Below are 53,781 nucleotides of genomic sequence, written 5' to 3'. Positions count from 1 at the left end.
GTTTCTAAACTCGTGATTCAAATCACTCCGCAAGAGGTATGATCAACACCACTTGAATGATCCTAACATGCAAATTCTAAAGACACAAGAAATGGGAGATAAAGCTCTCAACCAAGCTAATGAGAAAACTCATTTTTCATTAAACTTCAAATTGTGTTTACAACAAGACATCTCAAGGCTATATATAACCATCCTAGCAAGCCATATGAAAAGTCTTAAGCAAATGAAAAGACTTGTAATTTACAAGAAATGAAAAAAACTTGTAAATGAAAAGACATAACTTCAATAAATGGAAAGACAAGCAAATGAAAAGGTTAAGAACATGGAAAGCCAACCAAAATAAGTGCAATCCCGTCCATAATGAGGGATGTAAGTGTTTGACTTGGTTTTTGAATTTAATGAGTTGACTTTGACTTGTCTTGATGGAGTTGACTTTGACCTTGACCAAGTGGACTTTGACTTGCCTTAAAAACACTTAAAAATGCATAACTTGCACCAAATTGAAGTGCATAGTTCCAACTTCTTGCACATCTCCCTTTTTTTCTCTTGTCGAGTTCAAGAACGCTTGGACACGAAGTAGCAAAGCTTGTTGAAGCTTCCTAGCTCTCGATCTTATAATCAGTCCATCAGGCATAACAAAGGTAGCTCCTTGGTTCAGATCAGATTTTCATTGGGATACATGCCTCTAACATGATTAATTATATTATAGTATACTTCTAATTAAGCATCATGTTATTTTGTGCAGTGGTTTCTTCTTCATTGTGTTTTCTTTTTTCTCATACGTCCTTGGTTCAAGCCACAACGTATTACAATATTTTTTTTTATTTCTTTTTAAATATGTATTTTTTTATTTTATTTTCCTTAACAACATGTACGATATTTTTTTATTTTCTTTTATCTCCTACCTCTTGGTTCAAGCCACAACATATACAATATATATATTTTTCTTTTTAAATATATTTTTGTTTTTATTTTCCTTTTCTTTTTAAAATATCTTTCTGAAAATGTCGAAATAAAATCATATATAAAAATTATTTAAATTAGTAAATTAACATTTAATATTATTTAATTATATTTTATTGATAATTTCTAATTCATTAGTCATATAATTGAAAAATATATAATAAATATATGTAAAGCATGAAATAAGTTTTTAAAAATGAGATTTAGTTTAAAGTTTAAATGTTTAATAATAATTAGTTAAATTGATTTGTTTGATTTAAGATTTGATTAGTTAAATTCAATTTAAAGTTTATTTTTTTAATCGACCGTTTGATGTTTTTTTCGATTTTTTATAGTTAAATTTAATTTAAAGTTTGTTTTTTCCTTTTAATTAAAAATAGATTTCTTGGTTTCCCTTTCTTCTTCCAACACTCAGTAAAAAAAGTAAGAAATTGAAAATACACATATAAAAATAAATAATAACATTCTTCATAAATTAAAGACTAAATTGATTTTTTTTCTTAATTCAATTATAAATTTTAAACTAATTTATGAACTAATTTAAAAATAAAAAAACACATATCTAACCAATTTCCTATCCTGGAATAGGGTGGATCATATTTTATCTCTATAAATAGTGATTCACATCACTTTTAATAATAATTAGAGAGATAGAGTGTTCATCCCGGTCGAAGAAGGCCTGGACAATGATGGAGGAGCCTATTTTCTTGATCTTTGGCCAAGGAGCATATTTTTTACTCCAATGATGAGAAGGTCGTTTACCTTGTTCTAAGGTAAATTTTTGAAATTACAGGCAAGTCACGAATTAATAAATTACCGAGCAACATTTCCGTCGACATATCATCGACATGTCGACATGTTGACGACATTGAGGAAAAAACAACTTTCTCCTCCCATGTTGATGTCGAGGCACACGTCGACGTGTTGAACGAAATTTAGAACAATGCTCTTTAAGTCAAATTAAGTTTTTTTTTATTACAAAATATGTCTAATTACGTTTATACCATGAAACATATTTTTTTCGTAGAAAAAAATATTTTTAGAAAAAATATAAGTATAAATATATTCATACAATAAATTAAATAAAAAAATATCAATTATATATAATGACAATGTATAAATTGAAAATAAAAATACTTAAAATTTTCGGCAACAATTAGATCAAAGAGACAACAAATCTATTTTAGGTTCAAAAAATTGAAATTGAGATATTTTTATAATAAAGAAATTGACGTTTAAAATATTGGAGAGTAAAATTATTTTAAAGAATTTTAATTGAAATTTAAAATTGAAGAATAAAGTTATTTTAAAGAATTTTAATTGAAATGGAGACATTTTTTATAATTAAAAACATTAAAAAAATTATAGGACGGTGAATCAAACCCACGAAAATCAATGAACTCACAGCGAACATGCTATAATATGTGTCTTTTTTTTTTTTTTTTTTGTGAAAAATAAGGAACTTCATTGACTCAAGCCACAGGGCAGAGATTGAGGGGGTGTCCTCTTTTACAATATTCAAAAGCCATTGAAGAAAGTAGGAATTCCAGTTACACGTGGATGGAGCTGAAACTCCCCACTTTGCCAAGGAGTAAGCACACTGATTTCCCAAACGATAGACATGAGAGAAGTAGATAAGTTCAAATTGTAGGGCTAGAGTTTTGATTTCCTCAATCCAGCCTAATTTTCATCACCCATTATTTCCAGCTCTCCTTTAATCAAACGAATCGCCTGCTGGGAGTCTGATTCAACAACGACGAAAGAGCAAGCTTCAAAGCTTCTAAAATACCTTTAATTTCTACCAGAAGTGGGGAAAGAGGATACGGTAGATGAAGAGCTCTCCCCTACCATTTCTAAAAGCCAAACTGATCCCTGTAGAAGAACGGCGGCAAGCCGCGTCAGAGTTGATTTTCAAAATTGATCCGCGGCTGCCATATGGAGGAATTCCGTTACGAAGCTGGAGCTAGTCCCCGAGGTGGCTGTGAAATGGATGTTTGAGCATTCGAGAAATTTTGGAAGTAAGCATGAATCCATTTACTTTTTAACTCCAGCGAGGAAACCAAAGATCCATGGGCGAGGGAATTTCGATCGCTCCAAATCGCTCAATAACTAATTGCTGCAAGAATTATTTCTTCTCAATTTAATCGATCCCACAGATATTCCCAATAATCTGAAAAACTTAATTTTTGTAGGAACATCAGTCAAGGATGGGAATAGAGGATTCCAGATTTTTTGAGCCCGCTTGCAGTTGAAAAGAGCATGTGAAGTTGTCTCCGGTTTCATGCGACAAAGAGAACAGCAAGGTACTACATCCAGACCTTTGTTTCTGAGATTCTGTGTAGTTGGTAAATGATTGTAGGCTGCTTTCCATAAAAATAATATAATCTTTGAAGGAACGTTTAGGCACCAAATTGATTTCCAATTGAAACCTGTAGAACCATCACTAGTTGATTCTCCTCTCCACTTTTGGTGCATAAAGAGTTTGTACCCACTTTTTACACCGTAGGTTCCTCTCTTGTCATAGTGCTATAACCAAGGATCATTTAGATGATAAGGACTGATAGGTGTAGATAGAATAACATCTCTATCTTCTTCACGAAAGAAATTAGAGACAATAGTAGAGTTTCATTCCCCTCTAGAGTTGATGAAATTAGACACTCAGATGTCTTTTAGTTCATTTGAGGCTGTAATGAGCCGAGAAGTGGTAGGCCGCGGAAGCCAAGGACCATTGAAAACATTAATATTCGAACCACTTCCAATCCGAAGTTTTAGTCCTTTGACAAGAAGATCTCTCCCCCATAAGAAACCTTGCCAAAAATAAGATTGATTTCTGATGGAAGTTGCATGGATCACAGAAGAATCATTAAAGTATTTGGCCTTTAGAACTTTGGAGACTAAAAGGTTTGAATTTCGAAGAATACGCCAAACCTGTTTAGCAACCGGAGCCTGATTGAAACCTTCTAAATCTCTGAAATTTAGGCCACTTCATCCAGTGAATTTTCTTAGTATTGTTTGTTGTACCCATCAAAAGCGAGCAAACATTTGAAATAATTCGGAGCAAAAACCTTTTGGGAGCCTGAAAACACTCATATCATAAGATGGGATGGCCTGGCCGACGCTTTTGACCAGGACTTCTTTCCCTCTAATAGAGAAAAAAGGATCTCTTCCATCATTGCATAACTTTCCACACTTTATCTTTTAAAAAGCTCCAGTCCAAACCTTTCCGTCTAGTTAAATGTGAAGGCAAACCAAGATAAGAACCAAAATCATCCACTAATTTGACCATAAGAATGCTTTGAAGATAAGCCCATCGCTCTGGGTGGACATTAGGATAGAAGATGAGAGCGGATTTTTAGAAGTTGATACACTGCCCTGAAGCCCAACCATAGATCTCCAAAATATCTGTAATGGCAAGGCATTCCGCCTCCGATGATTTTAGAAATATAAGGCTATCGTCTGCAAAAAGAAGATGAGAAACAACTGGGCTATTAGGACCGAAATTAATACCGATAAGACGCCCCAGCCGGTTACCATTATTAATCAACGTGGATAGACCTTTTCAGCGCATAAAAGAAACAGGTGAGGGGAGATGGCATCCCCCTGTCTAATCCTTCTGGAAGAACGAAAAGATCTCATCGGAAAACCATTCATAAGAATAGAGAAAGAGACTGAGGAGATACAATGCATAATAGTATCAGTCCATTTGGCATCAAAACCCATTTTCCTCATAAGTTTTTCAAGATATAACCATTCCACCCGGTCAAAGGCCTTGCTAAGATCCAATTTAAGAGCAGACATTCAAATCAGCCCTGATTTACAGCTTTTGATTGTGTAAAGGCACTTGTGACCTATAATGACATTATCTGTAATGGCCCTGTGAGGAACAAAAGCAGACTGCGCTTCCGATACAACTAAACCAATCACATTCTTAAGACGATTAGCAATTGATTTAGATATAATCTTATACGAGACATTGTAGAGACTTATAGGACGAAAATCAGAAACTGACCTTGGATTTTTCAACTTCGGAATTAGAACAATAAAGGTATCATTCCAGTCCGGTAACTCCGCCTTGAGATAAGCTTCCACTGTTTTGGAGTAGACTAAACTCCTATTTTTGATAAAAAAGAGGCGATTCCCGGTGATTTTGTAGGAAACATCTGTTTGACAGCAACCTCTACCTCTTCTTTTCCAAAATGAGCCAATATAAGGGCATTAACCTCGGGTGGTAGAATTAGGAATAAGGTCTGTAACTGCCTCGATGTCCACAAGGGAGGGGAAGAAGTAGAGAACATATTCTGGAAATAGTCAATAAAAATATTCTCCACTTCCTCTATATCTTCAGTCCAGCTACCATCTGTACGTTCAATGCCAAGAATAGTATTACAAGACTTCCTCATAGATGTTTTTTTGTGGAACCATCTTGTGTTGCCATCACCCCATTTAAGCCAATCTTCTTTAGATCTTTGCTTTCAATAGATCTCCTCCAGTTCAAGAAGTCTCGCAAGATCGTCTTGAAGGGAGTGAATAAGCGTGAAATCTAAAGGAAGGGGTCGATTATAGGCACAGTAAGGGCTGCATTCTGCGAATTAATTTGCTTAAACAAATCGCGAATGTTGGATTTACCCCAATTCCTTAGGGCCAAAGAAGAAGCACGTATGCTCTCGGAAAAAGAAAATGCAGCATTCATTCCATTATCCGATAAGATTTTCTCGCAATCTGGATTTTTCGACCAACATTCCTCATAGCAAAACGATTTTAAAGACCTTCTATCTCTTCCTGTGATTGAGGCTGTAATATTCAGGGCAATAGTACAGTGATCAGATTTGGACCATTGGAGATGGGAGACACGAGCAGCAGGAAAAAGAGAATAAAAGGGCTCATTGCAAACAAAATGGTCCAGACGCTTCCGTAATTGGTCCCCAACCGAATGATTATTACACCAAGTATACTGACTTCCTTGAAAACCCATATCCGAAAGAGCACAATGATCCATTACATTTCTAAAAGCTTCTATGTGAGTTGAGTCATAAGTAGAAGTGTAAGAAGCCTCATGGCTCCAAGAAAGAGCATTGAAATCTCCCCCAACAAGCCACGGAGAATCATCATGATTATAAATTCGGCGAAGAAACTCCCAAGTTTCATTTCGTTTATGAGGTACTGAATGACCATAAAATCCTGTGAAGCGCCAAGATTTAGATTCATACATGATTGAGCAATCAATACAATGCAGAGAGTAAGAGCAAATAGAAATGTCTATATTATCCTTCTAAAGCAAATATAAACCACCACTAAGACTACCTCTACTATGAGAGAAATCATTCTATTGTTGTAGCGCTGGTGAAAGGTGTTTTAACGGGTTTTGATACCAGAGCCATGGACCATAAGGATATTTTTTACGAGATGGCAAGCTACCTGTTTCAGAAAGACAAACATCATAAACTTTAAGAATATAATCAAGCTTACTGCAATGGTAACAGAAATCAGGAAGTCGTTCATATTGGATTGGAATTCAAACACCACCCATAGAACATACGTTAATTACAACAATAAAGGTAAAAACAAATATATTTATAATAAAACTTGAAGTCAATGCATGCAATTTCCATCCCCGTCTAATGGATGTGATTTACCTTAAATCACAATTATTGGCTGCAACTTTTTTTCAGAAAATCGCAGTCAATGACTACATTTACCTTAAATCACAACTGTCAGCTACATTTTACCTTAGATGGCAGGTCATGGCTATGATTTCACTACTCTATTTTTTAAAATAGTTTCTAATCTACATTATCTATGTCATTATTTTTAAAAATAACATTATTTATAAAAAAAATCCATATAATGTTCCAAAAATTATTTTCTCAAGATCCACATTTTAAATATAGTAGTGTGTGTATATATATATCATATAGATAGATTTAGATTAGTTGGAGCCCCACCGGTAAGTGTTGTACACAGAGAGAAAAAAAAAATTAGTTTAGGGTTCCATTCTCTCGTCCCTTGCCAAACCCAATCAAGCCACATCCCCGCTGCAACCTGCCGCTTTGCAGGAAAGAAAGGGTATATTTTTGAAATTCGGTCTGGTTTTCCAATGCAAATCGAAAGGGGAAATTGACACAAATAACCCTCAAAAGTTTTTGAAATGCTCAAATGACCTACTCTCTTTAATTATGCCCAAATGATCCACTTTAATATTTAATTGAATTTAAATTGAAAGGAAATTACAGCAATATCCCTCAATTCAAAAAAGAAACTCTTCAAGATTTCTTCTCTGTTCGAGATTTCTTCTTCGTTCTCCCATTGCTAATTCCTCTTGCAAGAAAGTTAATCTTAAGATTAAAACTTCGAGGTAAGTTCGATTTCTGTTAACGTATATAGTGAGCAATCGATTTTGAAGATTAGGACTTGGTTTTTTATTGCTTCTAAGGAGTTAATGGTCTTTTTTTTTTCCGTCGATTCTGTTTTCCGATTCTTAGATGAAGAAATATGTGAATGATAAACCATCAATTTAGTTTTCCATCGACTTAGATTTCATTTTTGGGAAAGGAAATCTACTTTGTTTATTTGTTCTTGATTTTTTGCTCTTTGTGGTTCTTCTGTGTTGTGGTGGTGGTGTAATGTTTGTTGAAATGTCGGAGGTTGAGGTGATGGGAGGTTGAAGAAGACTGAACTCGGGCGAAATGGGAGTAACCTCTAGCGTGGTTTAGGATTTAGGGAGGTTTTGGACGCTCTGGAAAATTTCCTGGGACAACCTTAGCCGAGTTTGAGCTTGAGGTATTTGAAATATATTCAACCTCGGGCTCAACCTCGAGGTTAACCACAAGCTTGAGCCCGAGGTTTTTGAAGAGGCTGAGCCTCGAGGCTCAACCTCGAGGTTCAGCCTCTTCCGAATACCTCGGGCTCGACTTCGCCCGAGGTTGAACCTGAGAAAAATAACAGAGAGCATAAATGTCGCGCGAGGTTGTGTGTATTTGAATTCCCTTGGGCCAACCTCGCCCGAGGTCGTTCCCGAGAAATTGGACAGAGGCTTAGAAACCTCGAGCCAGGTTTGGAATTTCTTCAACCTCGCACGAGATCCATTCCACTTCTCCCGAGTTCACCCTTCTTCTTCAACCTCCACCACAAATATTTCTCAAACAAACCTCATACAGAGACCACATAACTCAATTTCATAGAAAATACACTAAAGAACGAAAAACAATGAACGAAACAAAGAGTAAACAGTCTTCCTATTTTTTGAAAAATGAAATACACGAGAAACGAAACCTAAATCGATGCAATGTTATTCATGTTTTTGTTCATCAAAAAACCACCGGAAAACGGAATCGACGAAAAAACTTAACATTCAACTACTTAACAACAATGAAAATCAAAACCCTAACATTCAAATTAATGGAAAATAACAAAAATTAACAGAAATTGAACTTATCTCGAAGGGAAACGGAGAAGAAATTTGAAGGAGAAGACAAAGGGATGAACGGTTTGATTTTTGAACAGAGGGGTAACAATGTAATTTCTTTTCAATTTTAATTCAATTAAATATTAAAGTGGGTCATTTGGACACAATTAAAAGGGGTGGATCATTCGAGCATTCCAAAAACTTTTGAAGGTTATTGGTGTCAATTTCCCAATCAAAAGCTACGTCATCCGATCAACAACTTCCTTCTTAAGAATTCAATCAGAAATTCCGCCGGTCACATCCACCACCGCACCGTCGCCATCGTGTCCACCAAGTCCGTACACGGCTGCGATTGATGAATCTATTAGATCCACCAATTGATTCGACTCTCGTCGGCAGCGAGAGAAACAGAATATTCAGGGGAAAATTGACAAAATAAGCCTCCTGTAGGGGCCTATTAAGTTTTTTAATCGCCCTTCTCAAAACACAAGTTTTATAGTCATTTGCTGACATCACCTACTTTGCCAAATGACCTCCAATGCCCCTCTTTACTCGGGTACCAAATTTTAGTTTTCCCTCCCCCCTTACTTGAAAACACTCAATTTCTCTCTCATTATTTTTTGTTGTTTTGCTTCTCTCATCTACAGGCAACTCTCGATGCTTGAACTCCAGCATCTATCGGTCTTTCATTTCTCTCTCACTATTAGGGTTGTTTTGCTTCTGTCATCTACAGGCGACTGACTGTCGATGCTCGAACTCCATTATCTATCGGTCTTTGTTTTGAAATGTTTTGTTGGGCTTGTTCTCATATAAGTTATTTATTTGTTTGTTTACTGGATTGTTGATTTTTAGACGTGGAGGGAGAGAAGCTGACGGACAGGGCGTGAAGGCAAGAAGGAGATCGTTAGCGCGTTAAATGGATATGGATAGCTACTTCGAGGATGATCTAGATCGAGAGCGAGATCAAGAGCGTTCATGAGCGAGAGCGAGATCGAGAGCGTTCATGAGCTTGATCGAGAGCGTACAGCGAGAGTGTGCATGAGCTTGATCGAGAACGTACAGCGAGAACGTGCATAGGCTTGATCGAGAGCGTGCATGAACGAGAGCGAGAGAGATGAAAAGACGTGAAATTTAATTCTTTCAATTGTTGGTTGATGTTCTTTAAAGGCTGCATTTATTTATTTTTTTTATACTTATTCGATTTTAGTCTATTGAGAATAAACGGGTGCAGTGGAAAATAGCAGCAAGAATGCAAAACAGATAACGAAAGAGATCGTGAATAAGCTTGAACGAGAATGAGCTTGAATGAAAATGAGACGTCATCGTGAACGATTAACAACACCATACGATAAGTGGATAAATGTGGAAGAAATAGTAATAAGTAAGCGACCGTGATGATAATTAAGGATAAATTTTAGAAGTACAACGAAAATTATCACGAACAAGAATGAGCGTGAAAGATAAAGAAGACAGTAGGATATTGAGAAAGTAAGCACTAACAACAAATAATTGATTAATTAAAGTAGCAAATAGGGGCTCCATCCGTTCCATTACAAAAGTTTTTTTTAGTAGCTTAAACAAAACAACTATAAGCTACTACTAGAATGAGATTTTAAAAATTATTATTATTATGGTATCGGCGTAGACGGGCCAGTAACAGAGCCACCCTGTCCTCCAGATGAAGTCGTTCCTCCTTCTCCTCCTTCAGCAATCCCTCCAGCAAATCCCGCCTTTCTTCAACCCGGGCTAACCTATACCTCGTGTTGTTGAGCTCGTGTTGCGTTCGACGTAGCTCTCTCCCGAGCTGGTCGTTTTCTTCCCGTGCTTGTTGAAGAGGACCATTACTTGGCACTCCGTTCTCTGCAAATGAGGAAGGATGGTTTGAGATAGGACTGGTTGCTCCGTCGGAAGAGGAACCGTCCGAGTCGTTAGATGCTGACATGTTTGCTTCTGAAAAATAAATGTTAGATACTTCTAATCTGGATGTCGTTGTTGTGTACTTTGTGGTATCTATATATAGAGAAATTTGGTTGGTTTCATAATGGATGTGAAGACAAGGGAAAATTGACAAAATAATTAAATCGAAAATTGGGATAACGGGTAGGAAGAGTAATTAATTACTGCATTGGAAAGGTGGAAAGACAACTGGGATGAAGGATTTGAAAGAGCGCATTAATTAACCACCCTTTTACTTAACCTCTTAATTATAAGATAAGGGAAATGGGTATGGATACATACGTCTAGAATGCGAGAGAGCGAGAAAGAGAGAAATCGAGAAAGCGAGAAAGCGAGATAACGAGAAAGATAGGTTATCGTTGCGATAAATATACATGGAGAAGAACGATAGCGAAAGAGATCGAGAGCATAACATCGAGACAGTGAGAGCGAGACAACGAGAGCAAGAAAGCGAGAACGAGACAGCGAGACAGCTAGAGAGAGACAGCGAGAGCGAGACAGATTCCAGATACTGAAGAACAAATATACTACTACAATTTTTGGGTGTTCTCATAGAGGAACTGCCCTATCTGATTGACTTACACCGTCCCCCCATATATGCATGCAGATGTTCGTGCCATCGTAATTGGGTTAGTACATGTCTGTCTATTGTGACCCGATGTACGACATCGAGAACACTTGTTGACAACACGACGCTCACCGGTTGAGGCGATCTGTTGCGTTCTACGCCGGCCTGCACGTTTAACAAGTCCTGGTGGTTGGACGGGAATATGCTGGTAATTAGCTGGCCTTTTCCATTCCGACATGTGGCCTATCGGTAAAATTGGTTCAGCGTAGGCACTAATTAGGGAGTCCACGCTGTAGCATGGATCGATCAACGTGTGGCAATTTATATTCTTGTGCCTCGCTGCTGCAATTGCGTGCGAACATGGAATGCCCATGTACTGGAACTCCATGCATGTACATGTACGGGCATTCAAATCAACCGTCCCGTCCAAGCCACCGTCCTCAACATGAAACATGCACCAGTCGACTGGTTTGACTGTATAGCGACGAGACTTCTCAAACTGTAGTGCAAGTTGCTCTTCTGCATAGTCTGAATGAGAGGTGTTTTGGGTGGACCAGTGAGTCCTTCTTACGTGGAACCATCTTTGTAGCAAGTCGCGGATGAACTCGACAATCTTAGTGATAGGTAACTCTATAGCCTCTCGAAGGAGGACATTTACCGACTCAGCGCTATTTGTCGTCATGTTTTCATATCTTCTACCAACTTGGTAGCATCGGGCCCACCGTTCTACCCCAATTTCTTGTAAGTATTTGGCAAGTGAACCCGATCCAACCGATAGTATCTGGTTCCAGTAGTATGTGAACTGTGACTTCCGATACGCATACGCTGCATCCTGATACAATTTGTAAAATGCAGCATTCTTGAATCAAGTCTTTATGTTGTTCCCTAGGTGATAAGTGCATATAACATGGAATGCGTCCGGGAATATCTCACTTGTTGCATTGGTGATACTTACATGTCGATCAGATATGAATACAAGTTCTGGTGGGTGTCCGATCATGTCCTTCAAGTTCTTCATAAACCACTTCCACGATGCATCGCTTTCGTTGTCTACAATCGCGAATGCAAGTGGATATATTTGATTATTCCCGTCCATGGCGCACCTATTAGTAGCACTCCTCTGAACTTCCCCTTCAAATGTGTGCCATCAACCATAATTACACGCCTTGTGATTGACTAAAACCCTCTAATGCTGGCACCCAATGCCATGAACAGGTATTTGAAGCGAACCTTCAGTCTCGATGTGGAAAATAGTACCTGGATTCTCTATTTTTATCGCTTTACCGTACGCATGGAGATGCATGTAGGAGTCCTCCGATCGGCCCCTAACAATAGCGTATGCTAACTCTCGTGCTCGATGGGCCTTGTCATAACTTATGTTCACCCGGAACTCTTCGCGGACATCCTCCTTAATATGCTTTATCTTGTAAATACGACTGGTTCTAGCAACTCTATCCTTAATAAGATTCGCTACGACCCAGCTGCTAGCCTGTTTGTGGTCGTGGTTCACAGTGTCAATCGTGCAGGTGTGTGCATCTACATACTTTGATGTACAAAATATCGAAGATTTACCGACGGAGTGGGCTGCAACCCTCCAATTGCATGTATTGTCGATGCAGCGAACAACGAACTTTGATTTAGTTGACCTACTGGCCTTGTATTCACGATTGACTGTGCACCTGCAACAAATTGAACAAGATATATGATGACAAATTAAGCAGATAGAGAAACGGAAACATGCAAGTAGTTCAAAAATTTAATAATTGAACATGATACATAATCACGGATTAAGAAGATAGAGAAAGGGAAACACGCAACTAGTTGAAATACAAAATGTAAAACACTGTAATTTTTCTCGATCTCGATGTTTCTCGATTTTGCTCTACCTATTTCACACCCTATAATTGCAAATCAATGAAGCTTCTCTCGTTCTCGATATTTCTCGCTCTCAATCTTTCTAGCTCTCGATGTTCTAGCTCTCGATATTTCTAGCTCTGGATTTTTCAAGTTCACTGTATCGATCACGATGATTCTCGATTTCGCTCTTCCTATTGCACACTCATGATAATTGTAAATCACTGGAGATTCTCTCGTCCTCGATATTTCTCGCTCTCGATCTTTCTAGCTCTCGATGTTCTAGCTCTCGATATTTCTAGCTCTCGATTTTTCATGTTTACTGTATTTCTCAATCTCATTTTTGGCTCTGGCTATTTCAACATCAGCCCCCCAGTATTATTGGTTTTCAAAAACAAGATTTTCTCCTTCATCGATTCATTTCCATGGCGCCAATTACGTATTATTTTTTTCTTCTCTGAAAGCCCTAGATGTGCAGTGTAAAAAATCCACAAAAATAGCAAAAGAGACAGACGAACAATAGCTAAAATAGTGGAAATTAAAATGAAAATCTTAAGCAATTCGAGAGATAAATGCATTAACCCAAAGTTAACGATGAAATCTCCTTCGTTGTAATCTGCTACCAAAATCACTTCGTCTCACCGCTTGAAGACGACAGGGTCAGAGTTACCTTAAAGAGTCGCAATCGAAATACGAAGGAGAACGAGAACGAGATTTAGAGAAATGTAATTTCAATCGCAGGTGAAGACAGTCAAATTTGAGTCGAGTGAAGAATGCTACAGTGTGAGTGCGATAAAGATGGAACGGACGTGGGAAAATTGAAAGTTCCGACGATTCGTATTACCCAAGTAAGGTAGGAGGGAATTACATGAGGTTTATTTTGTCAATTTCCCCAATATTCAGGTCAGATTCCGATGTCCTCCGTCGCCGTCGTTTGTTAGACGAAGACGGTGATGATCGGATCGGAATATATCTAGATCTGCTCCCCATATCACCACCCGAATTCTTAGAACCCGTGAGTACAATGAATCCACGCGAATAAACGTATATCAAATCACGATTATCACGAATTCCTCGTGAAAAACGTGTGATATCACTGACCAATAACCCAAAGGAAGCAAATGGATGGAATCCGCATTCGCCAATGGGAAAAAATTCCTCCTATTTTACTAGACGAAGTTGAAGAACAACTTCAATTTCTTCCTCCAACAGCCATGGCGGAAGTGGGGATGCTGAGCAGAGATCAACGATGGTCGCTCACGGGGAAGGCCGCTCTCGTCACCGGCGGAACCCGCGGAATAGGGTTTGTTCAATACTCGCTCATTTTCTTCAATCCAAATTAAAATTAAACTCTAAATCCTAAACCCTAGTTCCGATCCTCTGTTTTTTTTCTCTGTTTTACGATTTTAGGCGTGCCATTGTGGAAGAATTAGCCGCACTCGGGGCCAGTGTTCACACTTGCTCTCGTAACCAGGTGGAGCTTGATCAAATCCTGCAACAATGGCGGAATCAGGGCTTTCAAGTGAGCGGATCCGTCTGTGATGTGCTTGTCAAAGAACAGAGGGAGAAACTGATTGAAACTGTTTCCTCTCTGTTTGGTGGCAAACTCAATATTCTGGTAAAATCTACTCTTCAATTAGTTGAAACTGATCAAGGGGTTGAGTTTGTGATGGGTTTTGTTTTTTTTTTTTTCAATCTAGCTAGGTTAATAATGCTGGGTTGAGTTTGTTCAAGAGTAGCACAGCAGTTACAGAGCAAGACATTTCATGTGTTATGGGTACAAATTTTGAGGCATCATTCCATTTTTCTCAACTTGCACATCCATTACTGAAAGCCTCAGAATCTGGAAACATTGTGTTCATCTCCTCAGTTGCAGGCGTCACTTCCTTTCCATTTGGTACTCTGTATTCAGCTTCTAAAGGTATAAAGTTTGACCTTCCCAATGTTTCTTTGTTCTTTCACTGATTCATCTAATCTTATTATCCTTCAAAACCATTTGATGGTCATTAATAGGAATAAATTTAAAGCATGGTGGTAGATAGCAAGTACTTAGTTAGAACTTAATATTTGTACAGATTTAATTCACACTCGAATGTAGCGAGGTTGGATGGTTGTCTGGTGAGATTAGTGAAGGTAGCCCAATACTAACTAAAATCCAAAAAGAAAAGTTACTTCAAAGTTAAACATTGCATTTTCTTCTCTTGGCTATCATTGAGTGTAAAAAACTGTTGGGAATACGATCAGAGTTAACCCGATGACCAAAATTGAGGAGAGTTCTCTTCTACTTTCAACTCCTAAAGAGATTTGGGATGTTGCTCAAGACATATTCTCTCATTAGGAAAACATGATTCTTCGTAGGGCATTAAACTTGATGCTCCAGCAACGCTGAAACTTGGCCCAAAATGCTTAAAATGAGTGAATTTGTATACTTTTGGAAATAATACTAGATGGCTCACTCTCATGAGCTTTCTTTTCTTGAATGGTTGTTGCTTAGTCTAAATCACTTGCATGAGAGAAGAGACTTTGAAGTGTAGAAAGATATAAGTATATAATAGACAATGTTATACCGTTGTGTAAATGTAGAAGGTCGATTGTCTCTAACAAAACCATGGAAGGGCTGACACTTTTTTCTTTTCTTTTTTGTATTTGATTATGATCTGATTATGATCTGATTATGATATTACTAAGTGAAGTAAATTGGTATATGTTTGTGAAGGGGCCATAAATCAGATAACAAAGAACTTGGCATGTGAATGGGCAAAGGATAACATTCGTGCAAATACAGTGGCACCATGGGTGATCAACACTCGTGGAGATGCTCCACTCGTAACCCCTTCACTATGCCATTTTATTATCACTAGAAACAAATTTGAATGGATTTTAAACATGAACATGAAACATGTTTTGCAGAATCCGATGGAGAAATACGCCATGGATCGGGTACTTGCTGTTACTCCGATGAAACGTGTTGGAGAGCCGAAAGAAATTTCGTCGGTTGCTGCATTTCTTTGCCTTCCGGCTGCATCATATATTACTGGCCAAGTCATTTGTGTTGATGGGGGCCATACTGTATTTGCTTACTCTCTTGGCTAATGTTTGAGATCTAAAAAATTCTATGTTAGGGACAATTTTCTCAGTTCAATGATGGAATAGTTTGTCTTTGTCTACCCTTTTGGCACGCCTTAGCATTGAGTTTCCAGTCTTGTCACTTTTCGACCTCTTTAAGCACTTCTTTGAGCACTTATCACGATCAATTCCTTTTTCAAATCCTGTGGCAGCTGCACGAGCCTTTCTTGCATGCCATGACCTACGAATGGGAAGAATCCTAGAACAAAATGAGAGGTAGCTAACCAACTTCTAGAAGAGACATAATTGATTGCATTAATTTCAGTAGCTATGCCATCCACGGAATTTAAAGAACCTAAAAGAGCAAGATACGAATTTGAGAGGTTTAAATTCTTCAATTCTTTGAAGCAAAGGAAAAGAAGCAAAGGAGGATTAGGAAAACAACAAAAGTAATACATTCATCAATGTTGTCAAAAAGCAATATATTTCTTTGGGGCTGGTAAGATGATAGGTAAATGAGTTTCACTCTGGGCCTTTCCTTAGGTGGAGGGCGAAGAAGGGTCTCCGGAGGTGAGATACCACTCTGAAAAGGGACAGTCTCAGGTAGACAGTTTCTATGGGTCGTAGGCCTCCCAAAAGGTAACGGAGGTGTGCATGCAAAGGTTTCCTCGGGCCAGACGGAGATTGGTCCTCGAGTGCAAAAGCAGAAGGGAGCTTAACTGCAAGACCTACCCGTCGAGCAGGAACGAACCGAGTGGAAGGGCCGTTTATTCTTCCAAATTTTTTACACTAAATTTTCCACTTCAAAAATCAAATGGACACTGAACTCATGTATTAGGGACGTGCTCTTTTATTATAGTTTATTGTTTTTATGATTGCTTTTGTTTAATTTTTATTATGTATAATATTTTTTTTCTAAATTTTCACAATGAATTTCAAAGAAGTACCAAAAATGGTTGAAAAGTTTTTCTCACAGTTGATTCTCGATATTTCAATGTATGGTATTAGAGAAAATTGACAAAATATAATATATCTTGTATTTAAGGTTGAAAAAAAATGTCATAGTTCAGCATTAATTGGCATATATGTCCAATCAAAAAATTGTAAGTTTGATTCTACCAACATATGTTGTACTAAAAAAAGAAAAAAAAATCGTCTTGTACTTAGACATTAAAAACAGAGAATTTTATTATGGAAATTGTCATTTCTATACCTTTATTTTAGAAGTTTGGGTGGTTTTCTCAAAACTTTATTTTTTATTTTTTTTGCACTTCGTGACGTAAAATACCTTTTGAAATTACTTTGTATTTACCTATTTGTTAAGGATTAAAAAAAAAAGGAAGCAAGTCTTGTGTGTATACCCTACCAGAATTATTTGGGATTTTTTAAAATAATGTTTCTATAAAACTAATTCCAAATATATACCATCTACCAAATTATTTCCAACGATAATGTTTGAAAAATTGTAGCCAATCTCTAGGAGGTAGAAAGTAATTTTAAAGTGCACTTTTATGTCTGGAAGGACAAAAAAAAAGTTGGGAGAAAACGACCCAAACTTAGAAAAAACTTTGGAGTACAGAAATAACAATTTCTCTGATAATTTTAGTAGGTCATGCATTTCTTCTAAGTCCGTACCCTTGGTGAAATATCTTAGTTGTTTCTTTTTTAGTACAACAATTTGGGGATATGGGAGATCGAACCTCCAATTTCGAAGGAAGGAGTACATGGCAATAATTATTGGGCTATGCTCATGTTGGCAGTAAAATATCTTACTTAAATAAACTTAGGTGTTCTTTTCCTAATGTTGAATGGGAACTGGTCGAATAAGTAGGGACACGACTCGATCCTTTGTTTCTTGATGCTCTATGCCATGCCCATGTCCATCTCGATGTTGATACATGCACTGAGCCATTCGAGCAAGATTTTTAGCCATCTCAATGAACACTTGAGAGAAGACGCAATTCTCAGCTTCAACTTTGTTTAATTTCTTCCATGCATCGTCTATTAAATGTCTTATATAATCACGAGCATCATTCTCCATGACTTCATTGTCCTTCATGTAGCATTGTATTGATTTTGGGACGTCTCCTCTTTCTAGCTCATCCTTACGTTCATCGTATGAACGTATTAGCTCAACGAAATTGGTAAAATATATGAGAGAGAATTAAATAAATTAGATTGTATTTAATAAATTGGAAAGTTTCTTTTTGGGTTTGTAAGCAGAATGCAAACAAAGTTTCACACTGGTTACGAAAGAGCATGATCGATGGTATATAAGAGAAGACAATTATCTATGAAGCTATTTTGAGTGAAACAAAAACAAAGCCGTAAATATTATGTCCAAAGGTAAGAATCATTAAAAGTTCGTTTGTAATTTACAAAAAGAGATTGAGATTTTTTTTTTTTTTTTTTTTTTTTTTTTTTTTTTGCCTAAGAGCCTCTCTTTGTGGTTTCCTCAAGTAATTTATTTTAGAACTCTATAATTAATCTCTTCTTTTACAACTTATAATTTATAAACAAAGTGATTAATCTACATACTTTGTAATTATAAATTTTAGTCCACTTCCTTTCATGTGTAGCCATGTTTTTTTAAAGTATGCATTTAATTTCATAATAATTAATTTTGTATTATTTTATGGGATAGTTGCAAATATGACAAAAATATTTAGTAAAATTAGCAAAATAGCAACCAACATTTAGTTTTTCAAATATAACACTTTTTTTTAATGGAGGTCCAATTTTAAAATGACAACTTTACCCAAATGATATACATCTATAATATATCTGTAATATATTTGACTACTGATATATGTATGTGATATACATCTGATATACTACTAATATGCCAAAGCGAGCATACCTCAGCGATAATTGGCATATACTTCAAACCGAGAGGTTGTGAGTTCGAATCCCTCCCCAACATGTTGAACTAAAAAAAAGAAAAAAAATATACTACTACTGATATGAGTATCTGATATACTATTGATATGCGTATTTGATATATCATTGTTATAAGTAAAACTTTGTGCTATATTTGAAAATTTTAAAAAACAGGCGACCTATTTTGAAAAACATAAGACATCTTACTACAATTTTCTATTTTGTATTTAATATGATGAAGGGTCGCATACCGATGATGTTCCTAGATCATTAGCGAGTCGTAGAATTGTTGACGACCAACGGATTATATCAGCATATTCCACCAAGCTCTCCAAATCATCCATTACAATGGAGATGTCGCAAAAACATACCCATGAACTAATATAACTGGTCCTGATATTGAAATCCATGCATTGTCCAAATATTGTTGCAGCGTTGCTTTATAACCAATATAATACCATTTTGCCTCCTGCATATTGCTTTGCACAAATCTACCCACTGTACCATTAAATTATTTTGATAAGAGTAAAATTAGAGAGTTATTTCTTCAATCTTGACACACGTTAAGAAGCTAGAAAGTTAATAAAAGGTTCAGTGGTTTGTACCACTTTCTTAAGATATTTGATGACGTCAACTCCTTTATCTCTAAGTGCTTCAAAAGCCATCTCATTTATAGAATTGTGGAGAAAAAGAAAGCATAGTTTCATGTAGTATGTAGTATGGAAGTTGGTTCATTGCTGCAAGATCCCATCTGAAATTACCATTTAGAAGAGAATTAAAGATTTATTTACTGCAAAATGAAGACTAGTAAGAATTAAATAAAGTTTCATGTAGTATGGAAGTTGGTTCTTGCAGCAAGATCCCAGCAAGGTCTCCTTCCCTCTGCGGTAAGGAGATCGGTTTCTTTGATCTTGCGGGTCAAAGGATGGCGGATGAATTGCTAAGGGCTTGTTTGGTAATGTTCCCGTTTCTTATTTCTCATTTTCAATTTCTTAAGAAGTCTAAGCATTTTGAACCTAACTATGTTTCTTGTTTCTCATTATCAAGTTTCTGCTTTCTTGTTCCTATTTCCAATTTGTTCCAAAACATAAATAAAAAGATTGTTTCATCATACTTTAATTCATGAAGGTTAGGAAAAATGCAATCATTTTTCTTTATAAAAATTAAAAAAACAGAAACGTTACAGCTAAACGAGCCCTAAATTCACCAAGTTGAGAGGATGAAACTGACGGGAAGAGGAAAAAGGGAAGCATTTTGAAATTGAGCATAATGTGATCTCTGCGTATGATGACAACCTCAAGTTTGCGTTGGTTTGTAAGATTGTAACAACGAAATTGATCAATGTTGAAATTTTTAACACAATGATGCCAAGAATTTGGAATTTGGAGAACGTGAAGACACTAGGGGTGTGGGAAAGAATGTTTTTAGCTTCAGATCATAGACCAATTTTGGCTAATTAGATAGCTGAGGATAGGGTTGGCGTTTATAAAGGAATAGGCGCAAACCCCAACACTTCGAGGAATTATGGACCTCGTTTGGGGAATGTAAAGAGATTGTTCAAAGAGTGTTGGTTGGTAGGGAAAGTTCGAAGGGGATATTTGATAACTCTCCAAAAGAGAGTTATTTGTGCAAGAATTTCATATAAATTAGCTAAGGATAGCCACACTAACACTCATTCTATACTGATTTTTATGCAAATAATGTTTTACATTCATTAACATCTTTATCTTAATAGACAATGCTGAGAGTTATGAAGAATTGCCTAATTGAATGTTTTACTACAGCATTGTTGATGTTGCAGCATCGGAAGCAAAAAGGCAGAAAAGGCAGAGTTGACGATGACAACTTTTACCCGAAAAATTACTGCATTAAAACGGAAAAAATACATGTTATGCTAAGCTGGGCCCACTTTATCATTTGCGTTACCCAAAAATCAAGAGGGGTATAAAAGCTTGTATTTGAGGGGTGCCTCCAACATTCCCCGTCCCATCACTTCACTCTCACTTGAAGAAAGCTCCCAAGAAACCGTTGAAGAAGACAACAAAGAGAGAAGAGTTGCTGTTGTTCTTCATTTTCTTCTTCTTCTGTACTCTTTAGTGCACGAGTTTTGTATTTTCTTCTTCCCTTTTCTTGTATGACATTGAGTAGCTAAGTTTATTTGTAAGGGGAGGATGTTGTGAACTTGTTCTTAGGCTATAACAACTTCAACTCCGTATATATACGGAGTTGAAGTTGTTTTTAACGTTTTATTTCAATGTGCTTGGCCAACATATTAGAATATCTTCTTATTAACTCTTGGAAAATTGTAATAGGAAGGTTTGGCTTCAACTCGTGTTAGATCTACTTGAGTTTATAGTGTGGTACTTAGGAATAAGACTCACCTATCAAGGTTATAAATTGAGTATATGTGTTGTCAAGTTTGTCTAAAAACATAAATGGTAGAAAATCTGGAAATCTGGGAAGATTTTGTGTCTATTTGGCTAGTATATCAACATCGTTAATGCTGCAGCATCGTTAGAGTAGCCTAGAAAAAGTCCCATAAACTCTTCCCCCTCACCCTTTTAAACATCAGTATTTAATCTCTTATTGCACACTTTCCTTTAATCAGTTTGGTTCTGTTTGGTTCTTACCTGTTTTTCTTAGCAAATCATCTATGCACTATTTTGTTTGGGTTCCTTTAGTTTTTTTTGTTCAAAACATATTTGTTAATTTATTTATTTTCTTAAGTAATTTTTGAAGTGTTTAGTTATCAATCTGTGTGGATACGATCTTTTTATCACTTGCTACAATGGTTGTGTACACTTGCACACAATGGTTCTAAGCCGTACCAGCAATATTCTTTCAGAAGAAGCTGGATGCTTGTATCAATGACCTTTTGAGATGGAACAAAGAATGGTTAGGGGTTCTATCCGCGAAGCTATTCCAAGAAAAGAATAGGAAATTCACAAGTTGCCCCTTCTGGATAACATGAATGGTAGAAGTTTTATGTGGACGACTGAAAGAGAATTTGAAAAGCTTCGTGAGGAAGAGGCAGTGGTCTAAGGAAGATTGACTAAAGTGCACGGACAAAAATACAAAATGGTTCCACATCAGAGCTAGTCAAACGGAGGAAATCAAACTGAATTAAGGGGCTCTTAAGATGAGGCAAGCAATTGGGAAGAAATGAGGAGAAGATTGGAAATATAGCGGTGGAGTACTTTAAACAACTATTTTCTTATAGTAAGCTGAGCATGTAAGTTATAAATGATGAGTTGGAAGTAATCCTGAATAAGATCTCGGCCGACCAGAACTACAAGCTTTCAAGGAGTTCACACTTGACGAGATAGTTTGGCCATTAAGATATGCATCCCATGAAAACTTCGGCCTGGACGGGATTCAAGCCATTTTCTATCAAACGTATTGAGACATTGTCGGAGACGAAATGAGTGGCATCTGCTTGAGGGTTCTAAATAGTAATTTAGTTGTGGGACAACTTAATAATACATCCATTGTCCTAATCCCAAAGTGAAAAAGATGTATGAAAGATTTCAGACCAATTAGTCTTTTCAATGTAATCTACAAAATCATTGCGAAGACTTGGCTAATAGATTGAAAACAGGCCTTGGATGGCATCATCTCTCCAACTAATCGATGTTTGGACCTGATTATAGTAATCTACTACTAGGGTTTGAACGCATTCATTCCTTGCAAAATTAAAAGTGGGTAAAGTGGGAGCAACAACGCTTAGCTTGATATTTGAAGGCTACGATAAAGTGGGAATGGAAGTTCTTGAGACTGGTAATAGGAAAGATGGGGTTTTGCGACAGATGGATCGATCTTATAATGAATTGCATGAAATCGCTCAACTTTTCGATTCTCTTATAAACGGAATGCCTGGGACGTCTTTCAAGCCAAACAGAGGACTTAGACTAGGAGATCCTTTATCCCTTTACCTTTTTCTTTTTGGGTTATAAAGGTTATCTGCTTTTCTCACACGAGAAGAAGAGAAACACAATTTTAATGCCTTTCGTATTAATAAATATTGTCTTTCTCTCACTCATTTATTATTATTATTATTTTGCATACGACAGCCTTATTTTATTAAGTGCAACTTGGAAGATCGTCAAACAATTAAAGGGATTCTTAATACCTATAAAAGGCTTCGGGTCCAACCATCAATTTTGAGAAGTCCCTATTTATGACAAGCAAAAAACACGAGGGCAGACAATGATCGACTATATTGGAATATAACTTAATGTCCCTTTCTCTGCTCAGTTGGGACAGTTCTGCGATTGCCATCTCAAGTTTCTAGAAATAGGTGTCAAGTCTCTAACTGCTTGAAAGACATGCTCGAGAAGGATGGAAAGGAAAGTTTTTTTCGATGGGTGGAAAAGAAGTTCTGATTAAGTGGTAGCTCAGACAATCCCCACTTATAGCCTTACTGTTTTAAACTTCCAACCTCTCTTTGCAATGAATTTCATTCCATTTCTCCCGCTTTTGGTGGGGTCGACTACTGAGGACAGGAAAATTCATTGGCAAAGTTGGAAGCATCTATGCATCAAGAAGGATTAAGAGGGAACGACCTTTCTATACATCACTTCTTTCAACTAGGAATGTTAGCGAAACACAGTTGGAGGATCTTGAGACATCCGAATAGTCTTTTTGCAAGAACTCTTAGGGGAGAGTATTTCAAGACAAGGTCTTTCATGAAGGCTAAACTGGGAAACAAACCTTCTTATACTTGGAAAAATATTCTCTGGTGTCGTAAGCTCTTCGAAAAAGGTATCGTGGCGGGTTGGAAATGGCCACAGTATTTCTAGGTTCGGATCCCTGGATACCATGAGAAGGCACATCTAAACCCATCTATGTCCTTAATAGTATAAGAGAGCTTTCAGTTGCTTGGCTAAAATAAGAAGGGGAAATTAGGATGACGAAAGATCAACATTACTTTTAAGGTAGAGCAAATCTTTCAACCCATCTACCTAGAGGCAACTTGGATGACAAGATCATTTGGGGGCTAGACAAGAAGGAGATTTTCTCTGTTAAAAACTGCTTATCACCTCAGAATGAATGTTCAAAAGATGGACAAAATCTTACTCTAATATAAATATTCAAAATAGTTGTGGAAAGCAGAGGGGCGCCTAAAATAAAAATAACGTGTTGGAGGTTTGTGAAGGACATTATTCCTACAAAAACTAATCCCTGCAAGAAAGGAATCTCTACTAATTTGTGTTGTGTTTTTTGCAGGGAGGATGAGAAATGACAATTCATCTGTTTGGGATTGTAAGGTAACAAAACCGCTTAGAAATATTTTTTTGAATCCTGATTTGGGTCTTTTTGTAATTGACAGAGAAGCTGGAAAACCTGGGACTATTGGGATAGGATGCTGGATAATACGACCATGGACGAGTTGGGAGGTGTTTATGATCATATGCTCGTGGGCGATTTGGACGCATGGAAATTATAATGTGATCTTCAAAGGGAGCAACCTAGTTCGCAAGTTTCTTCTCAACAATATTAGGAAAATTATTGTTGAAAATGGTACCATATTGGCGTCGCAAACGCTTAGCACAGTCATAATTCACAAATCAACGCAACTCCAAAACCAAAATAAAATAGCAAACCCCCTTTTTCATATTTGGACGTTGAGTGCCAACGCGACTTATCGAAGACTCATAAGAAAAGGGGTTTTGGGTAAGTGTTGCGAAATTGGGAGGTGTTGTCATCTTGTAGGCATTCGTTTCATTGGCGTTCAAAATAGTGTGTGAAGATGTTGGAGGTCATGACTATCTTGGAGGCCTGTGGAATCTCCTTTGATGGTGTCTTACCCAATTCAAGTATAGATTGATTCGATTGAGGTGGTGAAATTTACTGTGTTTATGCAAGGATATGCACAACAGTGTATTTCAGATTGCAGCTCGAACTCGGCCTCCGGACCGATCTGAACACTTGGGCGGACCTGCACAAAGGGTGAGCACTCCGACAATCAAGTCAGTATAGGTCGGATTCCCAGTTTAGTTCGAGGCCAGAAATCATCGTACCTGATCGTGGAGTGAAGTCCTCTACTTATGGGTGGTAGTCCCACTAATCTCGCAACGGTTACACTCGGTAATTTCGGGATCGTCGGTTACGCCCGGTAATCTCGGGACCGACGGTTATGCTCGATAATCACGCCGCTGACAGTAATTCGCATCGGCCCCCACCGAGCTTCCCGGTAGTTCGGACCTCGGCCAGGTTCACCTCGGCCCTCATACTTAGCATCTAACAACGCTAGTAGTGGTGATCTCGGCCGTCCGAGCTGGGCACGACTCATGAGTCATCTTGGAGCACCAATAGGGGTCCTCCACGTGTCTAGGGTATTCTCTTCCCCAAACATTGGCCCCTCTCTGTCTGGTCCGATCTCGACCTGGCAGAGAAGTTCATTCGATTCGCTTTGGACGCGTGGCGACTTCCTATTCGTGGGAAAATATAACCGTCGCAGAAGATTTATCGTCGGAATATTCAAATATTCCGACGTTTCGGATCTTAGGGAGGATCCTAGCCGCTCGTTGATTACACGTGTACGGTGGGGAAATTCTTCCGACGGGCTATAAATGCCCCCAATCCTTCAGGTCATACCTTACGTTCCCTGAATTCTTGGAGTTCGATCTGAAGGCAGCTCGAACCCTTGGTAGGTCGGTCTCTTCCCTCACTTCTCTTTCGAACGTAGTTGCCATGTCGTCCTCTTTTAGCAGCAACTTAAGATCCGATGAGGACTTAGCTCATAGGTTAGAGTCCGAGCTCGAGGAGATAGAAAACTTTAGATTCTCCGATGACGGGGAGGATAGTGACGCCTCCACTTCAGGTCAGGTTTTGGAATACCCTTCTAGGATACCTGAGCACTACCTCGGATCCCTTCGTAGGGGGTTCGCTATCTCTGAGAACATCCTCCTCAGGCTTCCGGAGGAGGGGGAGAGAGCTGACAATCCTCCGGAGGGATGGGTCACTCTATACTTCAAAATGTTTGAGTACGGCCTCAGACTTCCCCTTCACCCTTTTGTCCAAGAATTTCTCTTCCGGACTGGGTTGGCTCCGGCCCAAGTGGCCCCCAATGGGTGGGGTGTCATTTTCGCTTTGGCCATCCTTTTTTGGCTACGAGCTCGGGATAGTGAGGAGGCCGAGCTGTTGGACGTAGACCAGCTCCTCGCGTGCTTCGAAGCGAAAAAGATAGCTAAGAAGCCTGGTTGGTTCTATATGTGCGCAAGGAAAGGCGCAGGCGGTATAGTTAAAGGGCCGACCTCCATCAAGGGATGGGTGAGGAAGTGGTTCTACGCTTCTGGGGAATGGCTCGCAAAGGATGAGTCAGGTCGTTTCTTCTTCGACGTCCCCACTAGGTTGGGAACCTTGGTACGGAGTAGTTCTTGCTTTTTGTAATTTTCTTTTCGGTCATTCAGGTCTAACTCAGATTTTGTCTTCTTGCAGTTTCAATCCGACCAGTCCCCGAGCTTACGCAAGCCTCCTTCGACACGTTGAAATATTACAAGGAGCGCTTTCCGAGGGGTAGGAAGGTCGGAACCTTGGTGACCGACGAGCTGCTGCTTGAGTCCGGGCTGCTAGATTACAACCCTGCAGTTCGTCCCATCGAATCCTCAAGGCCGAACTCTGAACTTGGTATGCCGAGCTTGCCTCCCCCCTTTTTCCTCTAACCTTGTGTTGACCCCTGTTTTTATTTTGCAGCCATGGTTTGCGGATTTGCAAGCAGCGTGAAGCGCAAGTCCAAGGGCCGAGCCCATGCTCTTGAGGCCGCCCAGAGTTCGAAACCTGCCGCCCCTGCTGTGGCAGGGCCTGCTTCGGAAGATCCAGCCCCAGTGATCGAGCTGGAGTCTTCTGGGGGTCCCTCGAGGGAGAAGCGCCCCAGGGATCAGACCGAGGCGGTGGACGCCCTGCCTTTGGGCGATGAGGTGAGGGAGGAAGCCCCTCTGAAGCGAAGAAGGAAGAAAAAGAAGGTGATCTCCCCCTTGGAGGCCGGAGCTTGCGGGGTCTTGCTTGCAAGTTTCGCAGATTGGGTGGACGATCCTGCGGCCAGGATGGGCGGGACGTCCGATGTGACGGCACGGTTCAGAGTTCAGCCGTCAAGTGCCGGGTTGAGGGACCAGGTGTCCCGCATTTCGGCTGCAAGTTTGAACCGCTGCTTAAGGAGGGCGTCCAAATTTGTGAGCGACCCAGGGTCCGTTCTGCAGAGGACCATCGACTACGCCGCTGAGGTAAGACTGATGCCTATTTTGGCTCAATTTACCTAACAGGTAGCTCGGTCTAACTTTTTTCTTTGTACCTTTTCTCAGGCGTTTGTTGCTTCCATTCAATCGGCTCTGGCTGTAAAGGCCGAGCTGGATGGGAGGGAAGTTCTGGCAGCGAGGGAGAAAGAGGAGTTCTCTGCTGCCTTGGAGGCTGCTTCCTCCACCATGAAGGATGAGCTGCTGAAGGCTCACTCTGAGGTGGAGACTTTGAAGGCCGAGGTGGAGACCCAGGCCGAGCTGCTGAAGAAGGAAGAGGACGGGCGCAAGGCCCAACTCCGAGCTGCCCACGCTATCACCAGGGGCTTGGAGAAGGAGAAGTTCCAACTCCTGAAGGAGAAGGACGACATGCTCCAGGCGCTTGAAGCGAAGGATAAGGAGCTGGAGCATGCGACTGCAGAGCTGGAGACGGCGAAGGAGCGTCTCAGCAATGGAGTCCTACTGGAGGAGTCGTTTAGGCAGCATCCTGACTTCGATGGATTTGCCAAGGACTTCCCTGACTCGGGCTTCAAGTTCCTCATGAAGGGCATTGCTTCCGACATGCCTGACCTTCAGATCGATCTCAGCGGTCTGAAAAGGAGGTATGCCGAGAAGTGGGCGTCTGGGCCTGGCGGCACCTCTGGCCCCCAAGCGTTGGTGGATCAGTATGTCAGAGATCTGGACTCTGACTACTCCGATCTCGAAGAGGACCAGGTCGGCACCGCATAGGAGGGCGCTCCTCAGGCGGACTCTTAGGCGATCATCCTTCATGAGGCTTTTCTCTGTCTCTCTTCTCTTCCTTTTTTGTTTGTAAGTGTCAGGACAGAGCTACAAGGTCTATAAGCCTTGGCTCTGCTCTCCATTCAATAAAGAGGCTCCCATTTGTTTCTACTTTGTTGTCGGCAACATCTTTTCTTCGCTTTTCTTTGAACTGTCACCTCGCACCTCTTACTTTTGAGGTCGCGCCTTTAATTAAAATAATTTGAAAGTTTGAATTTGCATCTCTGTCTAGCATTCAATGCATTGCACCTTTAACATCGCACCCTTAACTTGAAAACGTTAAAAGGCTAAAATCCTAAGTCCGTAGCTATTCTTCACATCGCTCCTCGTACCCCCAAGTTCAAAGGCTGGACCATTTTGAACTTTTCACATCGTCCCTTTACCTTGAAGGTAGGTGTTTCACATCGTCCCTTTACCTTGAAGGTAGGTTTGAATTTTAAGTTCATCAGCGGTTTTGGCATCGCACCTCGTACCCTTGGGCTTTGGAGGATTGAATTTGAACCGACTGCTGAAATGCGACGTGTGTGGGAGTCCGTGGCCCCCATTTAATTTCTGGTCGAACCCGGAATCATGAAATTAAATCATCACATTTATTCCGATCATAATTCTTTTGAAACAGTGTTTACAGATCCATTGAAAACCCTTCCGACATCTCAAGGATAATAACGCTTCAGGTGCTCCGCGTTCCACGGGTGCGCGAGGACGTCTCCTTGCAGATCGGCCAATACGTACGTCCCAGGTCGGACTATGCCCTTGACCTCAAACGGGCCCTCCCAGGCCGGATCAAGGGCACCCACATGTGTTTGGACCCTCGTTAAGACCAGATGTCTGACCTGAAAGACCCGAGGTCGAACGCGGGCATTGTAATGTCTGGCCATTCTGCCCTGATATTCCGCCAGGCGTAGCTGCTGGGCCATTGCTCTTCTTTCTTCCAACAAGTCGAGGTTGAGGAGCAGCTCTTCCTCGTTTGCCGTGGGCTCGTAATGCTCTACTCTGTCAGATGGCATGCCGATCTCAACCGGGACTACAGCTTCGGAGCCGAAGGCCAGGGAGAACGGGGTCTCACCCGTCGATTCTCTTTGGGTGGTCCGGTACGACCATAGAACCTCTGGTAGCTCCTCGGCCCACCTGCCTTTCTTGGAGTCCAGTCTAAGTTTGATGCCTCGTTTGATGATCTTGTTGACTGTCTCCACCTGCCCATTTGCTTGCGGATGTGCGGGGGACGAGCTAAGGTGACTTATGCCAAGCTTGCTGCAAAAGTCTTTGAACTTGGCGTTGTCAAACTACTTCCCATTGTCTGTCACAATGGCCTGCGGTATACCAAGCGATATATGATATTTGTCCATACGAAGGACGTGACTCTGGATTCCGTTATGTGGGAGAGCGCCTCGGCCTCGGCCCACTTGGTGAAGTAATCCACAGCAACCACAGCGAACTTGGTCTGGCCCTTGCCCAAAGGGACAGGACCAATGATATCTACCCCCCACTGCGCAAATGGCCACGGGGCCGAGATGGGGGGGTGAGCAGCTCGGGAGGTTGGTGGATTATGGTTCCGTAGCGTTGGCAATTGTTGCAAGTTCTAACGAACTTCTTGGCGTCCTGGCTGAAGGTCGGCCAATAGTATCCTTGTCGGATCACTTTGGCTGACAGCGACCGGGCGCCTGAGTGATTGCCGCACACTCCTTCGTGGATCTCTCTGAGGACGTACAGGCCCTCTTCAGGGGTTAGGCATCTCAATAGAGGCAGGGAAAAGCCACGTCGGTACAATGCTCCACCTCGGACCACGAACCGAGCTGCCCGCCTTGCCAACTTTCTGCGCTCCTTGGGGTCTTGTGGTGAGTTGCCCCTAATGAAGTCCGCGATCGGGTCCATCTATGAGGATTCTGGAGCGCCGATCTCCATCAGATCTGGCTCTGAGATCGAGGGATTATCTAAGATCTCGACAGGGACCGACCTGGCCAGGTCGGTCTCGTACGCCGATGCTAACTTGGCCAAGGCGTCAGCATTAGAATTTTCTGCTCGCGGAACCCGGCTTACTTCGTAAGTCCGAAACTGGGCGAGGTACGATCTGACCTTGCCCAAATACTTCTCCATTTGGAAGTCTTTGCCTTGGTACTCTTCCTTGATCTGGCTCACAACCAGCTGGGAGTCACTGAAGACCTTAACACAAGAGGCCCCCAATGCTCTAGCGATTCGCAGGCCGGCAATAAATGCTTCATACTCAGCCTCGTTGTTAGAAGTCCGGAAGCCGAACCGCAAGGCATACTCAAATCGCTCGCCTCTTGGTCTGAGCAGGAGGACCCCGGCTCCGCACCCCTTCTCAATGGAGGATCCGTCGACATAGACTGTCCACGGTAGGTCGGACTCGCTCAGCTCGGAAGGTGGTGTGAGCTCGACTATGAAATCTGCCGCTGCTTGTCCTTTCAACGCAGTTCTGGGTTCGAACTGGATGTCGTACTCACTTAGCTCCATTGCCCACTTCATTAGGCGTCCAGAAGCTTCTGGCTTATGGAAGATGCTTTTTAGGGGCAAGTTAGTGAGCACCACCACCGTATGGGCTTGGAAGTATGGTCTAAGCCGTCGGGCCGAGGTGACTAAAGCGAGTGCCAACTTCTCCTTCTGTCTGATGGTGGCGAGATGGGTCGCTGTCTTTTTTGTCATAGTGCCGAGAAGAGAACTGGGCGACTGGGCGAGGAACTCCCTTCTCAGCTGAGAGTAGGTCGAGATCGACCTGGCTGGCAGTCTCCGATACAACAATCGCGCGATGCCAGTAAGAGCGATCTGAAAGGCGCGGCATTTGATTGCGTCTGATGCCGCTTGGAAGTTCATGATGCCTTCAAAGACCTCAACATAGTCCTTGGGGTCCTTCGTCCATCATAAGGCTTCACGGTAGGAGTTTTGAACTTCGGAGGGATTGGTGCTTCCAAAACGTCCGAGGTGAAGGGCGATTCTCCCAAGTCGCCATCGTTCAGTGAATCTTCTTTCTGCCCACATTTGGCCTTTAAGGCCTCCACGTGAGCATCGAGCTTGCCCCTCAGCTGGTCGAACTCCTCCCTTGTGATCATCCTTGCGGGATTGTGAGAGGATTCAACCTGCTGGTTGGAGCTCCTGTGTGAGCGGGATGGTGACGGCCCTTTTCGGAGAGACGAGCCTCTCTTTCTGTTGAGATGCTCACGGAGGTCTCCCCTCTGGCGAGTGTACCCTCGCTCTCGTTGTCTTCGGGACGTTCCTCCTCGGCTAGGCCGAGGTGGGAACCCCTTTGCTCGCCTATGTCCGCGCGCGTCACTTGATTTTCAGATCGGGACCCTACGCCTGCAGCTAGCATCATTTCGTTATACATTTCCTCCATGGACCGCATTTGTGTGCGCATTGCCTCCATCTCTCTCTGGAGTACACCAAGGTTCTCGCTTGTTGGAGCCGGGGCTGGACCCCGGGCGCCTTTCTTAGAGGTCCCACCTCGGCCACGGGTGACCTTGGACGTCCTCGGGTGCGCAGGCGGTAGGGCAGGCGCGGTGATCCGTGCCGACCTGCGGAGGGGTTCTGTTGCTAGGCCGTCGTGACCCTGCCCCTCTACCGCTGCTGCTCCGACCTCCCTCTGGTGGGCATCGCTGGCCGCTAGGGTCCTCCGATCCGCCGTATTGGTCGAGTTTTGCGGGTTGAGCCATTTTCGCTCGCGTAATGGTTTAAAAAGATTGGGATAACTTGGATTGTCAGTTCCCACAGACGGCGCCAAATGTTTATGCAAGGATATGCACAATAGTGTATTTCAGATTGCAGCTCAAACTCGGCCTCCGGACCGATCTGAACACTTGGGCGGACCTGCACATAAGAGTGAGCACTCCGACGATCAAGTCAGTATAGGTCGGATTCCCAGTTTAGTTCGAGGCCAGAAATCATCGTACCTGATCGTGGAGTGAAGTCTTCTACTTATGGATGGTAGTCCCGCTAATCTCGCAACGGTTACACTCGGTAATTTCGGGATCGTCGGTTACGCCCAGTAATCTCGGGACCGACGTTATGCCCGATAATCACGCCGCTGACAGTAATTCGCATCGGCCCCCACCGAGCTTCCCGGTAGGTCGGACCTCGGCCAGGTTTACCTCGGCCCTCATACTTAGCATCTAACAACGCTAGTAGTGGTGATCTCGGTCGTCCGAGCTGGGCATGACTCATGAGTCATCTTGGAGCACCAATAGGGGTCCTCCACGTGTCCAGGGTATTCTCTTCCCCAAACATACTGCAAATGGAAGAAGACGATCTCACTGAAATTGTGTGAGTGATCAACAAGATCATGAGATTGAAGGATCCTTGCAATGTTATCTCCTTCGATAGGATTGACAGAGATGAAAATTATAGTGCCCACTTCCTTGTGCGTAGGGCTCTCGAGGTCGAGGAAAGTAATTACTAGGAGTTTGATATCCAGATTGGCTGGTCTATATAGCTACTCAGTGTTGACTTTTTGATCCTTAATCTCGGTTAATTAATTTAATTAATTAATGTTTTGATGATAACAAACACACTTAGTATTAATTGTTTTTGGTGTGTAAGAATTATTGTTATAAAACATAAATTTATTATGAGCTTCAATAATATTATATGATTTACTGATAATACATATTTTGTTTATTGATAATTTTAGTGTTTTAAAGTTTCCACAACGTAGAGCTCGATACGATGATTCCAACGAATTTTGAATTACCCAAATCGAAGCTCAAACGAAGAAAAAGAAATATGATCGAAAGAAGTTGGAAGAAAAATTACCCGAGATGGATGACGTGGCAGCTGAATCAACTAAGTGGTCCAACAAAATGTTGACATGTGACATGATGTCAAAAAAAAAAGGAAAAGAAAAAAAACAAAGTTACCGTTGAGGTAACTTAAAAGAAAAAAAAAAATAATAATAAAAAGAAAAATATATATATATATATCACATCACATTAAATGCATATTTTTTTTAAAAAATATATATATAATATTATAATATATATATATATAGCCGTTTCACACATCCATATATAATATTTTATTATTATTTTATTATTTTATTCAATTAAATCTCAATATTTGATTTTCAATCATTAAAATCTAATGGCCCAAATTCAATTTCGATTTCAATTTATTTTCAACTTTTCCTCACCTATTTAAACCCCACTTCCTTCAACATTTATACAATTCATTCTCTCCCAATTTTCTCTCCAAATTTCTACATTGTTAATGTCTCTTCAAAGCTTTAATTTTTGTTCTATATTCTTGAGGGAGATTTTTTATTTGAGAGATATTTGAGCTTCCAATTTTATTTCTTTTAGCCAATTTGAGGGCTTTTATTTGTAAGAATTTTTTCTTACAAATTTGTGAGCAAATATTTGTATACCCACTCTTTGAGAGAGTTTGTAAATTCGTTCTCAAATTTTCATATCCTTTGTAAGGGTTGCTCTTGAGCCCGAAAAAGAGCGTTGTAACGGTTTGATCCTGAACCGTGGAAAGGATCGGGTTCTTCTTGCTCCCGGAAAAAGAAGGTTTTATACCGATTTGACTCCTACCGTGGAAAGAGTCAAAGTTTCTTAATCGAATACTCAAGAGGCGCTTGGGGAGTGGAGTAGGCCGGTTATTGCCGAACCACTATAAATTTCCTGTGTCATTTTCTCTAACCCTACTCTATTTAATTTTTGCAATTAATTTTCTTAATTACAAATTGCATAAAATTAATTGTTCGAATTTGTTATTCATATTTATGCTCAATGTTTATATTTGAATTATTTGGGTGGTGAAATTAATTAGGGTGTTTGTATTTCTAATTTATTGTTTAATTTGTGATAAAATTAATTGTTCCTAAAAAAGTTTACTTATTTGTTTAAATTTGGGCCCACCGTAGTAAAAAGTTTATAAAGTTTAATTAAACCCTATTCACCCCCCTCTAGGGTTGTCATACCGATCCAACACTCAGGATTGTTCTCTTGTTTGTTAAAGAATTTTATTTTTTTCAAAAAAGAAAAAAATCTTGACATTTAAATTTTAAAGGTTGAAAAATATTCTAAATGGTCTATACTCCTAGTTTTTCAATAGCTACACTGCAATAGGGGATAAATTAGATGTTCAGTGATAAAAAAAACAACATGACACGTGGACCAACAAAAGAGATCGCTGCCATAAGAGACACCTCGACCATAAGAGATAGCTCGGCAATGAGAGGTACCTCGACCTCAAGAGATATAGGCAGAGGTACCTCAACCATAAGAGACACCTCGACCATGAAGTACCTCTCAGCTATAAGAGATAACTTAGTCATGAGAGATAGCTTCGCCATAAGAGGTACATCGCCCATAAACTACCTCGGCCTTAAGAGATAGCTCGACCATGAAGTATCTCACAATTTGATTCATAGCTCGGCCACATAGAGTACCTCGACCAATAGAATATAGCTTGGCCAACAAGGTTGAGCTGTATTACAAAATCACTCAATCGTCTTTCCGACAACATGCCGTGATTTATGAAACAGTCATAACAGCTCTTCTATCGCTGTCAGAAGCTCAACACCTATAAAGAGAGCCGCACGCCTCATTCTTTAGGTACGCGAAACTATTCTATCTAGAGTAATAGGTCGGATTGTGTACTGACTTGAGTATCAGAGCTTTTTACTTTCTCTATACAGGTTCCTTCGTACGTCGACCATCTAAGTTTGAGCCTTGTATAGTTGCAGGATCAAACATTAGGTTAAGAAAATTAACTACATAGATAATTAGGCTAGACAATTACGTGAGTCAATCTTCCATATTAATTCGAATCAGTCGAGAAACACACTACTTCATTAAAATTTTTTAAGAAATGAAGTAATATTTGTGTTCCTGTTAATGGTAAGAATTTAAAGTCTGATTTGATAATCATTTTGTTTTTTGTTTTCTATTTTCAAAAAATATAAGCTTGTAAATGCAATTGTTTTTTATCTAATTTTTAAATATAAGTAAAAAAGAAGTTTTCAAAAACTTTTTTTTTTAAATTTAGCTAAGAACACAAATATAATTTTAACAAAAACTTTATAACCTAAAATAGAACCACCAATTATGCACTTACCTCTCTACAGCATAGGTAAAGAATTGGAGTTCATCCAATGTACCATAGACATCATAGACATCATCTATTAGTGGAATCAATGCATTTATTTTTGTACTCATTCTTCTAACATATCCACAACCAGGTTCAAATCCAACACCTACTGTCCAAAAGAAATTTTCCATCAACCTGTCTCTTGCAAAGCCCAACTTTTCTCCAATTCCAATGCTCACCCACCAGCTTCACATGAAGAAAATAAAACAGATCATTTCGGGTGGAAAATTAAAGGAATCCTCATTCATAATTATTCTAAAATAAAAGCCATAAAATTCAAGAACAATCAACATCAAGAATCTAAATATGGAAGAAAATCAAAATCTATAAAGAGATTATAATTACCTGGAATCATTAGATAGATTGATAATGACCTGCAAGAATATGTGGTTTGTGGTCTTCCTCAACTATGCAACCCGAACCGAATATGGACAATTATCTATGTTTGATTGGGACCAAGTGACATAGTGTATTGGGACCATAACCATATATTTATATGTTAATTTTAAGGTTCCCATAATCCCCTAAGATTAATGGCTTCTAGTCAGTAGACCGTACCACTTAATGGAAAGTCATGGACCCTTAACAATCACTTATATGCCCGTTAAATAGCTCAAATATATGTTACCACATATGAATTAATTATTAAAATTAATTCCAACAATTTCATGATATTAAATGTTGAATGTTGAAATGGGAACATGTGTATATATGCTTTTACCTTGAAACATATTTAAGATCTTCTTGATGGATAGATTGCACGATATTGAAATCCAATTGAGCGATTTCAAGAAGGATAGGATTCATATGAGCTTTTCTCATATATATCAATGAACCACCTTGCCTCTAATCTTAACATTCTCCAATGTAATGGAAGCTCCAGAGCATGTCTAACAATGGTGGCATCAAGTTCATCATCGTCCCTACTCGACGATATAATAATGTATTTCTCTAAATAGGTGATTGCAAAACGTTTCGCTACCTTCAAAGTAGTTTCACCTTCCATTGATAAGAACGAAGCTTCGTACAAAGATAACATTCCATTTATATTTTCACATAGGCTCGGGTTGAAGTTTCCCATCTTATCTTGAAAGTGATTGAAAACATCTGCCATTAAAATAAAAATAGTTTGTTAGGAAGAAGTGCATTTGATTGGAATTGAGCATTTTTATTCCAAAAAATAATGAAAATGAAGGACCCGTTTAGTAATGTTACCGTTTCATACTTTTAATAAATAAAAATAGAATGACATGACCCTAATCGGAACAAGAAAATAAGAAACAGTTGCGAAATGTTTAGATTTATTAATAAAATTGGAAACAAAAAAACAAGAAACATGAACGTTACCAAATAGGTCTATAAAGGCTCTCTCAAGCTTATAAACTAGCATCTAACTCTTCCATAGACAACGTGGGATCATATAACCCAAGAGTCTCTCATTCTCACATGTCAAAGTTGTGGGGTTGGCGACGGGGGAAGAAATGAAAGGATAAACCACAAAGATTCCGAGTGGAGAGAGGAGGAAACATGAGAGAAAGTAGGGAGGAAGAAGAAAAAGTAAAAGATAAGTATTTAATGAAATAGTTAACATAATGTTAACAAAAACTATAATCAAATTAGTTTTAGAGTTTAATTTTCATAATTAAAAGTTTGATGACTAATTTTCTAGTGGTTTGTATAATTTGATATAATATTATACCTAATATAAAGATGGTGAATATTTTTTTACCCTAAAAAAATGGAAAAAAAAACAGAAAAGCACATGATGGATACCTTGTGAAATTTTAAATCTATGTTGTCTTAAGAGTCTAAATTCTAGAGCTACTGCATACAAATCATTCTTCTTCCAATCATCGTCCATATAGCTCTGGTTATATATTCTTTCCAACATATCCTTAATCTGATTCTCAAAGTGGTACGAGATTCCAAGTCGTTGCAAAGTATCAATGAGTTCAAGTTGTTTCAAAGGATTGTCGATTATTTCGTTCATGATCTACCTCTCCTCCTTTCTTCAACTCATTGAAGCGCTTTGTACATTTTTCTCCCTGAAAAGGATATTAAAGCAACTACCAATTGATCAAAATTATATATACCTCCGACTTCGAGATAAAGAATATATGTCAATTACCGATGAGCTAGGTTCATATTGGCTGCAAAATTATATATATCGTAAGTAAACAACTAATACGTTTTATTTTTCCCTACCGCAAATTCACTTGTCAGCGATTGGATGAACTCATGTTAAACACGGGAGGCTGATAATTTGCAGATCGTCGAACTATGGTCTGATCAAACATTCTTGCAGCGTCGTCCTTTACGTTAACCCTGCGAGAAACCGAAGAAGGCTTCAAAGCAAAAGAAACGTGTTTGATGAAAGGGCTCATTGTGAAAAAAGCAAGAGACTGGAGAAGAGCCATTGATGGAAGATGGTGTTGGTGTGTGTGTTACTGAACTGAACTTTTCTTGATGGTAGAGTAAGTTTCACATACATCATCCAAATATATAGATGTGCCAAATCTTCGTCCACATATCTCTTAGCTTAGATTTTAAATTTTTTAAATGGTCGAGGACAAAATAATGTAGAGCTTTTTCAAAAGTTGGGGACAAAATATTGAGATATGAAAAATAGTATGTATAAGTTTAATTTCAAAAGGATAGAAAACAAAAAAATAAAATGGTTATAAAAATTGGCCATTATTTTTGTTGGAGAATAAAATATGACTTGTTATGTGAAAAGCTAGGAGAGATTGGTACGCAAGATCTTTCTCCGTAATCTAGAAACCACGACGTGATCGACCTTATAATAAGTTCGACCAGCTGTGACTCGTAACGTGACCGACCTTATAAGTTCGACCAGCTGTGACTCGTAATCTCGATCAAACATTTGTTGGTTGAATGAAATGTCATGTTTTGAGATAAGCAACCCGACCGTCTGTAATTGTGCAATTGATTCTCTAACAACATAATAGATCAGTTGGACGTGTTGGGATTACAAGGGATGCAAACAAAGTCCTACATTGGCTAAGGAAGAGGGTGATAAATGGTATATAAGAGAGGACAATTATCTCCATTGATATCAGACATTTTGGGTGAAACTAAAAGCAAAAAAACCTAGCTGTGTGGGAGGAATCCTCAAATACTTTTAATCCATTGTAAAAAATAAGTGAATATAGTCATTTAGAATAAATAAAATGGAGAGGTTACAAAACTTTTAAAAATCTACCGCCTTTTAATATTGTATAATTAAATACTATTAAATGAAAATTCTTTACCTTCTTAACACTTTAGATGCAAAATTGAGTAGAATTATAATTTTAAAAGGTAAAAAAAAATCAAAATTAAAAAAATCACAAAAAACCTACCAAATTAAAATAGAATTTCAAAAGTAAAAAGAAAAAAAAAAAACAAAAAATAATGAAAGATCCAAATAAAAACAAAACGCATATATAGACTAGTACTAAATTATGGGTACATAGGGTATGAATAAAAATTTGAAATATAATTCTAAAATGGAAAAAAAAAGGGTCAAAACAAAACATACAATGAAAGATAATATTATCTAGAAAAAGTTTCTCCTCATCCGTACTTTTATATATACTTATTCGATACCACTTGCAAATATACAATATTTTCTATTTAACTTAATTTTATAATAAGATAAATGAATGAGAAAAAAACAATAACACTAATAGTAAAATAATAACAATAATAAAAAGAAAAAAGAAAAAAAAATTAAGATGTATATATACAAACTTCATCAAGATATATATACTTTTCATACCACTTCTTTTTAACGAATATATGTTACCTTTCATATTTTTAATGTATTGATTAAAAAATGTATAAGTACTTTAATTTTTATTTTAACAATGTTATTTAACCTAATTTTGGCCTATTATTTTTTAAAAATATTTTGTTTGTTTATTAGAAATTCTAAAAAAAAATTCAAGCTAATTTAACTTAATATTATAATTAAAATTATTAAAAAAATCTTTAAATTATATTATATTATTAGAAAAGGAAGAGACAAAAGTTATATTCCAAACTTTTTAGATATCGTACAAATTATTGTTCATAATTAATTTATTAATTTACTATTTATAATTAATTAAAACTTATTTATTTCCTACAAAAATTTTTTTTCAACCAAATCAACATGAACTTGTAATAGATCAATATATTATTATTATTTTCTAAAAAAACATTCTAAATACATGAAACATAAAGAACAATACAAAACAAGTCCCAAGGGATAGCTTGGGTGGCTTGGGCCTCAAGAAATATCCTTGAGATCTTGGATAGCTTTAACGTTACAAAACTTTTGAAATACTATTATTGATTTAATTAAAGAAATAATTTAATTCTATGGTATGGAAAACCTTTTGTATTCTAATTTAGATCATGTATATTTATTATTATTGATAATTAATAATCAATAATTAATTTAATATTTATAATAAATTATTAATGCTATAATTTGTAAATTAATAAATTAAGGAAGGGACAAAAACGTCCAAAAATGTTTTCTGAGATCCTCCCATTTTAATAATAATAATAATAATAAATATGTACTATTAATTTAATTTGCACGTTGTAATTTATTATTACTTGTAAGAAACACGTGCGTTGCACGTAGAATCTTGCAGTTCTAAATTAAAGTAAAATAAATAGTGTTTTTTAAGTTTATAATATTATCATTTAAAGAAAGAAAGTTATTATATATAAATATAAATTCAAGATATGATATTGTTGTAATAAAAGAAGATGATGAATATTAGCATGAAAAGTAGGTACAAATTTGAAGTGTAAGAAAGATGAAAAAGCACCAACGTGCAAGTTTTTTTTTAAATGAATTAACGTTCTTAATTTATCTATAATTTTCTTGATTATAAATTATTATATTACATTTTATCTTTGTTAAATTGTGTGACGTTAAATCATTGAGTTTGTTCATTCTAGAATGAAAAAGAAAGGTAAGAGTGAGAGAAAGAGTAAACCCTAAAAGGTCCAATCTAATGATATTGAGAGGGATAAAAATTGTTTGTTTGCCCTAACTTTGTAAAAAGAATTACAAACATTTCACATATATAAATCAAATGCATCAGTTTAAAAAATAAATAAATAAAAATCAAACTCATAAGCATTCTTATTATCCAAATTATGAGAATAATTGAATTTTGCTTTATCTTGATTCCATCGACCACCATCTCGACACATCGTACTCTGGAATTTCTTTCAACCTGAACAATGATAAATTTGGGTTCTCTTCACTATCAATTCTCCTATCGATCACCCATATGTGCATTGTTGTTGTCGTTGCTAAAGCAAGAGAGTAATTTTCATACCTTCACACCACTTGGAAAATTTTCCACTGTTTCCATCCACCACCTCTTGATTTTTGGTTGGCATTAGAAAGAGAGGACACATATTTATATATGGAATGGAAGGGGATTAGGAAGATGAAAGGATTGGGAGAGGCTATGTATAATGGAAGGGTGTTAGGAAGATGAAAGGATTGGGGGAGGGTATGTGGTAGATGAAAGGAGTTAAAAAAAATCAATGAGAAAGATAAAGTTAATGAAAGAATAATTAAGAAAGAGAATATTAGTAAAGAGAAAATAGGGAATTTAGAGGGATGGGATCCTGATGGAGAGAAGAGATAAATTGAGGGAGAGAAAATTTGTATTTTAATGACACAATTGCCATCAAAAGAAAAGTAAAGAGAGTTATAATGAGAGGGCAAAAATGATATATAGAAGTTTCTCCTCATTCCACCTTTTATAATACTATAGATTTTGGAAAGTATTCATAGTATTTTTTTTATATAATGATTAATAGGTTAAAAATGAAGCAAAACTCAATTTCATCTTAAATTTTATTTTACAAGAATTAAATTAAAGAATTCAAACCATGCATAAATTTATAGAATAAAAGAAAAATAATTGTATATACTTTCAACAATATGGTTAAACAACATCGAACTGAAAAATTGGAATGAATTCTACTGCAATATTTAAGAAACCTTAAAAATAAAAGAATTTTGAGTAGAGAAACTAAAAATAATAATACAAAAAGTAGAAGAAGAAACGAAGAAATGTAACTCAAATTGTTGTTAGAAATAAGTGGAGGAGAATCCTTTTATAGTTGTAAAAAAAAAAAAAGATAAAGGTAGTTTTGCAACTTTTAATATCCTATAATCAAACTATTAAATAATAATGTTAAAAATTTTCGTATTTTAAACTTTAAAATGAAAAATTAAGTGTGTTGGATGCGAATTTGGACCTGCCATGTGTCATGGTAAGAGAGGGTAAGCCGATTTGACATGCGGATGGAATTAGAATTTTCCTAAGGATTGTTCAGGTCAGCAGTTACGGTCCGAGCTAAGAGGACAGGCCGACCTGAACGAAGTCCGTAAGCGTGTCCCTTCCGAACCCGACAACGCGCCGTATTTTTAGGGTGTGTGTCAGAGTCCTGTCGGGCCTAGTTTCTATAAATAGAAACCTTAGCCTTAAATGCAAGATACGCAATCCTCAGTAGACTCGGCAAGTTAGCTCGAACTAGAATGACTTGCACGTCGGAGTGCTAACTTTGTTTTGCAGGTCACAAGAGTACTCGCAGGGAGCGCTAGGCAGTTGGCCGCAGCTCGTCTTGACCGTTTCGATCTGCTTCGTAATCGAGCTCAAACATTTGGCGCCGTCCGTGGGGACGACGCATCTAGAAGTCAGTCTCACCCTTTGCAATTTGAGCCAATGGCCCAACCCGCTCCCAGCAGTCACGATCTCAACTTTCACCAATCCACTCTCCGATGAGGGATGCTGCCACTTCTCGTGCCCATCCTCGACTCACGTACTCTCAGGTGGCCGGAACTCCCGTCATCAAACAACAGCCTCAGGCGGGGGTGGTCAAGGAGAATGGAGGTCGGCCGGCCACATCGATCCAGTAGCAGTCCGGGACTTCCACCTCGCCTCAGATCAGTTTCCGTCGCTACAACCTCAAAGGAACGGGTTGCCGCCCCGTGCACCTTGCCTCCGCGGTTGGAAAAGCACAGGTGCGCGCTCCGGGGCAAGTGCCGATGCAGGCGTGGACCCAGTCATGGTAGCCAACGTGATCACTGAGCTTACGGAAGTCAAGGCGAGGCTCGAGGCGGTCGAGAGAGGCAGCGAGGTGTCCGGCTCTTCCGTCTCTAGGGATCCCATTCGAGGAAAGGGACCGATGCATCCGACCCAAAGAACGGAGTATCAGTTCCAACCTCGCAGGGAGGCCCAAGCTGGAACACCCTCGCGAAAGCCATAACGGGTGAGGACAGGCAATGCCCTGGGAGCACAGGTGCGTGGCCACCTTCAGCAGGACAACCGGGTCGAGGGCCGACGCCCGAGGATCCGACCAATTCGGACTCCCCTGGCATCTTTCGATAGCTCCAATGCCCATCAGGGCCGAGGTGAAGAGATGCCAAGGCGACGAGTAGTGGCACCCGGAGATCGGGAGTATCTGGTTGACGATAAGGAGGAAAGGCCAGAGGTCGACGATCGAGAGAGGTCCTCCCACGCTGACCATTTGTTTCGGTCTAAAGTGGACCTCCTCCGAGATCAGTTCCAAAGGGAGATAGAAGATCTCAAGCGTCAGTGCAGGCCTGTAGACCCGCATAGCGTAGCCGACCAAGAGGAACCACCTTTCTCCCAAGCGATCCTAGACACCTATCCCACCGAGGTTCAAGGCTCCGGTCATGAGTTCTTACGACGGGTCTGGAGATCCGATCTCCTACGTGGAGGTGTTCGAGGGGAAGATGGATTTCCTGGCCGCAAGCGACGCCATGAAGTACCGAGCATTTCAAATAGCCTTGGAAGGCTCGGCAAGATTGTGGTACCGACAGTTGAAGCCCCGATCCATCAACAGTTATCAACAGTTGAGGAGGTTGTTCATCAACCAATTCTCAGCTCGGCAGTTGTTGAAGTTGCCGCCCTCTCACCTCAGAATAGTGAAGCAACGGGACAACGAGTCTCTGACGGAGTACATCGCTGGGTTCATGGACGAGCATGTCAAAGTGGTAAGTTGCAACGATGACATCGCCATGATGTACTTCACCACGAGTTTGAACGACAGGAACTTGACGATAGAGTTTGGAAGCCGACCGCCGGCCTTCCTGAACGAGATGCTCGCTAGAGCTCGCCAGTACATTGACGGCTTGGAGTTGTGGAAAGCCAATGGAGCCCGGTGAAGCAACCGCGGTAAAGATCGGGACCGAAAGTTCCCTCCTCCCAAGAAGCAACGAAGCGATGGTTGGGCTCGTCTCGGCGGGCCGACGACAACCAGAGTAGAGGCCGCCGCGATGAGAAGGCCCCTTTAGACCGACGAGGGCTGAAGATCGACAAGTTCACTCCGCTGAACGCCTCAATCGTAAGATCTACGCGGCGGCTAAAGATACCGACCTAGAGGCGCTTTTCGCAGCCCAGAAGGCTCCGCGACTTCCAGGGAAACGAGACAAGCGACTTTACTGACTGCGATTCCACAAGGATCACGGCCACGACACTTCACGCTATTTCCACCTGAAGGAGCAGGTTGAGGATCTGATCCGGAGGGTTTATCTCAAAAAATACATCGGCTGGCGTGAAACGGCAGAACCAGAGGGTCGGCTCGGGAGGAGAAGCGAGAGAAGTCACAACCACCGAGACGGAAGGAAGATCGTCCCGCCATTATAAATACCATCAATGGGGGCCCGAGTGGGGACAGTCGGGGCAGAAGAGAAAAGCTCTGGCTCGGGAGCAGCACACGAGGTTTGTACCTCGTACCCCAAGGAACCTGTGATGCCGATCTTATTCGACGACCAGACAGGGAATGAGTGCACATGCCCCATAATGACGCCCTAGTAATCGCCCCACTCATAGATCACGTGAAGGTGAGAAGAGTTCTTATCGACAGTGGAGCGTCGGCTAATATCTTATCGTTCTCGACCTACACGGCCCTGGGGTGGGAGAGGAAGCATTTGAAGCTCAGCCCGACGCCTTTGGTCGGTTTTGCAGGGAGTCAGTCAGCGCGGAAGGATGTGTCTCGCTCTCTGTCACCATTGGCGAGGGAGATCAACAAGTAACTAAGGTTGCAGAATTTGTTGTGATAGATCGGAGCTCTGCGTACAACGCCATAATTGGTCGGCCTTTGATTCACACGATTTCCGTGCAATTCCATCCACTTATCACCAGGTCTTGAAGTACCCCACCTCGACCGGAATTGCGACAATCCTGGGTGAGCAAAAGACGTCCAGAGAATGCTACACAGCCGCGATGAAGGGAACAGCCACTTGTGCAGCGGTCACGGACGCGGCAGAGCCATGTGCCGCCGAACCAAGCCGAGCCGCGGTACCCCCAGCCGAAGGGCTAAAGCTTGTCCCCCTGTTGGGGCCAGAAAAGCAGGTCAGCGTTGCCAGCAAACTAGGGGCCGAGGTAAAAGAAGAGTTAGTCGGTTTTCTAAAAGCAAATGATGACGTATTCGCATGGTCTCATGACGACATGCCGGGCATAGACCCAAGTATAATGGTGCATAGGCTTAATATAGATCCTAGCTATAGGTCTGTGAGGCAAAAGCGTCGGCCTGTCGACGCCGAGCGAAGTAATGTAATTTGTCAAGAAGTCGAGCAGTTGCTACAAGCTGAATTCATAAGAGAAGTTCATTACCCCGCGTGGCTATCTAATGTTGTTTTAGTTAAAAAGTCAAACGGCAAGTGGCGTGTCTGTATTGACTTTACGAGCCTCAATAAGGCGTGTCCGAAAGACAGTTTTCCCCTACCTCGGATAGATCAGCTCGTCGACGCAACGGCAGGGCATGAACTCATCTCCTTCATGGATGCATACTCTCCGGGTACAATCAGATTCGGATGCATGCGCCCGACCAAGAGTATACCGCCTTTGTTACCGATCAAGGGCTGTATTGTTACAACGTCATGCCTTTCAGTCTGAAGAATGCCGGGGCGACCTACCAGCGAATGGTTAACATGATGTTCGCCAACCAGATCGGACGCAACATGGAGGTATATGTAGACGTCATGTTAGTAAAAGTAGGCAAACGACCTCCCATTTAGCCGACCTGGTAGTGGCCTTCAGCGTGCTTCAGAAGTATCAGATGAAGCTCAACCCGAGCAGTGTGCCTTCGAGGTCTCGTCGGGAAATTCCTCGGGTTCATGGTACACGAACGTGGAATTGAAGCAAATCTGGGCAAGATAAGAGCAGTCCTCGAGATGGAAGCACCGAGGAATATTAAGCAGCTACAGAGGTTGAATGGTCGGCTGGCAGCCTTGAATCGCTTCGTATCTCGCTCTACTAACAAGTGCCACCCTTTCTTCCAAACACTAAGGAAAAAGGGTCGGTTCGAATGGACCGACGATTGCGAAGCTACACTTCGGCAGTTGAAGCAGTACCTCAACTCAGCTCCCTTGTTGTCAAAGCCGCTGCCTGGCGATGTACTCTACCTGTACCTAACAGTGTTGGAAAATGCAGTGAGCTCAGTACTTATCAGGGAGGCAGAAGGACGGTAGAGCCCTGTTTACTACACGAGCAAATCGTTGACCGAGGCCGAGGCTCGTTACCCCTGTGTTGAGAAGCAGGCCCTAGCCTTGGTAACCTCGGCGCGACGTCTACGACCATACTTCCAGGCGCACAAGATAATCGTTCTGACAAACTTCCCCTTGAGGCAGATTTTCTACAAGCCCGAAACGTCGGGTCGACTGATGAAGTGGGCCCTAGAGTTCAGTGAGCATGACATCGCCTTCGAGCCGAGAACAGCGTTGAAAGGTCAGGCAGCCGCAGACTTTGTTGCCGAGCTAACCCCACCCAGGCAAGGGGGCGATGTCCGTGACCAGTGGACACTATACGTGGATGGTTCGTCCAATGAGAAAGGTTGTGGGGCAGGCATGCTGCTCCTGGGCCCCGATGGTCTTCGCTTTGAGTACGCACTCCAGTTTAGCTTCCGAGCTTCCAACAACGAAGCCGAGTACGAGGCATTGATAAATGGACTGAAGGTCACCAGAGGGATGGGCGTGAGGCGACTTTTGATTCTCAGCGATTCCCAGCTGATTGTCAATCAGGTTACCGAGGAGTACTAAGTGAAGGAAGCTTGTATGGAGAGGTATCTGGCCAAAGCCCGAGTGCTCCTCGCCCAGTTTGAGGACTATGTGATTCGACAGGTGCCGAGGTCTGAAAACTCCAATGCCGACGCACTGGCTCGCCTAGCCTCGGCATACGAGACCGACCTACCGAGAACAGTTCCAGTTGAAATATTCGCTGAGTCGTCCATCGACCAGCCTGAGGTAATGGAGATCCAGTCAGCTCAGCCTACACGGATGGACCCGATTAAGGACTTCCTGGTCAGTGGCTCAGTCCCTGTCGATCCGAGCCAGGCCAAAAAGCTCCGACGTCAAGCTGCTCACTACTTGATGCAAGAAGGCAAGATCTTCAAGAGAGGATATTCCCTACCATTACTGCAGTGCCTCGACCCAGAGGAGGCGAGGTATGTCATGCGCGAGATTCATGAAGGGGTTTGCGGAAACCATGGAGGAGCTCGGTCCATGGCCGCGAAGGTCGTCCGCCAGGGCTACTACTGGCCGACAATTGAACGCGACACCAAGGAGTTCGCCGAAACATGCGACAAATGCCAACGCTTCGCGAGCATTTTGAGACAACCCCCGGAGATGCTGACACCGATCTCAAGCCCTTGGCCTTTCGCTCAGTGGGGGATAGATCTGATCGGCCCGCTACCGATGGGGAAGGGGCAGTTGAAGTTCGCCATAGTAGCTGTAGATTACTTCACCAAGTGGGTGGAAGCGGAACCTCTAGCGTCTATTACCGAGGCAAAGGTCGTCAGCTTTGTATGGAAGAGCATAATACGTCGGTTCGGTATACCGAACGCCATCATTACCGACAATGGAAAGCAGTTTGACGGTGCCCGTTTAATCAATTCTATCAACAGCTCGGCATACGTCACCTCAGCTCGTCGCCTGCCCATCCGCAGTCTAACGGGCAAGTTGAAGCTATCAACAAGATCATCAACCGTGGTCTGAAGACGAGGCTGGAATCTCTGAAAGGTCGGTGGGCAGAAGAGTTACCAGAGGTATTGTGGTCTTACCGAACTACACCCCGCCGATCTACAGGTGAGACGCCATACGGCCTGGCCTTCGGGTCGGAGACTGTCGTCCCTGCGGAAGTTGGCATGCCAACGCCCCGAGTTGAGAATTTCGACGAGCAAGCCAACAGTGAAGCTCTACTCGTGAATCTTGACCTCCTCGAGGAGAAAAGATCTCACTCCCAGCTCCGGCAAGCAGAATATCAGAACCGTATGACTCGGTACTACAATGCCAGAGTAAAAGTCAGAACGTTCAAGCCTGGCGACCTCGTCCGCAAGAAGGTAATGCAGCATGTCGGAGCACTCGAGCCGAACTGGGAAGGTCCGTACAAAGTGTTGAAAACACTCCGCCCTGGAGCGTATCTGCTGTCCGACCTCAATGGGAGACAACTCCCTCACCCATGGAATGCAGAGCATTTGCGAGTTTATTATCAATGAGATGTCTGTAATCCGACGTGTAACATTTCATTCGTCAATGAAAGCCGATCTCCAATGACTTGTACAAAATTTGACTTTATTCGTTAGAGTTGTTACTACTACCAAGCTACGTCAAATGGGGGCCAAGGAAGACTACGTGGTATGACCTATGCTAAACGACCTACAATAAGTTATATTTTTTCAAACACGCGAAGCAATGGTCAGCTCGTAGGAACCTGGTTATCCTAAATACACACCTCCGAGCTGAGTTGTTCGGCTCGTAAGCCATTGTGTGGGTAAGAAATTACTAAAACTTGACAAACTCAAACGACGAGACCAAAACTAAAGCTGAGATTAAAATTTTAATCAAATTTTCTCTAAGTATTGGGACTTCAGAAAGAGTAACTCAGGTCTGAATAAAACTGCATTTCATTAAAAAGAAAAAGCTTGATGGAGAGCCGAGGTATATATGCCTCGGCTCAGTACACTGTTCTAATTTAAAAAAAGGATGAAGAAAAGAAGCGACAGAAGAAGGGGACGATCTACTCCTGAGGATGGTTGGCAGGCTTGCTGGACCCTGTTTCGGCACCAGCAGCCTCAGCCTCTTTACTGGCCTCGGCAGGGCGGTCCACCCAAATGGACTCGTATTCTTGCTCGACAGCGGCGATGGCATCCTTCGAGCAAGCGGTGTCGAGCCTGTTGACGGCATAGTAGAAGCCCTTGTCTGCCATGTCGCGAGCTAGGCCGTCGAACTCGGGGAATTCTTTGATTTTCTTCTCCAAGTAGGCCCAGTTCGCCAGATTCTGCCGAGCCTCATTCCAGCCCTTCTCCGCAGTCTCGGCTCGACCCCGAGCGTTCTTCAGGTCGGTACAAGCTTGGGCTATTAGGGCTTGCGACCTGTCGGCCTCAGCTTGCTTCTCAACTCGAGCCTGGCCAACCTCGGCCTCGAGCTCGGCGATCCGCTGCTCGTAGGAGGCGTTCGTTTCCTCTTCCTTCAAGTCACGCCCTCCGAGCTCCAAGCTCATCATCGATGCCGAGAGGCAGGCGTGGTAGTGCAGCTGTAAAAGTTCGAGGTTAGATCAAAAGAAATAAGGGAAAGGAAGAGTAGATGCGAGCTCACATCTGCAGCAAGAGCTATGGTCTTCCTCACCGCCTCCACCGGGTCCTCGGGCACCCGGGCAGCTCGTTCCACTCGGCTAGAGCTGGAGGACCTCACCTTCGTCGCAACCTCATGGATGCTGAGGCGGGAAAATGCGAGCTTGAAGGGGAGCGGGAGCTCGTCGCAGTGCTGCCGCCTTTGTTGAGACCCATCCTCCGAGCCGACCACAATAGGAGGAGGTGGAGATTTGGAGTTGACCTCCTCGGAGGGAAGTGTTTCCCTTGCCCGCTTCTTCCTCATCAGCAGGGTGGCCGATCCCTCGCCCCCAGCGACAGTCTGCAAGGGCTGAGCTTGGAGGGCTTGAAGCTTGACCAAATTCTCTAGCCCGAGAGCCGGGACGACGGTACTACTCGTGCGACGACGGACTTGAGGAGGCGTAGGTGGAGCAGTCGAAGCCGAGCCCGCTACCGCTTAGTACTGGTGAGCGCGAGGAATTTGGAGGCCATCTCTGCAAAAAAGACGAGGTTAGTCGAGAGATTCCCAGTGAATGAGCTAAGGTGCCGAGAAGAAATTACCTTCAGGAGCTTTCCTCTTTTACGAGCTGCGCTGACGAGGTTTGGGAAGTTTCTTGAGCTCGTCTGGATAGTCGTGAAGACTGAGGCTGCAAGAGAAGAGGTGGGAGTTGAAAACTAGCGCTTCACCCCACAGCGCGTACTTCAATCTCCGACCCTAGGCTCGCTTGATAATCTCCCAGGACTTGTTGTTAATCCTCGAAACGGGGGATGGCAGAGCTGCAAAACAAGACAACGTCAGCAACGAGGTTACTCAAGTTAAGACAAAAGGAAGAAACCCCCCCAGCTCGCACCTAGGACACTCACCTACATCACCGAACTCTACTGGGACTTGGCAGGCCAGCTCACCCTCTCTGTCCCTCAGAAGCCACTCGCTAGAGACGAGGAACCAACACTCCTTCCAATTTTTGTTGGAGGAGGGGTTCCTAATCAGCTAACCTACATTCCGCTGGGCTGAGAGGTAGTACCGACCCTTCCCCTCGTTAGAGGCTTTGACGGTGTGGGTCGCTAGGAGCTGATCTACCGAGAGCCTGCCTCATCCTCGTCCCGAAGGACCCACCACAGAACGTAGGCCCCAAGCACGGTAGACCACCCGTTAGGGGAGAGCTGGGCTGGGGCGAGGTTAACCACGCTAAGGAACCTCTGGATGAAAGGATGAAGCGGAAGTCTGACCCCCCTATGAAACATTTGGGGGTAGAAACTGACGAAGCCCGGAGGAGGGTCGTCGAGGTTTTCCCTGATGTTAGGCACCCTAAGCTCTATACAGTTGGGGATCGAGTAAGTTTTGCGGAGCTTGGCTAACCTACCTACCGAGCAAGATGAGGGGGGAAGCTCGATTGCCGGACCAGGGTTAGGGTTTCCCGAGGTAGAAGCTATATTGGGGTTTGCCGAGCTATCCTCGACGTAAGGGTTCCCTGAGGTAGAAGCTAAGGTCGGATCTCCTAAAACGTCGTCTGAACTAGAGGAACTAGACGACCTAGACGACGAATCCCTAGACGAGCTACTCATCGCCAGACCTAACTGGGAAGACTTAAAAGAACTACCTAAAGAAAGAAGGAGAAAGTACCTGACTTGGAAACGGCCGATGTACACGAAAACTCAAAAGTGAAAAGTAAAAGATGAAAAGTCAAAAACTTTCGCCTTTTATAGGGCAGCCCGGAAGCACGAGAGCCGTCCGATCAAGGAAGGATCAACGGACAAGATTTGTCCACGCCAGGCGATCCCCCATGACGACGTTTGGGTTCTCGAAGCAGAAGCTAGGGCTGACGCATCCATGACGCCACACATGAACGCGTGGATTCGACCCATCTTCAGATTAGCTCGGACTACTTCGCCGAGCCGACCTCCGCCACGCCGAAGTGGGGGCCAATGTTGGATGCGAATTTGGACCTGCCACGTGTCATGGTAAGAGAGGTAAGTCGATTTGATGTGCGGATGGAATTAGAAATTTTCCTAAGGATTGTTCAGGTCAGCAGTTACGGTCCGAGCTAAGAGGACGGGCCGACCTGAACGAAGTCCGTAAGCGTGTCTCTTTCGAACCCGACAACGCGCCGTATTTTTAGGGTGTGTCAGAGTTCCTGTCGGGCCCAATTTCTATAAATAGAAACCTTAGCCTTAAATGCAAGCTACGCAATCCTCAGTAGGCTCGGCAAGTTAGCTCGGACTAGAACTGACTTGCACGTCGGAGTATTAACTTTGTTTTGCAGGTCACAAGAGTACTCGCAGGGAGCGCTGGGCAGTTGGTCGCAGCTCGTCTTGACCGTTCCGATCTGCTTCGTAATCGAGCTCAGCGACTTCGAGCTCAAACAAAGTGAATAAATAGAATTGCAGAAGACAAATAATAATTGTAAATACAAGTGTTAAAAAAAAAAAAAGAAAAAAAAAACCCTCATGAAATTCAGAGTTGGCCGGAAACACACTAAATAGGCATACCTGGTATTTTATAAAAAGTGAAACTTTTCATATCTAGACCCTAACATGGAAAATTGAGGGAATGCAAATAGAGTTGAAAACAAAAAACATGAATTTCAATGTTTGGTTCCCATTTTCAAAACGGGGTAGGATTTGTTAAGATAAACTCACGTTTGTTTCACACTTTTATAAACTCAGATTTGCTGCAGTAAATAATATTCCACCCCCTATATTTGCTACAGTAAATATTATTTCACTTCCCATTTGCTACAGTACTTACCCATACTCCCAAAGTTGCTACCGTTTATATTTTGTCTTTATTTTATTTTCTAAAATGTATTAATTTTTTTAATTAAATATATTAAATAAATGAGAAAATTAATTAATTATAATTTTAATTATAAATAAGTAAATCAATTTAATTAAAATTACATGTAATAAATAATTAATTATTTATTTCGTACCTTTCGCTCAATGAAAAAATGGGTCAGATTCTAGAGGATCAAACCTATAGGACTTAAGGAATGATGGAAGGGAATAAAAAAAGAAAAAAAAGAGAGGGAAAAATAAGTAAATAAAAATGACGTAGAAGAGCCCAAATTCCAAATGAATGAAAACATGACTGAATTGGTCCCGGTCACTCTTCGGGACGGAATGGAAGAAGGGAGGAGATTCTCGAACGAGGAAAAGGATCCAATGACTTCGAAAGAATTGAACGAGGAGCCCTATGAGGTGAAAATCTAGACAATTTTTTCTCTAGTTTTTTTGTCCAAATGATCCAAGAAAATTTTTTTTTCTTGTTCTTGGTATCTCTTTCTAGCTGTTTTTTTTTTCGTTTTTTATAGTGGTTCATTTTGTTTCTACCATTTTATTAACTTTTTTGTTATCACTATCACAGACGTTATAATTTTGTAAAATTGTTTATTTTAATTTTATATCTAGTTAATAGTTTTTAATAGGTATTATTTAAAAGATTTTAACTTTGTAATAAAATGTAATTTTCAAATAAAAATAAGTGAAATTTTATAGTAATGTTGATGATAATTAACTAATCAATCTTTTTAGAATAATTAAGTAATCAAATTTACTTAAGATAGTAAATAGTGAAAAATTAAATAAATTGTTGATAACATTTGTCGCAACGTCATCGCGACGCGAAGCGGTTGACGTCATCCCCTGAAGGGTCTCTCTTGAAATAAGAGTTTGGAGTCGCCACCAATCATCCACGAGGTGTGATTGGTCATCTATTTAAAAAAAACTTGGTTTACGAAAATAGAATTTTTGGTTTGGGAGTCGACTGAGGGTATGGAAGGTATTAGTACCCTATGACACCCATTCAAAAATGGTACCACATTTTGTAAAAAGTTATCCTATTATTTTATTTGGTCCAAAAAGAAAAAAATTGTATTTTAATTGAAATGTCATACGTTATATTAATTCACACCTTCTTATAAAATATGAATTAATAGGTATGAGTGACACGAAAGTGATTAGAGAAATTTTGGATTATGAAATATCAATACTCACATCTCTTACCGCCATTCCAACACCCAATAGTGGAACTTAGTTTTCTTTAAAAAAAAAAAAACAAATTCTTTTATTTTCAAACTTCATTTTAAAAACCAAACCTTTTCACTTACTTTGCAATTTAAAATTCATTTTATTTTAAAAAAATCTTTTACACTTTGTATTTTCTAAAACTTTATTTCGAAACAAATTCATCTCTTTTAAAACTCAATTTTCATTTACCTTCGCTTTAAAAAAAATAACTCTTTTATTTTTCATAAACAAAATTTATTTGCAAAATCAGTTACTTTCTTTTACAAAAATTTATTTAAATCTTATTAAAAGGTTTTTCTTTTTTTCTTTTTAAAAAAGAAACTTGTTTTATTTATTTTTAAAAAGAAATACATTTTATTTTCTTTATTAAAAGAAACTTTCTTTTCTTTTCTTAAAAAAAAAAAAAAACTTCAAAACGTCACCCACCTTTAGTCACTCATGGCTGGAAGGATGGAGGTCGCCAGAGTTTGTGTAGGGCTGCTCAGAAAATGCATCATCGAGTCCTATCGTTGGAGGTCGTCGTCTGGTCCTTCCACCGTCGGGACTCGTGAGAAGGTAAGATAGAAAGGGGAAGACAAATGATGGTGGTGGGGTTGTGGAGAGATGAATTCTCCTTCCCTTTGGCCCTTCACAGCTGTTTTTTTTTTTTTTTATTTGGTTATGGAAAGGGAAAGTCCCCCTACCAATGCTATGATCAAAATTCAAGACCAATATGGAATAAGTGTCCCAACCACAATAGTGGAAAAAAAAGTTTTGTTTTAATGGTTTGATAAAAAAAATAAAGAACAAAAGAAATATATACGATGGAAGAAGCTTTCCCACTTAAAGTATGGAAAAAAGAATGGGTTTTGAGCCTATGGAGCTTGATGAAGAAAACTATGGAGCTTTATATAGGTAAAAGAAAAGGTAGTTTTAGGGGTCCAAAACTAAATTTAGAGATAAAAAATAAGAGAATTAAACTACCTGTGTATGACGCTTGACTAAGAAATTTTCAAAATTACAAATATTTAATTAATCAACTTTGACCCACTTAAAAAATAAATAAAACTCACTTGAAAATAAAAACTTTCAATTTAAAGATATGCACAAATGTTTATGCACGGATATGTACAACAGTGTCTTTCTGATTGTAGCTCGAACTCGGCCTCTGGACCGATCTGAATACTTGGGCGGACCTGCACAAAAAGGTGAGCACTCCGACGATCAAGTCAGTATAGGTCGGATTCCCAGTTTAGTTCGAGGTCAGAAATCGTCGTACCTGATCGTGGAGTGAGGTCCTCTACTTATGGGTGGTAGTCCCGCTAATCTCGCGACGG

The 53,781-nt window shown here is 40.6% G+C and overlaps 2 protein-coding genes and 1 pseudogene across 6 annotated transcripts; 2 read left to right on the top strand and 1 right to left on the bottom strand.

Annotated features, from left to right (window-relative positions):
- The first annotated feature begins 2,525 nt into the window (after positions 1 to 2,525).
- LOC148212807 (tropinone reductase homolog At5g06060-like) lies at positions 2,526 to 15,910 on the top strand. Of its 5 annotated transcripts, XM_088121218.1 has the most exons (7): positions 2,526 to 2,981; positions 3,156 to 3,266; positions 13,956 to 14,046; positions 14,154 to 14,361; positions 14,448 to 14,664; positions 15,460 to 15,569; positions 15,654 to 15,910. In XM_088121218.1, the coding sequence occupies exons 2-7, from the start codon at positions 3,245 to 3,247 to the stop codon at positions 15,834 to 15,836; spliced, it is 831 nt and encodes a 276-aa protein (XP_087977344.1). In that variant the 5' UTR covers positions 2,526 to 2,981; positions 3,156 to 3,244; the 3' UTR covers positions 15,837 to 15,910. The 5 variants fall into 5 exon arrangements, with proteins under 5 accessions (XP_087977344.1, XP_087977341.1, XP_087977345.1 ...); XM_088121215.1 differs by lacking the exon at positions 2,526 to 2,981 and having other exon boundaries at positions 3,150 to 3,266; positions 9,218 to 14,046; XM_088121216.1 differs by lacking the exon at positions 2,526 to 2,981 and having other exon boundaries at positions 9,013 to 14,046.
- Positions 15,911 to 17,607: 1,697 nt separating this feature from the next.
- On the bottom strand, positions 17,608 to 37,234 carry LOC111025534 (terpene synthase 10-like; annotated as a pseudogene).
- Positions 37,235 to 44,969: 7,735 nt separating this feature from the next.
- On the top strand, positions 44,970 to 45,890 carry LOC148212806 (uncharacterized). Its single transcript, XM_088120926.1, has 2 exons — positions 44,970 to 45,293; positions 45,483 to 45,890. The coding sequence occupies exons 1-2, from the start codon at positions 44,970 to 44,972 to the stop codon at positions 45,888 to 45,890; spliced, it is 732 nt and encodes a 243-aa protein (XP_087977052.1).
- The last annotated feature ends 7,891 nt before the right edge of the window (positions 45,891 to 53,781 follow it).

The sequence above is a fragment of the Momordica charantia genome (assembly GCF_013281855.1).
Source record: "Momordica charantia cultivar OHB3-1 chromosome 2 unlocalized genomic scaffold, Mcharantia_2.0 BLBB01000002.1, whole genome shotgun sequence".
Taxonomy (NCBI): domain Eukaryota; kingdom Viridiplantae; phylum Streptophyta; class Magnoliopsida; order Cucurbitales; family Cucurbitaceae; genus Momordica; species Momordica charantia.
The sequence above is the reverse complement of the archived record's forward strand: the minus strand, read 5'-3'. Positions and strand labels throughout refer to the sequence as shown.

Excerpts from the sequence above, each read along its gene's own strand:
- LOC148212807 (XM_088121215.1), top strand. The coding sequence starts at position 13,865 with ATGGATGGAATCCGCATTCGCCAATGGGAAAAAATTCCTCCTATTTTA. Across the intron at positions 14,362-14,447 it reads GTGGCAAACTCAATATTCTG|GTTAATAATGCTGGGTTGAG; the intron begins GTAAAATCTACT and ends CAATCTAGCTAG. Across the intron at positions 14,665-15,459 it reads TCTGTATTCAGCTTCTAAAG|GGGCCATAAATCAGATAACA; the intron begins GTATAAAGTTTG and ends ATGTTTGTGAAG.
- LOC148212806 (XM_088120926.1), top strand. The coding sequence starts at position 44,970 with ATGGTACACGAACGTGGAATTGAAGCAAATCTGGGCAAGATAAGAGCA. Across the intron at positions 45,294-45,482 it reads TGGAAAATGCAGTGAGCTCA|ATTTTCTACAAGCCCGAAAC; the intron begins GTACTTATCAGG and ends CCCTTGAGGCAG.